The sequence below is a fragment of the Typopeltis vanoorti genome, chromosome 4 (genome assembly GCF_054136105.1).
Source record: "Typopeltis vanoorti isolate ZY-2024b chromosome 4, IOZ_Tvanoo_1.0, whole genome shotgun sequence".
In the NCBI taxonomy this organism is placed as follows: Eukaryota; Metazoa; Arthropoda; class Arachnida; order Uropygi; family Thelyphonidae; genus Typopeltis; species Typopeltis vanoorti.
In genome coordinates, this window is record NC_143552.1 from 1858544 (window position 1) to 1930632 (window position 72089).

A 72089-nucleotide genomic window follows, 5' to 3' on the forward strand; every position below is an offset into this window, starting at 1 on the left:
AAGTCAAAAATGGTTGAAAGTTCAATTACTGTATTTTATTTATTCGTATGGGATATTCCTCTCTTTCTCATCCATTGTCCTTTAGGACTGGTTGAGCCCTCCTCATGAGAGATTAAACATCTACTTTATAACTGCAGATCCGTGTGCGTTTGTTCACGGGGTCCGCTTTAATGTTCTAAAGGACAAAACACCGGAGAGAGCAGATAAAGGTTCCTCACATCATGGACGGGAATCGAACCCAGGTCTTTCCCACCAAATGGCTTCGTCTATACCGATTGAGCTTCGGAAGCTGTACTGTATTAATGAAAGCTATCACCAGAGCAGTGTTATTTCGTTATCCGTATACTCAGTTGAAGATAAATTGATCAATTAAAACATTGCGGTGTTAAGTAACCAACCTAGTGCAATATGAAGAAGTGGTTGATGTTTGTTTTCCTGCTATAGCGAGATTAGTGGAGTTTGCAAACACACGTGTGCCACACCAGAAAATGATTGCACAGTTGACATTTGTGAAATTTAGGAGGAAGGACAACGGTGGTAATTTGACAAATGGGAATACTTATTTCTCGGTAATGGTAAAGCGCGTGTACTCTCGATAAGTAGCAGAGGAGGCCTTTTACGGTTCTCATTGATCACCTGTTTTAATTGTGGAAAAAGCAAACCTTAATCATAGGGTGCAGAGAATAATGGATTTAGACGATAAAATCTCTCCGCTTTCACACCTTCTTGTGTCGCATTTTCAGCCTTGTATACAGAAACACGTCTTTTTACCAGGTTTAAAGAATTTTTTTTAAACCTGGTTTAAACGCAAGTTTTTTTAACAAAAAAGTTGAGAAGATATCGTTTTTGAAAATATCCAAAAAAGCATTCATAAATTTCAGCTTAAAGAAATACTCTAGTACAGTCATTAAGATACTCGTTTCTAAAATGAAATAGTGCACATTGTCACCACAAGTATTTCGATTCAAATAAAAATCTGAAACTTATTGACACATTTTAGTCAAGATCGTAAGCACCAAATTGCATTAAAATCCATCCATCTGCTCTATGTATTCATCTCTTAAATATACAAAAGTCATGCATACGTTAAAATAATTTTATAATGTGAAATTGTTTCTTAAAACTGTTGCATATGCAACAGTTTTAAGAAACAATTTCACACACTTTGGGAGAGAGACAGACAATATTTATCCACACATATGGAAAAAAAAAAAATATATATATATATATATATATATATAAACAGTTACAATTCGTTTTGACACTTGGTCACATTCCGGTTGTCATTCCCAATCTAAGCCTGTTGGCAACCATTCATTTTTACACATTAGTGAAATTAAATATGAAATGCTTTTATTTTTGGCAGTTGTCTATTCATCATTTCATCTTCATTTTATCCATTAATTTACGTTCCTGTCATTGCTTACTTCAATTTCAGAGCTTGTTCCTCAGAAACAGAAGAAAGCTGAGTGAAATTTGGACCGTCTTGATATAAAATTGAATTACCAATAAAAGTATTGGAAATGTTTAAATTTTAATGCAAAGAGGATAAAATTTCTCAACTTTTATAACTCCTACACCAATTTCTTTGTAATACGCAACTTCCTGAAATGAACTGTATGGTGATGTACTATCTACCTATTATATATATATATATATATATATATATATATATATATATATATATATATATATATATATATATATATATATATATATATATAATAGATATAATAATATATAAAAGATTTTTGCATGATAACATAAATGTGAACAGCGAGATTTGCTGCTGATCCTAGGGGGATATACTGTGCAATATAAAAGAAGTAAGTTTGTTTTTCAAGAAATCTTCACAGATCTACTCGGAATCCCTCTGTTTCCAAATAGCTGAGTTATATTGCGGCATTTGGTTAGAACTGCTTTGTTTGAAAACAGAGCAGTTCTAAGATCAATATTTGCACTCCACTTAAATCTTCGCTGGCGCCAACAGGTGTGTAAACACAAAGGATGACTAGATACAATCGAAAGCTTTACCTAAGATTATAGGATTTGAAACTCAATTGATTCAATATGCTTCCTGCGTTAATCGGGAATTCTCTCTGTAGAATAAAAGAAGATAACAAAACAACATAAAATAAATATTTACCTCGAAGAAATTAACAACAATATGGGTTTAAACTGACTGAGAAAGAAGCATAGAAAGATTCTTAGAAGGATTCTTTCTTTTATTTGAAACTTTAAAACATAGTATGTCGCTCTTATAAGCCTTATGGTAAAATCTGTGGATTTTACAACAATTTGTTGTTTAGATCGTGAAGGAAATTTTCCAGCCTTTCAACTTTCCTACAGCAAAATTTAACAAAACTGCATTACAGACAGTCCATTAAGACATGTTCAGCGAGTCAAATTTGTCAGTTTGGACCATTTTACTGCCTAAATTTGGCGACTGAAAAATACAGTCCATAAGCCGACAATAAAAAAATAAATACAATAAAAAAAAACAGGATTTCAGTTTAAAAGGATAATCATAAGCACATCGTTGGATTTGGACGATAGGACATATTGTGCTGTATACAAAGTTCTCTTTTGACTAATCTAGACATTAATTTTGCCATGACAAGAAGTCTTAAATTACAATTTTAATTCTACATATATTAATTTTTGTATACAGTACGGTATTATATTTATCGCAAAAATGGGCCTATCAAAACAATAATTGGAATGGCAAATCTCCTTTTCATAAAGAATTCAAATGCTAAATTTCAATAAGCCTCCAATAAAACTTACTTTCGTATTTTCGTATCCGATAAGGGAGGTGGGGAACTTTTTTTTTAAGCCATCCTATTCACGAAGGACAATCAGCAATCGAGCACAATTTTAAAACCAGACACGAGCTTTTTCGTGATGCTAATAAGCACCGTGAGGTTGTCAAAACTGCGTGATGTCAAAAATTTCATCTTCCAGTCAACAAGCCTGGAAGATGAAATTTCATCTGACATACAACACATTAACAAATATTGATGCTACGGAAGGGGAGGGGAGAATCCACAATCTAATGGTAGGCAGAATGTAGGCACCAACCATTTCTAAATTCCGGATTGCAGGTATTCAGAGTATTCATCCTCCTTGTCAGATCTCTGATGTGTAAACCAGCAGCGTGTGCTTCCTTATTCTGTTCTGGTGTTCATCTCCTTGAGCTCTAATAGTAGTCTTCAATTCAACCATTCAGTTCCATTCTTTGATTGAAGAGAAGGGAAAGTGCACCGGGCCCAAACCATCCCATCTCCGATTTAGAAAAGCTGGTTTACACCTCGCAGATACAGGCATGTAAGTAATTTGTGATTTTATTTGCACTTCTTTTTTTCGATCTAACAACATGAATGCTGTCTCGAAATATTTAGTTTGTATCTCTGGCTGCCATAATGCTGTTTCTCGTACATGAAATTTCCCTTCTAATCTTTACGCGTCAAGTAGAAAGGCAGATGCTTGGTGTACTAATAATGTTCGAGCATTAATAATACTCCGAATGTTGGAGAACAGGTAGCGAACGTGTCGATATATTTTCTTATTTAGGAATTTAAACTTATGATCCCAATTAAGATGTTAATAGGTGAATCTTTAAATTGCATTAAAGTGTGAAAACATATTTGCCGGACATCTCACAAAAGAATCCTGCATTACTTTCCTCAGTAACATCCTTACAACTTATCGGTTATGTTTATATACGTAATAGTTCGGGAGAGCGGGATGAGAGAGACCTGGGTTCTGATCCCCTTAACGAATCCAGAGCATTTATAAGTTTCTGAAACTCAAAGCAAGTTCGCTTTCATACAAAGGTAGAAAGGTTCCCCCTCATAAAATAAACCGGCCTAAGAACACACACAATTATTTGACTCAGCTGCACTTAGCCACATAATTTTAGTCTAAAGACGGATTGTTAATAGCTTTAACATGAAATGATATCATTGATTAGAGACTGAAACGTCTCTTCAATGCAAACAACTGCTCTAAATTTCACTGATATTACAATACATACTTTTGAATTTAAATTACGCGAGCCACTCACCTTCCCTGTCGCTTTGACTCTCTGGTGCTTATCAACAACAGATTAGCTTATTAAAATTTCGTAACATATTTCTAGGCAGGGAATGTAATTTGGAAAAATCGATATAGAAGCATGACTGCTTTTTCGTCTCTCTAAAGAGGCACACGCATATATGTATATATATATATATATATATTTATTTTCTCCACTACTGGTTTCCTTCGTTATTCCTTTGTCTTTTAATTTCAAGAGTATGTTTTGCTTTTTTTACTCAAAAATATCATTTCGGCTGCTATTAATCTTTGCTTATTTTTTGGTTTCGTTATCGAAATATCGCTTCCAAATTACGTTAATTTGCTTCTTAACAGTCTATGTAATAAAGATAAATGTTTGCAATCCTTAATAACAATTTACTTTATAAAAAAAAAAATCTTGATTACTTTTTAAATAGAATTCTCATATATGAATTGCTGCAGGTTTAGGGCTTTAGAAAAAAAAAAATATATAGCTTCAATAAAATTGTTAAATATTTAGAAATCACTTAAGAACACTTGTTGCTGAGTAGTTTTCCTCAATATATCAAACACCATCTCAATTTATAAACTTCGAACTTTTTCGATCTAGAAGTTGACCTTGAAATTCCCTAAGGGAAAATTAAGGGAAAATTTCCCATTCGACGTGTATGTTGGTTGTTGACTTTCTTTTCTAGATGCTTGCTTTTGAGAACTGAGAGTAGAAGTTCGTATCAGATGTGTTTTAATGCAGTTTATTAATTAAATGCGTTTGGTCCGTAAAACTAAAGCCAACTATTAAAGCTTTTAGGGACCTAAAATGTAAATGTGTAAGTGGTTGATTTACGACACTTTGCAGTAAATCTCAGTTTGCAATCTCTAAAGACATTTCTCTGTCAATCAAAATCATCTTATAGAATGAAATTCTTTCACCGAACCTGAAAAAATGAAATTTTTAAGAGCAGAACTTTGGGTTTGCGTGCTATGGCTTCAAAATTAGTAAGCAGGAACGTGTATATCAAATAAGATTGGTATATTCTTATTTTTATTCACGTATTTATCCCTCCTCTCTTAACTGTGAATAGTTCAGAACTGCCGGAGGGAGAATCTTCTAACAAGGGCCTGTGACAGGTAAAACTCACTCTTGAACCTTCTTTTCTTGTTTTGTTTTTGTAAGTTTTTCGACTCCGTTCTTTTTATTTCCTTTCTTTCATTATCCTCATCTGTACAGAGGCATAGTGGGAGGAATGTGTTCCTATATAGCCACTGGACGGAGCTATGTGGGAAATCAAACTTACTTTAAACCACGGAAAAAGATAAACAAATATATATATATATATATATATATATATATATATATATATATATATATATATATATATATATATATATATATATATATATATATATATACATATATATACATATATATACATTTGCTCTCTCAGTGATGACTTCACTCTGCTAAATATTTTAAATTCTTCCCCTTCCTAAAGTTTAGTCGCATATCATCTTTTGAGTGTGTAAATATTTCAAATTTCCTTCGGCCAACCTTGGCAGAGCCTCCTTTCAGGATTACAAAAATGTAAGCTCGGGTTAAAAATGTCTACACGCCACTTTCCCTGTCATTTGTCAAACTGCGCCAACAAGCTCTGACAGTGATTTATTCCATCCGGTGTCACGCGACATCTCTCCGCAAGAGGAACCACGTAGGACATTTGTCGTGGCATGTGTTTCTAGAAACACTGCCGTGAGAACCAAATGATGACACAGGTATATTATTCGCTTTCCTTCTCATACTGTTTATTTATTTAACACAAATGTTGCAAATATTTAATGGTAAGTGGAATTCTACCATTTAACGATAAAAAAAACGATGGATGTGTTCAGACTTTTAATATAAAAACAAGAAACTGGACTTAGTAAAAACGTTTGATTCTCTTATTTCTATTATAAATGTGTTCCAGAGTTTCTTTCTAATCGAAAGCTGCGGTTTTATTTAATTATGAATATTTTTATAGATAAAATCATAAGAATACAAAGCCACGTTTAATATTCAACTGAAGCGTTTAATTATTTACATTTCAGCACAATGAAATTTGCAATGTTAACTGAGCGCTGGAGAATTCTTCATTCTTTATATAGCAGCCATCAAATAAAAAAATAAATTGCTCAGGAATAAAAATATGTTTATGTTTCATTATTTGCTGATAACGCAGATAACAATGAACACCGTTGTATTATTTACCGATGGCCATTGTTTGGAATAATTTAGTTGGCTGTTTAGTGATAATGAACATCAGTTTGCCTAACAATGAGTTAATGTAATTAGCAAAGAACAATTTCATTAATATTTTAATACACAGAAAATGTGAATAGCGTCATGTTTATCGGTAACAACTTCCTTACCAATAATATTTGCTTGTTGCGGCAAGAGGGATACTGTGAAGCTCTTGAGTACTGATTTTTGTTTCCCCGTCATACTAGATTTGGCAGTTTTGATAAAGATCGATTAGTCGACTTCTTCAGCTATCCTCATTGCATTCACTTGTATTCCTTGGAAGTATCGTTATTTTAACGAGACTTGATCTGTGAAGTTGTTTCGAATGTATCAGGGGATTTGTAGTAATGACGACTGGTTTCGCCATAGATTCCCGCTATCAATCCTAAAATAGGAGAAAATTTTTTACCCTTTTTGGGGAGATCACCCCTCCTGGAATATTGAGTTTACCTAAGGCAGCCGATGGGAGATTTTCCCCCAGCTATTCAGATTTTCCTTTGGGAACAGGCAGACCGTTTTTAAGCTAACTGAAATAAAAGCGCAAAAATGAATAACATATTCTCGCAACAAGGCTCTGTAAATATTGCAATTATTTTAGCGATTCTGCCGATGCTCTGTATTTGAAATTCATATAAAGTTACAAATACAATCGGTTTAGTCCGATTCGGAAGGGTTCAGTCTGGTGAATATTTCTTCTTGCTATTTTAAAACAAGAAGAGTTCTTCGTTTAAAACCGGCCAGGACTTCTATAGACGTCAAGGTTATCATGGATGTGAAGTGCATATTAAAATTGTAACACCATTGATATTACATTGAAATACATGATGGATACGAAGCCTATGAGGATGTGTATTTCATCTATAATGGCCGATTAGGTAGTTAACTTCTAAATAAAATGAAAATACATTTTATTATAAATTCAGATATTTTCAAAGCATCACTTTCACGATTCTTAAATGTATTCAGGTTGTATTATTGTAAATCAGTAATTCACAGGAAATTCAAATTTTAGAAAACATACACAAACAAAATGCTTCGTAAATGTTCATGAAACTTTTAATGAGAAAATATTTTTAAAAAATTAGAGTGAAATGTTTTTACTAATATTTTTTTCCAAGAAAGACACACACAAAACGATATTCTGTAATCATATAGTGCATTTTTGGTTTCGCACTTAAACATATTTTTAATCGACCATTAATATTGTAAATGATTTTCAACCCTACTGAATATCAGTTATTTTGTCAGCTGACTTGGTGTTTGAATATTTCAAATGCCAAGTCTGCATTTGAAATATTCAGAGTTACAAAATTTAGCGAACTGTTATTGGTAAATTATGCCAAGCATGACCAAATATAAATCTAGGAAAACAGTGAACACAACATACAAACCGCTCTAGCACGTTAAGGTTCTGCAAACATAAAGGGCGAATGCTTAATTTCAAATGTAAGTCAGCATGCCTGTTAACGTTTTGTTTTTATAGTCCTTCGATGTGATGTTGATAAAAACGGATATTCCTGGTGTATAGTCCTTCCCTAATTTAAAAGTGAAAACGGTAAATTAATAAATGATAGCTAATAAAGTTACTGAAGGTAAAACCTCGTGGCAGTTTAATTTTCCCATGAAGGGTAACGCACTTATTGCCAAATCGTGTCGAAGATTGTGAACTGATAACGGCAGTAAAGGGGAAAACATTTCTTTTTGTTTACGTGTGTGAGAGAGTGCGCCACAGAAACAATACTCATATAACGCTTGTTAGGAGTCACTTTTTTCACCCTTTTAATTAAAACAAAAACAAAAAAAACAAAACACTATCTACCAATAATTGTCTCCGGACACTAGTAATTTACAATTCATACCGGCAAGCAAATCCTAATATCGGGTATGTCCATCTTTGGCTTTGATCACCTCCTGCACAAACTCTTTGAGGGAGGCTTTCCACCAATGGGCGACAGATAAGAGGTGGAATTTATCTCACTTCCTCGGTCAAAGCAGCACTGAATTCAGCGATAGATCCAGGAGGCAGGGGTCTGGACCTCAATCGCCGCTCCAAATCGCCTCACAGGTGTTCGATGGGGTTGAGGTCAGGACTGCACAAGCCAGGGCAGTCGTTTAATACCCATATCTTCACACTATTCCATAACAGCTGTACCTTTGTGGCATGGGGCTTTGTCGTCATGATAGAAACACTGGGCCATACCATAAAAACTCCTAAGTGAGGCAGCACCTTATTTTCCAGAATATCAAGGTACTGAGCTGCCTTCATGGAACTATGGACAACGGCCACTCGTCCCATTCCAAACAAGCCGAATGCATCCCACACCATTACTCCTCTACCAACAGACTTTAATGTGCGTACAACACACTGTGGTGAGAAGCGTTTACCAGACTGCCTCCATACCCCCGCCTTGCCATCAGACTGTAAACAGGTGATTGTTGATTCGACGCTCCAGAGTACCCTTTTCCACTGGTTAATTGTTCAGATCACTGCTCATTGCACCAGGCCAGGAGAGCCGCCGTCTCCTTCGTCGTTGTGATATTCGGCTTATGTGCCGCTGCTCTTCCGTGGAAACTCAGTAAATAGAGTTCTTTTCGTACAGTATAAGTTCCGCGCTCTGGAACTCATCACATGATCTGTGCCGATTGTAGCCGGTTTTTAAGTGCTACCCGCTTCAACTCCCTCCTGTCTCTATCAGTCCTTTTCGGCAGTCGCCCTGCGCCTGCACTGGTGATGCCAGAACGTCCTCATTTGTTGATCACATCGCCAACCGTCGATTCTGGATGCCGCAGTTGTATGGCAATGGACGTATGGACATGCCACCAATGTGACAGCCCACGGTGACACTTCTCTCGAAGTCGCTGATTTCACGTTGTGTTCAAATACCACCTGTATTCAGCTTCTGCGATGAAATACTGCTTCCTACTATCTCTACACCGGTTTTGTGTTATTAACAAACCTGGAATGTTCCATAACTTCAAATAACAGGGGGTGTCCGGTCAATTATTGGAAGATATAGTAGTTTTTTGCAAATATTATGACTACACTAACTAGTAAAAATAATTTAAAGAATTCTTAATTATACAAAAACTAACTATCACACGTAGCACGAACTGTCATATCATTCCACTTCAGGATGATGTTTCTGAACATGTTATCGTTGCAGACATCTCTTATTATAATAAGGAAAATATAACCAATCGCCTGTGTAGCTCAGCGGAAGTTGTTTGCGCCTCATGGCCCTTGGCCTCCCGAAGAAAGGCCTAGGATCGATTGTAGTCGCTGACTAGAGGAACGTCGTCCAGTCCTATCTTCGACCGGTTCACCTCGATCCCTAGGACGGGCAAGCAGGTTTTTTCTCCCGCAAACTCAAGAAAATTGACCGTATAACCCACGCTATGTGAGACAGTAAATATTTAGTGTGGGGATTAAGGAGCACGAGATGTCGGCACTTGTCGGCCATCCGTTCCCTGAGTGTTGTTCATAATTAGCGGCAGTCTTGGGCCAGCGATCTCTGATTGGATACCGGTGGAGATTGAACTTTCCCCTCAGTTTCCGAAGGTTAGTAGGGATAAACGGCCTCGCCTACTCCCTATAAAGGAATCAAACGCGTTAGCGGATTGTTATAAACAATCGCGTAGGACTGTTTCACCTTAAGTGTAAATGGTTTATTATTCATGTGGCTCATTTGCAGTTGCTAAACTGTTCAACATCTATGCCGGTTTATTTATTTCTACTAAAATTCATTTATCGATGTCATTATGTGATGTCATTATTGAAATTATCTTGAATTTATGCCACAATATTTGCATTTCAGTCTTGCAATATCTCACTACCGGTTCGATGCAACAGAACTTGTGTTTTTCTTCAAAGCAGAACTCAGATTTTCGGTTTGGCTTTTCGTATGAGCTTAAGTCTCCGATTTTTCTTTTCTTAAATTAAAATATTTTATGTACGTAATATTGTAAAACAACTTCAGCTCTTGTTAAGTAATTATGCGTAACAAGTTCGGTTGATAATTGTACACCGTAGCATTTAGAAGTCTTTTCTAAGCGGTTTAGCGACATGTCGAAAGACTTTGGAATTGTTCACGCTCACCAAAATCAACGCTTTTAAAATAAATTTATGATAAATCATAAACAGGAAAAAAATAATAAAAATACTCTCGAACCCACTGGTTTATCGGTGCGCTACATTTTCAACAGCTGACATTCCGCGTCTTGGTCGACGACCCTCCAAAACAGTGCTATGCATGGGCCATCTTTCCGTTGATGGGAGGGATATCATTTCAAATGTACCCAGGGGAGGGGTTTTTAAAGTGAAATTGAATTACGTTTAGAAGAAATCGCCCGCGTTTTTGAGACTTCGAACATGACAATTGTTTTCCCGTATGCAGGTCGGTGAAGCATTTCGGTTTCTTACTTATTGGTCTTTTCCTCCTTTTCACGATGTATGCCAAATAAGTTGGGTCGCAAGCGGGATTATTCGTAACAAGTTTCGAAATTTCCTACACAAGAGTTGGCTGTTCTACTTAAAACGGCTTCACTTAGGTAAGAGTGATCTTTCACCTCCGTCCACAGCGCACGCTGAAAGCATGAAGTGTATTCATTCATTCATTAATTAGCAAAAAAAAAAATGGCTCGGAAATGATAAAGAATAAGGAAGTTACTTTAGGTTCTGAGCTGACCTGCATATCAGAATAACCGCACGTTAATAATGATTACCGTAAGGGACAACTTCGTTCGTATTCAATGAGAACTGAGAGTTCTTTTCACTTTTAGATTGCGTATATTCTACTTTTGACAACACAGCTTCAGCTGCAGCAATCGTAAGTCAGTCTTTTAATATGCACGCGTGTTAAATTCAGAATTTCAATCTGAGTAATTCATAAGCATAACAGCAGCGAGGAATATTTTCTTTGCTTTAACGTAGTGAATGTTTAACGATGCTGGTAAGCCTACGAGTTGTTTAAAAAGTGAAATGAAATGCATTCAGAAATATTTATTTTTAACACAAAAGATTTTAATTTCCGTCTACGTAATTCTTTAATATAGGTTGCGATAACCTTTAATCTTTCTTTTCAATATTTTTTGATTATCACAGTGGTATTCCTGTGATAATCAGGTAAGTAAATTGGATTATGTAAATTGGATAAAGGATGCGGCGTTTTTATGTTCTCCAAATGCATCATTAGTTACAAAGACGCGATAATTTTGGGGTAAAAAAAATTGTTCAGCAATTCAGGGGGGGATCTGGAAATTTCTGCGAAATACCTACAATAAAAATGACATTAAAGCAACTGATATAATCATTAGTTGCAGGGCTGTATCAGATGAAACATGGGGTTAAAGGATTTGAAGATATGTTCTTTCTCGTGGTTTGTAAGTTTTTGTTCTAGATGTTTATAAGAACTTTTCAGCTCCCCCTCGTGCGTCTGTGTGTGTAAAATATCGGAAACTTGAATCGTTTTTCATTCACGGACTGAATCTGTTCTCGTCTCTGCAATGACGTAAGAGCGACATTCTACTTGGATATTGATTTTCATTGCAGGATTCTTAAAATAAATCCAACTGAAATGAGTGGCCATTGAATTCAGATTGAAAGAATCTGAAGACATTGCATTCACTGTATAATTTTCTTTATTAATTTGTAAATAAATTTTGCGAAGTCTCCCTAGCTCAGTCGTTATAAATGATGCCATTTAAACGTGAGGAAAATTCCTTTATCAGGTGTTTCGCGTAAATGTGAGCTTGGAATCTAACACGGGGAGGAAAGTTTTTTCTCTGAGAAACTGGGTTTTTTCATCCCTAAAGAGACTCAAACTTGCCCAGTAAACACACACACATCTACATGCATTGAACACTTCCAGGAATGATGGTGGCCTTCACTGGCCATGCTAGGAACTTCTGATTGTTCAACCTGTTTATTTATTTATATATACTAAAATTTAGCTGTCACTATTGAAATTATCTTCGAATTTATCTTCGAATTCCAATACCTTACTCAGATCCAAATGCCAACACTGGTATCCTGGATACTACCGTACACTAATCAGAACATTTGCTATTTTGTATCAAATCGTTTCTTAATTTTTACAGTTTCCTAGAACTTATATTACCTAAATCGTTCATGGGCCCATCTCTAAAATGGGGTATCTTAAATCGGAATCCAACATTTTGATTTTTACATAATCGGCAGTGCTATCATCATCCGTTTAATTATATTTATTTGGGAACGGGGTGGAACTATGCCACACTAGAATAGATGAGTGACAACTTCTCTGGAAGTACTTCAGTTTTCTTCGTGGACCATATTCCGAAATGTATGTTATAAAAATGTCTGTTTACTTCTTGCAGCGATAAAATATTCATTGTGTTCTACACATACCGATCACTGAATCAGAAACCTTTATGCAGTACAGCAATCCCTCGATTAGTGCGCCTAATGCTTTCTTTAACATGTTCATTGCCAATCACGCGATATCGCGCGATATGAGTTCTCACCAAACGACCGATCACGCGTTATCGCGTGGACGTCGCTAACTAAATAAAAAATTAAAAAAAAATTGGCCACCACACGAAATTCCAATTTTCAGCTTGGCAATGAAAGTGTTAAAACAGGCGCATTAATCGAAAACGCACTAATCGAATATAATAACCTATGCGAAAAAGTATAATTCGTTCCTCAAATTTCTTTTTTGAACCTTATTTTTTTTATAAAAGAATTAAGGCATGACTAAGGCCTATTTAAAGGAAAACCATGAAGCTGAAAGACAATAAAACATATTATTCTACATATAATTTTATAAAACATATAATTTTATTATTTTACTTCTTAACGAAGAATTGAGCTAACGTAGTTTTGCGGGCATTCTGTTTCTTATTTTCATACAACCGACGGTATGGCCGTATTGCCTGTTCTATTCGTCTGCAAATTTTACTGCTTCTCTCTTCATCAGGGCCAGCCTCGAGGCATTGCTGCTTAAAAACTTCGATTGTACGAAAAATATTTTCAAATTGTTTCTGTGAAATCTCTTTTGGCTGACTATCAGTAAATTTAACCACTGACTATCAGTGGTTAAATTTTCTTCATATTCTTCGGGATCTTCTTGCTGTGCATCTAGATTTAGCAGGTCGGAATCACTCAATTCTTCAGAATGAGAATTAATTAACTCTTGGACGTTATCATTGTCACTCTCATCAAAACCCAGTTCGCATCCAATGTTGACAATTTCCTCAACAACATTATCCATTTCATTTGAAAAGCTTCCGAAATCTTTTGTACAATGTGGAAGAATGTGCTTCTAAACGGCTCGCATATTGCTAGCAGTAATTTCATTCCAAGATTGATGAATATTTTCAATTGCAGATTTAACATTAAATTTCTTCCAGAATTCTACTAATGTCATAGAATTCTCACCAGATGTTGCTTCTATTGCCTGTTTAAATGCTCTTCTCAGGTAGTATGCCTTAATGGTTGCGATAATCCCCCCTGGTTGAATTTGTATTCTATTATACTATGTTCCAAATTTTTAATTTGGAACATAGTATCCATAGTGTACATGGAATGCCATTAAAAAATAACTCTGTAAAATGTTTTAAATCGGTAACTAAATTATTTCATTCTAGTGAGTGATTTTTTAAAATAGTTAGCCATAAAAATGTATAGATTGAAAATTTTTTAAATCTGTAACATTTATTTTTAAGATGAATATAGGCGCACTAATCGAATTTTAGAAGCGCACTAATCGAATTTGGGTATCGAAAAAATAAAGCACTAATCGGGGGCGCATTAATCGAGGGATTACTGTATACGTAAATGTCGCTTACGCAGCGTATATGCAAAATACTTGGTCACATGCATCACCACGTGTTCTAAGCAACTATTTAAGAATGTTGCCTGTCTGTAATCGTCAATAGAGTCGATCACAATGGGAAAAAACAAATGATCGTTCAGAGTTCTTTCGATAAATAGCTTATTGTAGAGGCCTGTCTGGCTGGAACCACGGTTTTGAACAGCAGAACTCACTGGTTTCTGGAAAGAAGTAAGGTATTCCCCGTTTTCCAATTATTGCAGAGGGAAAAAAATAACCCCACTTGAGTTGTCTAAGACAGTGCTTCCCAAACTTCTGGATGTCAGGGCCCCCTTTGCAAAAATTAAAATATTTCACGCCCCCCCTCGAAAAAAAATCGTAATACAGAGATATATTATTATAATATTTATTGTATTTATATTCAATACAAAACATACACAGCGAATATTGCAAAAATCAAATGCATATAATTACATTTTTTGCCTCTTACCGTTTGGTTCTGAAGACGATGCGGGCTGTTCTGGTAAAATATGAAATACTGTCCTTTTTTTTTTTTTGAGTCTGTTTCTGCTTCTTCTGATTGTTCGCGGGATTGTTTTTTATTTTTTTTATCAGCCACTTATCCATCTCAGGGTTAAAATTTTTAACGTAGAATAGATCAAATAATATCACCACTTACCGATACTGGCACACCACAGACTGATAACATGAAATTAGTGAATATTACCTGAATAAGGGAATCCCCGGACCAGGAACATTTTTCTCTTTTGTGATTTTTCTCCCTTTACGGTAATTAAGCCTAACGCGAAACAGACAGCAAAGGCAGGTTATTAAAACGTGCATATGATTGGTGCGGTATTAACGAAAGATCGTGCAACCGAAAGATAAAAGCACAGCTGACAATTGAGTTGAAATGCTAACTCTCTTCAACCGAATTCCATATGTGAAACTGCCATAACATTCATTATATATTTATATTACTTAGTTTTAACACTTTTACGGATTTTAACACGTTCGGTTGAATTTTATTGCTGCCTTGGGAAATCGAACTCACACACACATCCAATTAATAACAACAGTTTTTAGTTAGATACTGTGTTTGCCTATGCAACATATGGTTTTGTTTCAGTCTATACAGCACAGTTTCTGTATGAGGGGACATGTGATTCATTAATTAGTGTTTTTATCCCAGTTGTCTCTAATTGCTGTTGAGAAATATATTACACAGACTCCTCATACCTTATTCACTGGCCTAATAAAAGTACTTGTTTTCATTGCCTCTGCAGTATAGTGGCTGTTAGGGAGGGCATGTTGTTTACCCCTGCAAGCGAGTTACTATCTCCCAACATGAACTTGTTTAAGCGTTTTTTCATTGTGAAGTATATGCGAAACTTTTATTGGTAACAGAAAACTAGTTCGGATGACAGTGATAATATAAAACGAGTTTTGCCAATATCAACAGTCCCTGATTACGAACGCGTGATGAAAGGGACAGGAAGATTTGGAGCTTCCCTGGAGAACATTCGAAGTAAATACAATTAACCACTGCTTTGAAATGAAACATATGAATAAGCAATATTTACTAATATTCATTAAGCGCCAAATTTGAGCTTAATTGGGAGCAAAGTTTGTGAACCAACACCAATGTGTGAATTTTTCCATTAAAATATAAAAAAATGAAAAAAAGAAATAATAAATAATAAAAGTTAAATACTGTTTCTTTTAAAATAAAAAAATCTACTTAGTCTTAAAACATTTTAATTTGTTTTCGTTATTTCACGGCCCCCCTCAACAAAACCTATGCACCCCCCAAGGGGGGAGCGGCCCACAGTTTGGGAAGCGCTGGTCTAAGATAGTCTGTGAGAAACGAGTACGCCGTCGTCTGCGGAAACGAGTACGGGCAAGCAGAACTTCATGTTCGGCAATTGACTGAAGCATTTAATGAAGCCTGTTCCCGACCCATCTCACCGAACTACGGGCAGAAAACTGAAGAGAATCGGTTTTGGCTGTCGCATGCCTAAAATAAAATCTAATTCGGTGGCCGGTATGTGTTTAATCGCAATTCTCATTTTTCAGTTTATTTATTTTTTTTAGTATTTGACGTTTTTATTTTTTGTTTATCTCTGCGATATTAACGGAGCTATGAAAGGCTTCTGTGCGCTGAGCTTCTTTTCTGAAACTCCGCTCGTTATTATTATTTTATTTTGGCGCATGGCTAAAGCCAAAATGCCATTTTCATTATGTGGTGAAGGCTTTTTTATCAACAAAAAGAAGAAATCACAATACTCGGGGGTTAAATATATTTTGACAGTGTCGCCGGCAATGTCAATGCTCCTACCCTGACGGTCAGAGCGCAGTTTCAATTGTGGAAAAAGAATGTTCCTTTTTAAAATAAATAAACGTGATTTCATATTATGTATCTCGTGAAGCGTTTAATTCTGTTTGTCTCTTGACCTATTCTGGGCTGTTCTGTTCCTCCCTTGCTGGAGTTCCTCGATCTCCATTTTCCAAGGCATCACGTGATCGTATTGAATACCGACCCCTAACGGGTGGAATTTTCTTAACTTTGAAAAATGTTCTTAAAAGCAAGTTTCCTATTGTCGTAAATATTCAAAATTAACAATTTCGAAAATTTTATTTATTTTTTCTAGTTTTGTTTCCAATATTCCTGTCGTTTTAGCGACATTCATTTTTATTTCAGTAAATCCATAAACATCCCCTTACACATAGCAAACATAAGTTCGCTATAAATGACCTTCGTGAAGGAGAGAAAGAGCACTGCAATAGAAATAACTTTTCAACGATATTCACGAGAATATCGTAATTTTAGTCGTGGCTTATTCGAGTATCTCATGGGTGCGAGTAGTGATAATCATGGTTTTGTCCAACATGCCAAGATAATCTTAACTAGGACAAGGAACTTTTTAAGGGACTCTTTCAGCCGAATTCGAGATGGCTGGTACGAAAGTTTCTGCTACTTTAGTAACTAAGAGGTGTGTCTAATAAATAAATAAAAAAGTTACTTAAATAAAATGAGCTAATAAGGAGCAAATTAATGGGATATTAAATCCACATTGTTTCAAAACCGAATGAGAAACTCAAAGATTGGAATCAGAGAGTTTCATGCCGAATATAGTAAACTATGAAGTATCGGCGACACTAGCGTGAGCTAATGCAAGTGACCCTAGTACGTAGTACGGTACCGGACAACTCGTTGCAAAGGTGGGGAAAGTTCAGATCGCTATTCTTAGGTATTTTCCATAATGTAAAAACACATTTCCTAGGAAATGTATGCTGTTATTACATTATGGAGGGAAGTCACTACCCAGACCGGTTTCAGTCTTTTTTTTTTTGAGGCTTCATCAGTGAGTAGCTAGACCTAATACCGAAGTGTATAGCGAAAAGAACTTATATACTCTACTATACGAGTTTCCAAAGAGGTGCAACCATTAAGTTACTTAAATATAAGGAGCTAATAAGCTTCATTTCGGCGATATAAACAATATTTTAAATTAAGGAGATATAAAATACCTAAGAATAGCGATCTGAACTTTCCCCACCTTTGCAACGAGTTGTCCGGTACCGTACTACGTACTAGGGTCACTTGCATTAGCTCACGCTAGTGGTCGCCGATACTTTATAGTTTACTATATTCGGTATGAAACTCTACGATTCCAATCTTTGAGTTTCTCATTCGGTTTTGAAACAATGTGGATTTTATATCCCCTTAATTTAAAATAAATAAAAAAGGTTTTGATTTATTATGAACAGTCTCCCCAGACGAAAGCAGCTACTTCGTTGTTTTGTCTGCATTTCCAATTTTACCTTAATGATCGGGAGAATCGGTGTTCCGCCACACGCGATAACTCTGCCAGAGGACGATGATAGAAAAGCGTCGTCAAATCCATTATTCAATACTACGGCATTCTGAATTTTCTTTTATGAAGGGCAAAATTATGAGCAGTTTGTCCGTGGGGAAGAATCGCTACGGAAAAACTACTCGTAATTTTAAAATTATTTTTAAAAGCGCAGACATTTAATGCCAAATGTCGAAAATATAATGCAGCGAAAACATATTACAAACTACTAGTTTAAAGAATTTTTTCATCTTAATTTTAAAAATCCATGCCCACAAAAAAGTAAGTCCAGTCCCCTCTTATGCGAGCTCTTTTCCTCCTTTCAGATACTCTTAACATTCATTCCACGCTAACTAATTTTTTATCTCCCTTTCTTATCTTCTCTTCCTACTTGAATTGTTTTTTATCTTATGCATGCGGAAGTTAATTAAAAACGAGCTTAAGTAAATTTGATGACGCACCCTCTTGCCAGCCCGATTTCTCTTCTCCCCCGTAGGAATGTTGCGTTCAAAGCTGGGTCCCTTGTCTTTAGCGTATTCAATCTTGTACCATACACAACCCCGTTGTTTTGCTAAATAAGAGACGCTAATTGAAAGTTGGATTAAACTGAGTAGAGAGAGAATTAGAATACACGACTACTGATTTTCTCGATGATAAACATGTAGGCAAATGTACCACTGGAAATAAAATAGAGAATTTTAAAGGCGATACGAATTTCAAGTTTAATTTATCTAATCCCAATGCATTTAATTATTGTTCTATAAGCTTAAGTAGGCAAATATGATAGTAAGTGCACATGTGCTAGTTGTGCTTACTATTAAAAAAAAAAAAAAACTGTTCGCTGTGTGTGTGTGTGTGTGTGTATGTACATATTTTATGCAGAGGACGGTATGGTGGACATCTCCTTATTAAGATGAAAAATTTCACCTAATCAACGTTGGGACATTGATTGCGCTTTCTTTTATCGTGTTTGGTCTTATTCAAAATTCTTAAGAATTAATCCGTTTACTTGGAGCAAGACACGAATATTCTTTCTGATCTCGGAGAAGCTGCGATAAGTTCTGTGATAGTAGTTTGCAAGAACTGATTGTTAAAGAGCTTCTAGTTTCATGTAATGATCAAAATTTAGTTCGCCTTCTTGTATAATTTTTTCGCCAGTTTTTGGATTTATTTACTATTTCAAGAGAAATGTCCTTTTATCGCTTTCAATGGATGTGGCATAATCGTAGGCACCACCGTATTGTACTCTGTTCCCTTTCACTGTTGAACGAAAAACGACTTCAGTAGAATAAATTGCCAATAATGTACAGGAATATTTGGCAGGTCTCCAAGTGGATTACACGCTCACTCGAGGCATAAAATTCCTCTTGGAAGTAGGACGCACGTAATATTTTGACAACTGAATGAAACAGAGCAAGCAGATAGCAAGTTAATGCGGATTCAAGAGAATCGCTGTTTCAGAAAAGGCTTTATTGTAGCTGGCGTTATCGGTTCCTGCTCTTAGTGTCGCAGGTAGTTCGCTTAGTGAGAAAATAGTAGAAGATGAAAATCCGCTGCAACGAATGGATTTCAGACTCGCTCCGTGGAATTTTTAAAGAAAAGCAAAAATGGCTTTCTGCACAAATCACTTTTTGCTGAGGCATCAACACTCGAAGATTTGATTTGCTACCGAAGCAATCTTTTCATTCTGGCTTTCAGTGAAATGTGTTTCTCGATGGAGCTCACTGAAGTGCTTTTAGGGACTTCATAAAAAGGATCCCTAAATATTTGTTCCAAAAGGATTCAAAATGTCATTTCTACTGCGAGCTTCGTATCCGAAAGACTATTTAATTTCTAATGCGTGACAGAATATCAAGAAACATCGGGAGTGTTCCGGAGAAACGAAGATAAAAGGCACATCCTGTGCTGGCCTGGAAAGACCTGCGTTAGATTCTTGTAACATGAAAGGAAATCTTGTGAAGAAATTTGTGAGAAACCGCTCCGTGCGGAGACAGAGGTTTTTGCGCCCGAAACTTGTTTATGAGCATGCAAAAATGGCTCACGGTTCGTTTGCCAACCACTTCAGCCAATTACACTTGATTAATGATAGGGTAATCTCCAGAAGCTGCAGACCAGGGATGGGGAAACCTTGAGTCGTTGGCGTGCCATGTCTGGCACGCCAACGACTTTTTTCCAGCACGCAACCCCCTCACCATAAAAATAATTAAATAAATAAATACATATCCAGCATCTTCGCTTAGTTGTATATTTTAACTTAGTAGAATACCATTTTATTAAGTAGAGCGATACCAAATAAAAATGCAATCAAAAAACAAACACTACCAACTGTTTTCGCAATAAATTGTAATAAGAAATGAAACAAACATGAAAACAAACTATCTCCGCGATATACTGACGTAGAAGTTTTGTCTTGTTCAGTTGTTGAATCATTCGCCAGACATCGCGTGACGCCTTTACCATCATTTTATATATTTTTGTCACGTTTCGTCAAGAATTCATCGGTTTTCTAAAGTGTGTACATATGTGGATTTGGATTTAAATCGTAAGTTATTAAAATATGGATTGGAAGTATTTATTGTCAATTAATATGTTTAATTTATTAGATATAAATAGAACGTTTCTTTACATAAACGTAGGTTATTGTTAAAGCTATATGAAATGTATTATTAATATTCAGGATTATGAAGTGTTATCTGCACGTGATTTAGATGGCATGCGTACCCTTCTCATTCATTTGAATTTGTGTAAGTAAGCATATAATTGTACTAATGTTTCGTTTGCTTAAACTTGGTGGGTGTATGCAGAGAGGGATTATGATGAGATTTTCTGTGTCCAAATTATGTTTGTCAGTGTCCACATTTTTAGACCCCGTGATCCGATTTTCATTAAAGGCGGAATTATTTAATTTTTGTACAACTTTGGCCATTCATTTGTAGTTTACTTTTTTCTTTTCGCTTTATTCCCTTCTTGACTTCCATTTATTTATTTATCATATTTATGCTAGTGTATATATAAATATACTATTATCATATGTTTTTATTTGCTTCCTGCCCTTTACAGATTGTACAGAATGTCACATCCACCAGCAAAGAAACAGACATTCAAAGAAAGAGGATATTAAAAAATTTAAAGAATATTGGACTGAAAAAATGTGGCATGATTAAGAAAGATAATAAAGCACTGTGCATTCTATGTTCCGAATCGGTTGTTTGTAAGACTTCTTCTATAAAGAGACATTTTAAAACTGTTCATAAGAATTTACTCAATAAAAGTGAGCAAGAACAAGGAGAATTAATTTCTCGTGAACTGAGTAAGACACAAAAAAAATTCCATACTTTGATGAAATTTATTTGAGGTAGGCCTAGTTCCACCTTAGTTTCTGCTAGTTTTGAGGCTTCAAACGTTATTGCCCAAAATGGAAAACCACTCAGTGATTGGAAGTATATTAAAGAATCATGGCTAGAATGTGCTCCTTAAATGAATCCTTTATTCAGCGCATTAAAGATTTTTCTGTCAGTAGAAAAGCAGTTAAGGATGCATAAGTTGGAAAGGAATACAGCAGAACCATGAACAAAAGATTTGGCTTCGTGTAAATTCTTTTCTATTTGTGATGAGTGCACAGACATTACATCATCAACTAGGCTAGCAATCTTTGCTCGATTTTGTAGGGTTGACGAAGTATGCGAAGAGATGATTAAACTTGTAACACTACCTGAGCGTACCACAGGGGTCGAAATATATAAAGCAGTTATGAACGAATTATCTATTCGGCAAATTGATATTTCAAGAGTGGTATCCGTCACAATAGGATTTGTAAACTTGTTTCCAAAACATTTTGGTCACCCACTGATAAGTTTTCATTGTATCATACATGAGAAGACGTTATGTGCAAAAGCTGGCCTAAATGAACTTCAAGAAGTGATGCAATCAGTAAACAAGGTTGTTAATTACATTTCTGCACGTGCATTTCAGAATATATTGAATGAGGTGGATTCGGAGTACAAAGGACTAATAATGGAAAACAATGTTTCATTGGCTTAGTAGAAGTCTTGTTCTGAAACAATTTGTTGCATGCATGGATGAGAAAAAAATCTCTTTTTGACTATTCAACAAACTTCTTATAAAGAAATGTATGGCATCGTGTGGATTTGTAAACTGGTGTTTTTTTGAAAATTTTTGCGAACATTTAAATGATTTGAACCTTAAACTACAGGGCTCTGGTAAGACTCTTGATGTTATGTTTGATGACATAAAGGCATTTGAAATGAAACTAGGAGTTTTTAAGAGGGATGGAAGCATTGAGAGATTTAGATATTTTCCAAACCTAAAGAAATACATCAATGACCTCCAAACTGATGAAAAAACAGACGACCATTGTCTTCAAAAGCTATTTTTAAACTGCATTATTTCAATTGTTGAGCAGTTCTCTCCCTCTAAGATTTGTTAAGTTCAGAGAATTAGAAGAGACTACAAAATTCATTAAGTTTCCAGACACTATAAAACTGAATCAATTAAACTTGCAAATGTTTAAATATTTTAGTGGATATATATGGATGATCCTGAAATGCAGTTGATTGATTTTCAAAATAGCTCAATTTGGAGGCAGAAATTTGCTGACCTCAGTGTTGACTTGGAAAATATTGCAAAGGAGCGATTAGAGACGGGAGTAACAGAGAGAAGTGCGGAAAACGAGGTATTAAGGACTTGGACTACTATTCCAGAAACTTTTGCATGTTTAAAAATCCTTGCAGCAGCATTATCTATTTTTGTATGTACATATTCTTGTGAATCATTGTTCTCAGTGACGAACTTTAAGTCATAGCTACCAGTTTCATCTATCCTAACAGATGAAACTAGTACCGCCTGCACATCTCTAAAGGTTACTAAATATAAAACTGATATAAATAGCTGCTGCTGCAGTAATGCAGCAGCAGAAGTCTCATCGATGCTAAATAAATGAAACATCCAATATTTTTCTTTCTCTAGTTTTGATTTGATGTTTCTGCTAAAATGGTAAAGATTGACTTCCATGTAATATATTATGGATTAACTTCTGTGTAATATATTATAAAATAACATTTTATTTTGTCTGCACCTTTTATGTATTACTCGTAAGGGATTAATAATTGATAAAAGAATATCTTTTACTTTCATTTTATTTTATTGTGCTTTAGTCAAGTAAAACGATTATGAGATTGTGCACTGTAATATACTGGAAAAACTTGAAAAAAAAAACTTTTCTGATTGATCTTTATAAAAAACAAAGAAATTCAAAATTGTTTACTCTTTTGCTGATGTTAAAAATTGCGTCTTTAAATTGAGTGGCTATCTGCGTGGCAGTTGGGATTACTCTTAAAGGCAAATAAAAAATATCCATGCTATCAAAAGTGTAGAAGGACTTTTAAGTAAAAATTCCGTCACTAATTTTAACATTCATTCAATCACTTCCAATAATCACTCTTACAATATACTTTGATTTTCCCGCTCTAGTGTGATTTTTGATTATTACAAAGGGTTCTCCCAATATTTAAGACACCAAATAATGAATGTTTCCCAAAATTGCCACGTGAGAAAATTTTGCATCAAAGATTTGGCGATTTTGGCATCACACTTAGAAAGATTGCCCACCCCTGCTATTAGACATTGGTCAGGAGTTTCAGCACACGGAGATAACCCTTTTTGTCTGTTTGTCACTTACCGTACGACAATCCCCATATTGAGATGTCTCTGTAGTAAAGAAGCAAAATTCTTGAATATCTTTTAATGGCTGCCCTGCAGCAATTAAAATTTTTATTTAATGAGTCGACACGTGAATGCTCGTTTCTCATTTAACCGTTTATGAAGTTCATGGGTCGTGAATGACCTTTCGTTGCGTTGTGCATTCGTTTTGAAACTTTGCGAAATCAGAATATAAATAAGTAAATGTATTTTATATCAGCAATATAAACTGGTAACAAAAGCCTAACGGAAAATTTATGAAGGTTTATGCATTACTGCAAAATGCATTTAAAAATAATGGTTTGTTTGCTGCTGATTTAGCGAGATAACGTAGGAGCTTTAACACACGCGCTTAAAATAATTTGCATGCGAGCACAACTTGCACAGAAACCAACCAGTATATACTTCATTCCAATAGTTTATATCATTTTGGTACATATCTTTAAATATTCGGCCCACTTTTGGTGCTCAACACATTTTTCTATGCTTGTGGGCATACCCACTCCATCTGCTTTTTATAACGGTACCCTTTTGTTAGTAACCACTTAAATCGCCCTCAGAGTACACGATCTTTATAAGTACTTTATCTGAAGGTAATTTAGCCGGACTCGTACTGACTGGAGAGGATTTTAATGCCGCACACAATCTGCATGTCGGCCATAAAGTTAACGTAATTTACAAACTTGATATACTATAATAAAAGAACTGAGAGAGAGTTATCAGTATTTGAAGTTAAATATGGCTATAATCACAATGTTATAATTCGTGCTTCTAGAGATTACTTTGTTTCAGAGCACTTATCTTCTGAACGTCGTCAGTTCCTATTGATGTTTTCTGAATATCTCTCAATTGTCTGCATATAATTTATACATTGATCGATGCTTCATGTACAGTTTGTTACTCAAGTACTTCTTTTGCAGTCCGAAACGAGCAGTTCTTCCTTAAACAGTGAATTCATGGAACAACTTGAAGCCATTAAAAGAGAGGAGAAGAAATGCAATGAAAAAATATCATCATCAGTGCCACCTGCCGATGGTAAGTTGCCACTGTATTTCCATCATTAAATGTTTACTTTAGCTGCACTTCAACGTTTAGTTATTGCAACTGTTGTGATATTTACGAGAACAACAATAAGGTTCATCATCTTTTTTTTTTTGAAAATATACTGGTTAAAAATTGAAAACAAAATTAAAAAAACTGTTTCTCCTTCCTTCACACACGTTCCATTTTATCAAAGATTCTGATTTTCTGCAATCCCGTCCACTAATTGCACTGTACATTCTTCTTAGGCTTCGATTTTTTTTTTTTTACTATTATCCTTATGTGGCTTGGAGTCATGAGGAAAGTGCACTGTTTCTCGAGCCTGTATTCTTCGTCATCATTTGCGAAATCATCACAAATATTCAATATTCTAGGAGTGGCCTGTTTAGCTCTTGTTTTCCAGAAAATATGACCAGGCAAAATATAAATTGAGCATACATATATTCAGTGGGTGAAGGCAAAAATTCCATCTTGTCAGTCAGCGTACGCTGCAGATCCCAGTTCAACTCTAAATCTACGCTGCTATTTGGATCCACCTTTTGCATTCATCTTTCGTACAATGCACAGAACACCCAGCTCTTCGAGAAATGCATTAACAGATTCCTTCCTTTTTCTCTCTAATCACTCCGTCACGCGTGATAGTGTCGTGTAATAAGTCTCATAAACTCTCTCGTTCTGGGGTCAATTATTTGAGTGATATTTGCCGTTTCCAACCGATTTGATGAAATGGCTTACATGAATATCAAGAATAAACGCTTATTTTCGCTATTCCGTTTGCATTTTGCTGGTTAATGTTAATATCAGTGTTCCTACATTATTCACATCAATTTATTCAAAATTTCAAGTCCAATGTTTATTTTCTGTTACTATCTCCAAAAATCGATCGTGAAAACACCCTACATTTTGTCACTAAATATATTTTATAAATATAAACACATTTGATGTTTTTCCCCTTATCGACTTCAAAAAAGAATCACCGCGCATACATCAGAGGGGAAGATGTTGCTTTTATATTGAAATACAATCTTAGCTCCTGTATCTTTTTCTCCTATTACGCCCACATTTACGAGGGTAGAGGGACGCTGAAATGTTCTGATAAGCCCATAGAAAAAATCATATTAAAGCAACTGATATAACCACAAGAAAGAACTTTTCTTAAAACCCTTTAACACCCATATATCATATTGTGACAATTTGTTCTTTTTCTTTTAGGATATAATATAAGAAATGTCAGACATGTTGATTCGTTCACAATGATTATTATACAATTATGCCGCCCTGGTTAGCGTATCCGCTCTCCAGCCAAAAGCTGCAGGTTTCGAACCCCCCCCCCCCCGTGGGCATGGATGTTTGTCTATGAAAAGACTAGTGGTGGTGGTCAGCGGTAGATGGCGTTGGTGTAGATGATGGAGGTAGTGGCGATTGGTGGAGATGGGGAGTTGTAGAGTAGGTACCCTCCCTCGATGAGTCTTTGGATTCCCTGGAGGTGTTGTGTAATAATAATAACTTTTCAGCACATCCTCGTATATAGAACAACCCCTAAATACTTTTTTTCGCTAGTAATCTTTACTTCTTTGGTACAGCGGATATTACAGTAAATCCTCAGTTTTTCCTCTGCTGGAAACGCTTAATTTCAAGTAGTGCAAAGTGTGTGTGCTGCTATTTCTTGCAATTTATAAAGCCTTTTATGGAGCCTGTTAGGTTACTGTGCCTTTGAAATACCGTTATTCTAATTAGCAGTGCGCGCTTTCTCTCTCGTAACCTTTCTTGCTTATACTATTGCGTACTATGTTTATTACCTTTCGCACTATGAGTCTTATGGATACTAGAAAATTTATTTTATTGAGACTGCGCCACAAATATCTTTTAATTGGCATAAAACTCAGTAATACGGCCAGTTGAATTCTCTCTCTCTCTTTCTCTAACACGAATTTCTTCAGTAAAACTTTACACAAAGTCGTGGTCTATTTGCACTTAACTATATGCTTTGGCTATCTCACTCGGTTTCCTGCTCACTAGTCCGAAAATGTTTTTTAGGATCAGTGCATTTTAAAATAAACAATCAGGTGGCACTCTATTGACATATAACTAAAACACATTTATTTACATTAAAAATAAAGTACATTAAATACGCGATAGGGAGGTTACTCTTCTCTCTCTACTCCTTTTGGTATAAAGAAACAAACTTTCTCTTTTCAATGTTAAATGCCTAAACAATATATTTACTCTGTTACTTCTCTTCTTAAGAAAACCAAATTGCCATGACTAATTTACTCATAACGATATTAGCTAGTTATGTCAAGTTATCCTACAACTAATATTCCAGTTAACAACAATTCAGAGGACTCTCTTGTAGATATTTATTATTACTATTTCTTATCAGTCCATCTATGACATGTCTCCTAGATTACAAAAAGAATGTACATTAACGGGTTGGAACACACTTATGAAGGCTCTTTTCACGACACCTTCCAAAGGTCTGGCATCAAAGTCTCTACGGTTCTTCTTTCATCTTAGGCCTTGCCTCAGGGGGCGTTTCATCGGATTATTAGCGGTTCTTGGACTTCAATTTCCTTGTACTCAAAAGCTCAGGCAAGAAGTTTCAGCATACAGGCTTGAAGATCGTTCTGCTGCTTTTGGCTCTCCTCTGTCAGCAACTTTACCTCGCCTCCACTTGACCGCATCTGGTTCTCTGCTGAAAATGCCCCTCTGGTTCTCTGCCGGAAACTGCCCCCAATGTTCGGCTCAGTCCACTTTTATTTTCGCCTTCTTGGAACCTTGCACCAAGGGTTGTAAACCCCGAAGAAATCGGCAGTTCTCTTTGATCCTTTTGTTAAGGCCGGCCTTCCTTATTTCTTTTCCGTGCACTCTTTTTTTCTTTGTCTTGTCGGGCAGTGGAAACTTCTGTGAAACTAGCGGACCTCTTTGATACTAGTTTTAAAGGTGTTCATATGCAGAACTTAAAACGACTTTCTTACTCTTGATCGTAATTAACTTTCTTGTGCTCTTATACATAGCTATTGTACATTATACAAAGTTCCGAGGGCAAAGCATCGCCTCTGTTTATGACATTCTAGAAACTTTAGTTAAAACGGTAAATACAATCAATTCCCACAGGGTTATTTACATTATATATTTAGCACAAATTACATAGAGAATTACAAACAAGGTTATTTTTGTAACAGTTCTCATGAGACTTGACTGCTGTAAAAATCGATGTAAAACGCTTTGGGATTTTTAAGCTACTTCGAGTTTTACAAAGGCCCACCCCTTCATGAAACATTTTTAAACTATGAAAAATTTTTTCATACAGTGTTTGTGTCGTGAGTCGTGTATTCTCTGGATCAGAGAGTACAAGGTTTGTCATCTAATTTTGAGCAGGGAACGACATCAGCCTGATCTGTGGGCTCTTTTGGGTGTGATTGATGTTGTTACTCATGTTTGTCACTGTCTCTCGGATAATTTACCCCTTTACGACAACCTGCTCTCCTTATTCTATTTCACCCGTTACCTGGATGGTGGATATTATTACTACTTCTCTCTGTTTCTAATGTGTTCACTTCTATTCCATCCTTTGCATTTTTATTTGTGGCCTCTCTTTCCTCTTTCACATTTGCTGCCACCTTGACACTGAACATGTGTAATGTCTCTCCCCCTTTTACCTGTTCAGCATCTCTAACAGTTGGGGAATCAGGCAAAGAATTTTCCCTGTCTTTCTTATCAACAATTTTATTTTTCCTTGTCCCCCCCCTTTTTTCCCTAAATAGGAATGGTCATTCCGTGTGTTGCTCTCATCAACATTTTCACCAGCGCGATGCCTTTGACTACCTCTCTGCCTGGCAACTCGGTTAAATCCTAAAATGGAAATCTCCCCTTTAGAGAAACCACAAGAGAACTTATGTTTCTCTAAAAAGTCAGTTCCGAGTACTATCTTTTCCGTAGTTTGAGAGGATTCCGGGAGAATTAACAACTCAAGTGAAATGCTTAACTTAAAATCCGGCAGCCACATGTTCACCTTCGACATGACAAGACAGGTGTTCTTAGTTTAGTGATACTGTCGGATACTCGGGATCGCAAATTCCTGAAGAGAGATCCGGGTATCACTGACTTTTGGGAACCAGTGTCCAACAAATCTCTGCACTTTAGCCCTCTTATTTTTCCCCTTATTAATGTCGTGGAATTTTCATGCTGATTTCTAATATTTCTTAGCCACTTCGTCCTCCGTGTGGGATGATGGTGAGTCATTACCACACTAGATTCCAAATGCATCCTTCTATTTGGGTCTCTTCTACTTTTATAGCAATTTTTGGTAATGTGCCCAAATTTATTGTATCTATAGCACTGAGGTACCTTCCTCCTGTTTTCCCTTTTGGTACACTCTTGTTCAGAGCCCAGCTGCTCCTTGGAGGTTATTGATTTGAACTCCTCTAACTGGTTTAGAATGGAGTCAAGTTTATCTAATAAGGGCTGCGGTAGTCTTTCTACCTCATTTTTGATATAAGAGTGTATTTCTTCCATGTTAATAGACTCTGCAGCACTCAAATTGTTGTGGTCTGTTATTCTTTTCTGTGGTCGTATTTCCTCTTTTTCTCCCTTCAGTTTGACTTTACTTTTTCTGTTAGAATTCTCTGGATTTTTCTCTTTCTTAACCTCTCTCTTTTGATCTGACACTTCAATAATGTTGTGTATCTGGCTGGTATTGGATTCGGGATGAAGATCGCCTAGCACTCCTTTTTCTTTTATGGCCTGATAGCATTCATCTAAGATGTTTATTTTCCTTCTTTATGCTGTCTCTTTATATTCTTCTCTTACACCTAATCTGAATTGCTTGAAGACAGCCCAATCAAAGTGTCTCTTTTCATCACTAGATACGCTCAAGCTATTAGCTAAGGTGAGCAACCTATTATAATAATCAGTGATACATTCTTTTTTCTCTTGTCTACATTTTTGCTGCCTCCACAGGTTCGGACCCATGCTTTTAACTTTGGAAAACTGAGATATCAGGGTATATCCTTGAATTTATTGTATTCCAAAGTGCCTCTCTAGATGGGTGAGGATTACAAAAAATTCTTAGCCCTTCCAATCAGTTTATTTCTTAAGATTATTAGAAGCTGGACGTCCGACCAGTTTCCGACGTTCCTTAGCTGCTCTAAAAACCTGAAGAAAGATAATACATCGTCATGGTCCTCTCCAGAGAATTGAGGGATTATGAGGTGAGGATTTACTGTTCTAATGAATTCTACATCCCCCATCGTGTTAGTACTAGTGGCTTCAGAGTTACCGCTGTTCACATTCATGGATCTTAAAAAAAATTTCTTACACTATATATATACATGTATATACACTTTCTATTTAGTTGCCTGATCTTTATTTACAAAACTGTTCCAATCCATTTTTTCTTATTTTAACTACTGTGGATTTTATCCTGTCGCTGCTGCTGCATCATTGTAAACTGTGTGCTACTATTTCTTGCAATTTATAAAGCCTTTTATGGAGCCTGTTAGGTTACTGTGCCTTTGAAATACCGTTATTCTAATTAGCAGTGCGCACTTTCTCTCTCGTAACCTTTCTTGCTTATACTATTGCGTACTATGTTTATCTACCTTTCGCACTATGAGTCTTATGCCTATGGATACTAGAAAATTTATTTTATTGAGACTGAGCCACTAATATCTTTTAATTGGCATAAAACTCAGTCAGAAGGCCGGTTGAATTCTCTCTCTCTTTCTCTAACACAAATTCCTTCAGTAAAACTTTACACAAACAGGCGTGATCTATTTGCACTTAACTATATGCTTCGGCTATCTCACTCGGTTTTCTGCTCACAAGTCCGAAAATGTTTTTTAGGATCAGTGCATTTTAAAATAAACAATCAGGTGGCACTCTATTGATATATAACTAAAACACATTTATTTACATTAAAAATAAAGTACATTAAATACGCGATAGGGAGGTCTCTACCTACCTACCTATCCCTTTGATATAAAGAAACAAATTTATCTCTCTTCAATATTAAATGACTAAACAATATATTTACTCTGTAACTTCTCTGCTTAAGAAAACCAAATTGTTGAGACTAATTTACTCATAACGAGATTAAATAGCTATGGCAAGTTATCTTACAATTAATATTCCAGTTAACAACAATTCAGAGGACTCTCATAGATATTTATTATTACTATTTCTTATCAGTCCATCTATGACATGTCTCCTAGATTACAAAAAGAATGTACATTAAAGGGTTGGAACACACTTATGTAGGCTCTTTGTCACGACACTTTCCAAAGGTCTTGCATGAAAGTCTCTATGGTTCTTCTTTCATGTTAGGCCTTGTTTCAGGGGGAGTTTCGTCAGAGTATTAGCGGTTCTTGGACTGCAATTTTTCTGGTACTCAAAAGCTCAATCAAGAAGTTTCAGCATACAGGCTTGATTTCGATTGACTTCCCAATTTTTTTCCTCTGGCGTGGGTTCGCCATTACGTCTGTTTCTCTGGGTCAATTCTAGAAACTTTATGCTTCTGGTTCTCCACCTACTGCCTCTAGCTCTCTTTGGTAACTGGACCTCACCTCTGCTCTCTCGGCAGCTGGATCTCACCTCTCTTTCTGTCAGCAACTAAATCTCACCTCTACTTCTGTCAGCAACTGGACCTCGTCTCCTCTCCACTGCCTCTGGTTCTCTGCCGTAAACTGCCCCTCTGGTTCTACCGGAAACTTCCCCCCGCTGTTCGGCTTAGTCCTCTTTTATTTTCGCCTTCTCGGAACCTTGCACCAAGGATTGTAAACCCGAAGAAATCGGCAGTTCTTCTTGATCCTTTTGTTAAGGCCGGCCCGTTACTTTTTTCTCCTCCATACACTCTATTTTTATTTGTCTTGTCTGAAACTAGCGGACCTCTTTGATACTAGCTTTGAAGGTCTTTATGCGCCGAGCTTACAAACAACTTTCTCACACACTTAATCGTAAACAACTTTCTTATGCTCTTATACATATCTATTATACAAAGTTCCGATGGTAAAGCATTGCCTTTGTTTTGGACATTCTAGAAACTTTATTAAAATGGTAAATACAATCAATTTCCATAGGAGTATTTACATTATATATTTAGCAAAAATTACATAGAGATAATCATGGTTATTTTTGTAACAGTTCTGATGAGACTTGACCCGTATAAAAATCGATGTAAAGCGCTTTGATATTTTTAAGCTGCATCGAGTTTTACAGCGGTATTCCTTCAAATGCAGTTTCAAATATAGCACTTCCAAATATATTTAGGAAGTGCTGTAATATATAGCTGCACTTATCCTTTTAGATCGCTTGCCGAAAAATCTTTTATAAGGCTACTACCTCAATTAGGTTGTTCGCATGCGCCACTTTCTTCACTTACTGATTTCTTGAAAAACAGTTCAGGAGTAATTTCGAAATTCTTTCCTTCCTTTGATAAACTTTAAAATCAAAACCAGGGGACTCATTAATATTGTCGTTCAACGTTAATGAAACCCATCAAATGATTTAACTACTCATATTAAACGAATGTTTCTCTTGTAGTTGGGTTTAAAGTTTCATTATAAAACGTGCTACTCGTCTCATGAGTGGAACACGTTTGTGAAAAATAAAAATCTCGAAAACAAAATGCCTCTTATATCTATATTTCCAGAAAATCGAATTTGAAGGAATATTATCGAGATACTGATATAAAAGAGTAAATAATGCATCAATTACAGAACTGAAGCCAGAAATCCTTTCCGGAAACATTTGAATTGTCTGGAGAAAACATAATTGTTCCTATTCAAGGTAATTTTCAAGCGTACTACAAACATTTCCAGTAGGCGACATCTACAGGCATGTAAAGTAACCCAGAGTTTTATTTATTATTGAAACCAAAAGCAACATCTGCTGTAACTAAATAAAAATAGGAAAAATAAGTGTTTTCCCCCGTCACGTCTGTTGAATGAATACGTAGATAAAAATTCACATAAAATGCGTCAGGACTATTTTCTTTCCTCTAAATTAAGGTGAATGTCGTCGATGTGTAATTCAGGGTATCAGAAATGGTATGGAAAATATCTACTGGGCAATAACTGGAATGCATCAAAAACAACTCCACGTGCCAAGAAATCATCGCTTCTAGTAGCGCAGCCTGATGGACACAGTTGAAGACACAGAATGAAAGAGAATAATAACAGAGGTATTTTTACATATCTGTACATTGATTGACATTGTTACACCATCCATACAATGGACAGAAGGAAAAATATACTCTCAGGAACAAAATATTTTGTTATTAAGTGTTCTTTGGATATGTGCAGAATGAGAGAGAACTAGACATTTCGAATGCTTATCGAGTTATTGTGCAATAAATACTCCGTCAATAACAAGTGATAGAAAACTTGGCAACAGTCTGTCAGCCGTGTCATCTCTCTGATTTCCAGTTCTTGGTAAATTAATTCACCTGCAATCCTTGATACGTACTAATTCACTGTTGTTCACCCACTCTTCATCTTTCAAGAAGGATGCAAGTTTATACACCTTCATTCTTCATGCAAGAAATGAAACAGACAACTTATCCATAGCAATAAAATCATGACGATGCCGAACATGTTCCATTATTACAACAATGCATTATTTCAGTTGTTCAAAAAAATCGGACAAACCTGTTAAAAGAATGTTATCTCAGGCGAGATATGAGTTTACATTTACTTATCTCAAGAAATAATTTTTATCTTATCTTTCTAACTCTTCATTTCTGACAACAGCTTTCTACTGGAGTCAGAATATGATTTTCAAGCGTGGCCTGACCTGAGGAACGTCGTTATCTCATTATGGTTTGCTCTAGGGCACAATTAAAGCACGAATTGCAAAATATTCAATTCATTATTCATTTGCCTACTGTATATTCAGAAACCTGGCTGAATATCAAACAACGCTACCACCCAACATTCAAACAATATAATCTTCGTGTTTCCCGAATTGAACTATTTGCATCTGTACGCAATTGTGGGCCCGGTTGGCTGAGTGATTATCGTACCCGCTTTACAAACAAGCTTCGGGTTCGCACCCCTCCTTGGGCATGGAGTTTGACTGTTTTTAGTAGGAGATGAATTTCATCGCCCGGTGTTAGACCACCGACCTTCTTATCGGAGGCGGCCTGAAGTGGCTTGAGGTTCCATGTCTGGTCTCTAGAGCAGGGTTTTCGGACTATCTAAAAAATAAGTATTCAAACTTATATATTCAGTTGATAAAAAAGGGAAAAATCCTTCGCTTATCCTTGGTTTGCATATAACCTCTTGTGGGTGGGAGCAACATAAAAAATGTTTTGTGTATGTAGTAAAACGCAGCAAGCTAGAACTACATAAAATGTTCATCTGTCGTTTATAGAATGTCACATATCAAATTTAAATATAGTCGATTGCACTGAAAATAAGAGAACATGTATATCATTAAAATTTATTGTTTACTAATTGCCTGCGCTCTCTTAGGCCTTTATTGTCCAATTGCGTGGGACGGTGCTTACTGTTGGCCTCACGCCCCCAGTGGATCTGTGCTCCATGCACCCTGTCCAGCATACATTCACGGCTTCAACACCAAAGGTAAGTGCTCTTATATTTCTTCTTAATATAATATGTAAACCTTTGTTAGGCATAATTTCATATACACTTTTCTAGTGAGATTTGACTGCTCTTTCTTGACGAAAGTGTTCTTAGTAGTATCCAGAAATCGGAACAACAAAGAAAATTACTGCTTTACAGAATAAATTCTAAATATTCCTGTTGGCATTTCTACTTCGAACTTTAACACATCCTTTAAATGGGCAACCTTCATCCATTTCGGCTGCGATTGCAATGCCTAAATATGGCTTATTGTGGATTTGTATTTAAAATAAAATATGAATCCATTCTCTATATGTAGTTCTTTGGGACTACTTTTACTGCCCTTCATACTTGATAAAAAGGGAAATTTTCAGAATACACGAACTGTTCCACTTTCCCATTTATCGAGTTGTTTTTAACAGTTAAAAGCGTTTTGTTTTGTAAGGGCTCTCAAAGCGTCAAGACATAAATCTCCATGAGATTTATTTCTTGTAAGATTTTAAAATTAATATAAAAAGCATTTTAAGAAAACTTTATTTAAAAATACATGCAGGTATTATTATTCTGTCGACATGTTTATTGCCAAATTCAATGGCTATATTATTAGATATTCATTATTACCAAATTCGGAAATTGCAATGATTTTTTTTTTTTTTAAGGATAAAATTTTCGTTTAATTATTGAGGTATTTCATTTCTCACAGCCTTTGCCTCTAGACGATGCACAAGTGCCGGCACCTGGTGGTTAAATGAAAGTACTAATACAACGTGGACAAATTACACGCAATGTGCTAAACAAGACTTTCAAATATTCGATGACATTGACAGGTACAACAGTTCTCTTCTGGAGGTAAGCATCGATTTTAAAATTGAAACGTCTACACTGTATGTCGAACACTATCAGGGATTCTGCACGACGGGTTATTCGGTATAATTTTACCAAGATAATCACGTAGAAACGAATACATGCTAATTAGAATTTTGCCAATTCTAAAATTATACAAATAGGGGAAAGAAAGAAAAAACGTATACTGACTTATCTGACTGAAACTTAATTTTGGGTGTAATCTCATGCAAGCTCTTGGCTAGAAACATCAGCTTATTCAATATTTTTTAACCAAAATACTTAACTAAAACGACTTATTCCAGACACTTTCTCATTAGATGATGTTCAATTCTTTGTTTTTAAAGGAATGAAATTCGATTCGTGTTTTAGCATATATTCATTTAATCATAATAATTTGTTTTGATTAAATCAAGGAATTTCCGAGCATGCGCACCCACCCACCCACACACACATGAACTTTCCCTTTTGTGAAACTAACGAAATAACTAAATTTTCTAAGTTCATAAATAATTAAAATAAATGTAAAGACTTCCAGATTGTCATTATCATGGACATCGTGGTTTACACACACTAAATCGTGCAGGCTAAATCGTGTATATAGTCTTTACAAGGTTAAGAAATTTATAAAATAACATCGATGCTGGAGCATTTAAAATATATAAAAATTAAAAAATTCCATACGACAAACAGTGGAAATTATAAGTAAATTTACCTATAATTTAGTATAGTTCCGAGTAGTAAATTTACGATTGGCAAGTGTCTTAAATAGAGGTTCCGTGTATATATCCACGGACGAAAGGTCGAAGAATTATAGCACATGAAATCGACGCTGGGTGTGCGAATAAGAAGAAGAAATCTCTTTAAAGATAAAGAATAATCTGTTAATTCAATTTTTTGAACAGGAGAAGTTACATTCTTTGGAGAAGGCAGAGAAAGATTTTCCAAAGAAGGAGGCGGAGAACTTGGTTAGCATACATTAGGGTGCTTAAAGTGGAATTGCAAACGCATTTGGTATAGAACATCAAACTCTGCTCGATGAAGAAAGAGAAACAACAGGTCCAGGTGCCTCCTCCCACTATCGATTTTAAATCTATCCTATCTTGAAAATATTATGTAAAACGTAACACAAAAATTGGTGAAAAGTATCGGTTAGGTAAATTTTGAAATCGGTATTACGTCCTACATGTTTTAATTAGCCTTTTATTGGTGCTGTTGTTTCTGCAATCTCCGCAAGGAGGCAATCGGATATAGCTGGTCCAAGACTAATTAGAAAATGGCACCCAGTAAAGAGATGTAAACAAGTGCCGCCATTCGCGATCCCCAACGCAGTATATTATTATCTAAAATAGCTTAAGTTCTAAGGTCGATTTTCTTTAGTTTAAGTTATGTAAAGCGTTTCAAGGAGAAAAAATCTGCTTGTCTTCTCCGTGGCTGAGATCGGCTAACTAGGGAACCGGTCGAATAAAGGGTTACTATCAAATATTAATATTATAAAATTTACTTGGTGTATGGCATGATTATTCAGTGTTATAGTAGTATTCTGATAAAGAAGTACTGTATTTTTCGCCTTATAAGACGAACTTTTTTGTACCTAAAACTTATCTGAAAATTAGGATGCGTCTTATAAACCGGTAATGCGTGATCGGTTTGAATAGTTGCACGGTTGTTAACGGTCAAGCACTTAAACTGGTAATAAATGCATTATTATATTTAATTTTTTTTATATATAACGCATGGATGCTACGATGCACAGACATAGCTATACGACTGCGTTTAAACGTAGTGTAATTGAGTTCGCAAAAAAAGAAAGGCAGCAGAACGGCATTTTGGGCCTCGGGTACACAAAAATGGTACGAACTTGGAGGACACAACAGCAACTAATAGAAGTAAATTATAAAAAACACAGTCTGTGCAGAATACCGAGAAAATGGCCAGAAATTGAAAATGAATTAAAAACTTGGATAATGGATCAAAGAAGACAGGGTTGCTGCATATCTACAAAAATGATTATTCGACGGGCAAAATTATTGGCAACAGGAAGGAATGTCATCGAAAGAAATAATTTACGGATGTGTGCAAAACCAAAAATATCACGGGAAATAAACGGATAATACATGTATGAAAATTTATTGTAAAAAATAATAATATTTACATTAAAAACTGAATGCATAATTCGTGCATTTTATACTGCGAAGAATATTTTTTTCCAAAAATTCGATGAAATTTGAAAAATGTGATGCGTCTAATACTACGGTGCGTCTTGTAAGGCGAAAAATACGGCACGTGCAGAATTCAGGTGCTTATAAAATCTATTTATAATTAATATTTAAAGTTCTTGTCCGCGCGGTTAGCCCAGTGGCTGTGCGCTTCGCAACCGTATGCCTAGGGAAGGAGTGTCCTAGGTTCGATTCCCGTCAATGACGTGAGGAGTTGAAGGATCTTCCTGAGCCATAGCCAAGTTGGCCGGTCTTGTGCGTGGACAGCAGGGCTATTTCCCATAGTTTATCCTGGGGTTTTTCATCAGCAAAGCAGGCAATCCGGCTCTGAGAACTCAACACTACAGGACATTGGATACACCGGCGCGTAGGGCTGACCACCCTATCCTGTAAACGGAGTGAGGTCCGATGATTAATAAACCCTCGACACGCTAGGTAAAAGACGGTATAAACAAGAAGATGAGATTTAAAGTTCTTTTAATTATAAACGTTATTAGTCGTACGTTATTACTATAAAATTCTCGCCTTTTATTCCCTTTCAGCTTACTCTTCGGTTCTTCCAAAAACGTTTGTACTCAAAGATGAGCTTTATTATTTTTTCCTCCATTCCATGCTGCATGAATGTTTCGTTTAAAAATTTTGGGAAAACCGTGAAAATGGATGTGAAGTTGTTTTGAATGAGAAATTGTGCATCCGTTTTCACTATTTTCCTGAGTAAATGTTGCCGGATTTTTCTTAGTAATTCGACCGTATTTTTTTTTTTAATTTCATAGAAGATTGCTGCTTTTTTCCTGTATGTATTTTGGTTATTATTCCGATATGAGGGAAAAAGTCTTCATTCTGTCCATAAATTTTCAAAATGGAGTAATTCCTTTTAACGAAAAACTGATGAAACTACACTTGCTTTTGATATTATTCATAAAAACGTTTTCTAAAAATCAATTCAAATGCTGCTCAAATTCAAAATGCCTGAAATCAGTTTTTACCAGAATCATTTCAAAATCGCCTCATACTGCGCATGCGGAGTCGGTATGATGTAATTGATTCCATCTTAATGTCATTCGTAGGCCAGACTGGGTTAAATGTCATGTGGAGAAAAATGGAGGAAGAAACTTGACTCAGTTTCTTTCAGAAATCTATTTATTTATTTCGTATTCAACTCGAAGCATGAGTGAACGTAATGCATTTCAGATTTCGATGTAATGCTAACCTTGTTATAAGAGTTTTAAACATCTTAAAGATCAAACCTTAATCCCGATTTCAAAATGATTGAACTTTGTCTTTTAATGAACTTAATAAAACTTTCAAATAATGATAACGTTCAAAAAAAAAATCAAAACAATAAGAACTTGTTTTAATTACACCTAAAATTGAATCCATCATCACATTTTATGTATTATGAAAGAATGCAGTTCATCGATCTGATCCTCTGTTGTATGAGAGAATGTTTTGACAAAATGCAATATTAGATACGACAAACCTGAATTAGGTTCTAAAAGGAGAATAATTAATTCATGTTCTAACATGACTAGCTTACTCTTTTCAGAAAATTAATTCAAAGACTATTGGAATTGTTCGGTTACAATTACTTTGGAATATCCAAATGATACGAAAGCTGACTTAAAATCAAGCTAAAGAGTAACATTACTATTATGTGGCTAAACCTAATATTACCAACAGTACTGTAATGAGTACTTCGAATAAAAAAAAAGAAAACGAAATAAATTTTATTTGTTGTTTTCAGCCTCATCTGCCCAACATCAAGTTAATTTCGAGATTTGGATACACCACTTCTTTAGTCACGCTGCTAATCGCCTTCTTCATCTTAGCCGCATTTAGGTAAGTTACTGCTGCTTTTGCAAAATAAAAAAAAAATATCGTTTACAGAAAAAATGATTACTTCCTTATACCAGCTTTTAAACGTTGAAATCACACGTCTAGAATCTTTTTAAGTGACTGACAAAGTTGATTTCTGCTTACAGAAATTTTATATTTTGTATGTCAAAGTAAAATATGCTAAGTGCTTGAATTTCTCATTTCCTCTTTTACGGATGAGACATAATTTAATACTTATTTACTTTTATTAACTAAGGACATGTATTATCCTCCAGGAAACTGCGATGTCCAAGAAATAACCTGCACTTGCAGCTTTTCCTGTCCTTTATCATGAGGGCCACGATGTTTCTCTTGAAGGATGCTCTGTTTGTGGACGGAGTCGGAATTCATACGGAAATAAAAACAACCGACGGAATGCCAGTGGCGGAGCGTTCTGAAATTGTAATAGTAAGTTAATAATAATAATAATAATAATAAAAAGCTTGAGTATATTTACTTGTTATTTCACCATTGTGGCATAAAGGTGCTAAGTAATATTCAGAGAGAGAGAGGAAACAGATGATTTGTTCACTTCAGAAAATGTAAATTTCCTGTTTTTTTCTTAACTACTTCCACGTAAGCACATGAATTAATCAAATGACGGCATGATTTTTTTATGCTCTTTGTGCACTAGTATTTAAAATATTAACCATTATATAAATGAAAAAAGAGCACTCGTGCCTGCACCCAAACTCTTCTCACTTAGAGTTGAACCACAAGATAAAAGAATCAATTCGACCTAATGAAGTGATTTCATGGGCTGTAATTGCCTAAATGCAGACCCGAGTGAAGTCTATAATTTCGGATTTATATAATATATATAAATGAATTTAAATGACTCTATACCGAGAAAGAAAGGATCTTTATTAACAGATGAAACAGAAATTGAATATGAACTCAATTTTTTTCAAAGGTCTTTTGTTAACAATGGATTCTCTCTTGAAAAGATTAATAAATTTCTTTCTGTCCACCGCTCAACTGCTTTTGAAGATTCTTCTCCACCAAGAGCTTTTATTTCGTTACCATACATCAGCTTTCTCTCTTTCTCTCCCCGAAACTAGCCAAAATGCTTCAGAAATTCAAAATTGGAACTTGCTTCACTACGTTTCCTAAACTTCGATCCATACCAAGTAGACCTAAAATGAAATATCTCCTACTCAGTATCCAGGGGTCTATAAGATTTTGTGTGATTGTGGCAAACTATACTACTGCCAGATAGCTAAATCCACCCTTTTACGCATGGAAGAATACCAAAGAGACATTTCCTACAACAGAACCAGGGCCAGCGCTCTCTCTAGCCACGTTCTCTTCTCTATCAACTCGGATGAAGGCCGCCAACACCTCACAAACTGGCCACAAACTTCTAATATCCATGTGTGCTATGATGAACTTGAAAGAAGAATAGTTGAATCTAGAGAAATATCACTTGATTCATCTCATATTAATAACAGCCTTAGCTACAATATTTCTGATGCACACATGGACACTGTCCAATACTGGCGCACTCGTGTCAGCTCACGCACGTAGTCAACTTCACTTGGAACTGAAGCATGCATTCCTGTTTTTAAATTTACTTGTGTGTTTTATACTGGATCTGTTAATGTATTTTATAATGTCTCTGTTATTTTTTATTTAATTATTTGCCTGTGATACCTGAAGAAGTTGAATTTTCCACGAAACTAGTCGTATCTTAACATTAAACTTTTCTTTCTCGGTATAGAGTTATCTAAATTAATTTTTATATACATTTCCTACCGAGTAAAATTATGAACAATAATATATATATATATAAGTTTAATGACTGTTACCGAGAGATAAAAAGATGACAAGATATATTTTAAAAAAGATACTACTAGTTTCGTTACATGAACATCCTCAGGTATCACAATCAGAGAAGTATATAAAAAATTACAGAGACTTAAAATTGTACTAACAGAACAAGTATAAAAAGACAGTAGCGTGTTTGAAAAAAAAAAAAAACTCTGCAGATTTTGTTTCTAAAATCAAGGACATCAAACTTAAAAATACAGATTTAATGGCCAATTTTGATATTGTTTCTCTCTTTACAAATGTACCTGCTCAAGAAGTCCTCGATCTTCTCAAGAACAAATTATCAAAAAAACTCTTTGCTCTTCTCTCCCTTTGCATAAAGTCAGGATACTTCAAATATGATAACAAGATCTACTTACAAAACTCAGGTCTGGCTATGGGCAGCCCACTCTCTCCGATTCTTGCGGATATATTTCTCAACGATTTTGAAGAAAAAGCTATTAACTCCTTTCACTTTAAACCAAAATTCTGGTACCGCTATATTGATGATATTTTCTTCATCTGGGAAGACGATATCAATAACCTCTATTTATTTTTAGACCACCTAAACAAGTGCCATGAAAAAATCTCTTTCACCTTCGAACTGGAATCAGATGACTGCCTTCCCTTTTTAGACCTCAAACTTACCAGATGTGCGGAGAGCATTAAAATCTCAATTTTTAGAAAGCCTACTCATACTGACAGATACCTTCATGCTTCCTCCCATAACTATCCCCCACAAAAATGTGGTATTATTTCCACTTTAGCTCACCGAGCCAAATCATTACTTACAGAAGAAACAGAAATTGAAAATGAACTCAGTTTCTTAAAAAAACGTTTATTAACAATGGTTTCTCTCCAAAGAAAATTGACAAATTTCTTTCCCCCAGGCACTCAACTACTTCTGAAGATTCCTCTTCCCCAAGAGCCTTCATCTCCTTGCCTTACATCAGCTCTCTTTCACCAAAACTGGCCAAGATTCTCAAGAAATTCAACTTCAAAACGTGCTTCACTACGCTTCCAAAACTTCGTTCATTACTTAGCAAACATAAACAGAAACATCTTCCTACTCAGTTTCCAGGAGTGTACAAGATTTTGTGTGATTGCGGAAAGCCATACTATGGGCAGACTGCTAAATCCATCCTTCTACGTTTAGATGAACACCGTAGAGATATCTCCCATAACAGGACTAGAGCTAGCGCTCTCTCTAGCCACGTTCTCTTTTCAGCTAACTCAGACGAAGGCAGCCAGCACATTGTAAACTGGACTCAAACTTTTAACATCCATGTGTGCTACGACGAACTTGAAAGAAAGATTGTTGAATCTAAGGAAATTTCTCTAGATTCCTCTCATATCAACAACAGCCTGAGTTACAATCTCTCTGACGCACACATTGCTTCTGTTCAGTACTGGCGCACTCGCGACAGCGCGTAGTATTCGTTTGTTTGGAACTCATACTTGCATTTTCTTCAAACACGCTACTGTCTTTTTATACTTGTTCTGTTAGTACAATTTTAAGTCTCTGTAATTTTTTATATACTTCTTTGATTGTGATACCTGAGGATGTTCATGTAACGAAACTAGTAAACTAGTAGTATCTTTTTTTTTTAATATATCTTGTCATCTTTTTATCTCTCGGTAACAGTCATTAAACCTTTTTTTTATAATATTCCAACCGAGTAAAAATGAATTTTGAATATATATATATATATCTGATATATATATATATATATATATCTGATATATATATATATATATATATCTGATATATATATATATATATATCTGATATATATATATATATATATATATATATATTCTTAAAATATTTAAATATAAATTAGGTGATATCGGAAGATGTATAAATACTTAATGTATTCGAAGCTGTGAGTGATAAAATGTGATTCGGTATAAATCCATTGTATAGGCGAAGTGTGATCCTATCACTTTTGTATGATGTTTTAATATTTAAGAAACATATCATTCAAAACAATAACATTTTTCAATAGAGAATAATTTTGTGATTTTTCGTTTCCTTTTTCATTAAAAATGCATTCGAGTATGCAATCACAACCCTGGTAGGATTTCTCAGAGTAGGTGATTTTGCTGTAGCCTGGATCTTTGTGAATATGTTTGGGTGGAAGACGCCAACGACCACAACACTCAGTGGAATGCAAAATTGTTAAGCGCGTATAAATAGAGAAACGGAAGGCTACGTCACACTTTAGAAATAAATGCGATTTATAGTTGTGTTTTAAAACTAAGAATGACTTTTTATCATACTTGTTTACAAAAATATTTCTCGATAACAAAATAGGAAAGAAAAACGGTAATGCGCAACTAAACTTGATCACTGCACTGAAGGGAAACTTGACTCATTTCTGTGACATTCGCAAGTGTCATCATAATCGTTTCTTATTTATGTGCACTGTTGGTGGTAAAGAATGGCTAGAAACCTTATAAAATTTAGTAGAGCATCGTGGTCACGTATTAAATCAACAATTGCAGAGATTAATATAGCCACCATTATTTTCGCCATGCGTTAAAATAATCCTTGCCTATTTCTACCTAGATGGTGAATCTCACTGCCTGCTTGATGGTGCACTGTGATTTACGACGAGGTATGGAGTAGCCAAAACAAAAATGTTGCACATCCATCTTGAGTGCCCCGAGGAATCGATGCGTTAAAGTGCCATCTCTCACCTCTAAAAAAGTGAAGTAATCTGATTTATTTTAAGGGGAAAAAAAGAAATCCGTTTTGGGCATGTTATTGGTTGCTATTTTGAACGACTCTCTCCTCCCTAAAGGACAGCAAATAAATAGATTTGTTCGCTAGAATATATTTTGAATGTCACGAGCATTGCTGAATCAGTGAGTAAAATGCTCACTACCCATAAATTCCCTGAATTATTGCTTTGTAGTAAGTCCAAAGTTTAATAGCTGCAATGTTTCTTGTAAAACTACCACTTAGAAATGGCGTTTTATGTCTTAGGTCTTTCTTTTTAGAACGTGGAGTGCAAAGTGTTTACAAGCTTCTGGCATTATTTCTTATTGGCCAATTACTGCTGGATCTTAATGGAGGGTCTGTACTTGCACAATCTGGTCTTCCTGTCCATGTTCACGGACACCAGCAGAATACTGCGATACGTTATACTGGGTTGGGGTAAGTAAATGCTTGCTGAGTGTGTTTCAAGGTTGAATTTTTGAGACCTTAAAGAACTTTTTTGTATTGGCTACGATGGTTACTCGCATTCTATTTTTCAGGGGTTCCCGTGATTTTTATCGTCCCGTGGTGTGCAGTCAGAGCTACGCTGGACGATACCTTGTAAGTCTGTGTAATTTTTTTTAATATTTTTCCTTTGACTACATAGAAATGCCCCAATAATTCATTAAACACAACTGAAATTCATTAGCATTCATATTATTCTTTGATTTCACAGCTGACTTTACAGCAGTTTTCTAGCATGCACGTTACTGTATATGTATATATGTACTGTACATATAATTGTTTCACTTGATGTCGCCATTAAAATGATCCGATTAAAAGCAGCTTTCCGACAACTATAGAAATGCTGAACACCAGATTTCCAAATGCTATCCATCCAGCGAGAAATTATTTCTTTTATCATTTTTGGAACATTTCCGACAATTTTTGTCTCTGAAAATGATCCAATGTAAAGAAAAATACTGATGGCTTAGCATTATTCTTTTCCTTGTTTCTTTAATGTTTTCGACTACGATATTTCAATCTGTCCACCCAAAGGTAGATGTGATTATGCATACCGTTTGGACGCAGAACAAACAGATAAACGAGCATTTATACGTTTTACGCATTAAATAGATTATTAAGGGCATATGCTGTAGGTTCAAACCTTTCTATGGTCTCATATCAAAAAATATAAAAATTTCATTTATGGGAGATTGAACAGTTGCCATTTATTATGTATCAATTTATGAACGGGAGATCGTTATGAACTATTGAAGAAATAGTTGAAAAAAGACTCGTTACTAATTTATTATTTTATTTGTTAGCAAAAAAAAAAATCAGCTAACACCTTTTTATTCCCGTATACTGGAGTAGGCGAGGCCATTTAGCCCTATCTAACTTTTGGAGACTGAGTGGGCAGTTCAATCTCCACTGGTACCCAATCAGAGATAGATGGCCCAAGGCTATCACTAATTAAGCGGTACACAGTGAAGAGAGACGGCTCAAATATGCCGCCATCTCGTGGTCCCTAACCCTAACACAATATATATTTAATGTCTGAAATAATGTGGGTTCTACGGTCGATTTTCTTGAGTTTACAGGACGAAAAACCCGAGTTTCCGGGAGGAAAAACCTGCTTGTCCGTGCCAGAGATCGACTAACTCGGGAACCGGTCGAAAAAAGGCGTAGAAAAATTTCCTCTAGTCGCCGACTAGACTCGAAACCAAGTCTTCCTTCGTGCGGCCAAGCGCCGTGGTATGCAAACGCCACATCCACTGAGTATATTTTTATTAACACTAAAGCATCTATGTACAATCAAAATAAATATATATATACAACTATTTACAATATATACATTTGTACATAAAATGCTTATTCTAATTGACATTTTGATTTACATTTCTTGAGGCTACTTCTACTGAGTTTATTTGTATCAACAACAGCAGCTGTGTACATTTAAAAATAAATATATATACAGCTATTTACAATTTGTACATAGGCTGCTAATTCTATTAGGCATTTTCATTTACTCGTTACAATATACTTATATACTTATGACACCTGTTTTACAATCACTGTTTAAATAAGATACAACATCACATGCTCAATTTCTATTTTCCTTATTGTCCTATTGAATTGTTTGAGCTGTTATTTTTGTTGGTATATGTTACATAGTGATTTCAGTCTATTTATAAGTTCCATTATCAGATCAGTCTATTCTCGTTGATATATATATATATATATATATATATTAATATATATATATATTAATATATATATATATTAATATATATATATATTAATATATATATATATTAATATATATATATATATTAATATATATATATATATTAATATATATATATATTAATATATATATATATATTAATATATATATATATATTAATATATATAGTAAATGTTTTTATTTACATTTATATATGCATATATTTTTGTAGTATCTCTATATCTCATGCAGATTTTATTTTTTTGTAGGCACTCTTATTTTTACAAAAAGAATTCCATCTTGCTTTAACATTATATTGTTTGCTAAACATAAGAGGTAAATCTGTAATTTCTTACATACAAAATTTTCTGAATTGCAGAATTAGTTACAGGTCTATAAATGGATAATATATCCTATTAACATTTTGGGTTATTATCATGTTATGAACTTATGTTATCTGCATTTCTTACAATTGACATTTCTACCGTCCTTGTGTCTGTATATACAAGAACATATACATATTTCTAGTAGTATATCTTAATCTACATATTTATTACTAGAGTAGTATTGACTTATCTTAAGGAGTAATTTGCTATTTACTTTTCTTTTTTTTTCTTTTTTTTCTTACACAATTAGATATACATATATATAACATTCTTATCCCTTATATATAGGCGTACCTATATATTATTATTAATATTTTTATTATTTTTTTAAACTTTTACTTATTTATTTATTTATTTTAATTATTTTATATACATATATACTTTTTTTTTTAATTTTATTTTTTTTTTATTAGATTTGATATCTTGTTGTCATTATTCCTCTCATTGTGGTGAATGGGCCTACATTAACAGCACCTTTGTCTGGGATTATGCTTTTTGTTCAGATAGTGGGTTATCATTATTGTTTACCACTAACTACGGGTGTTCCATTATCGGTATAAGTTTTATTTTTCCTTCTTCTTCTCCTCCTTCTTCAATTAGGCCGAGTTTCCTCCATTGCTGTGTTGTTATGCTTTTGGTTTGTGTAGTGTTTATGATAATTTCCTTTAAATAATTGTTAATTTTTGCTAGTATGTCTGGTCTGGTGTCTCTTCCGTGTATTACGCCACATCCACTGAGCTACACAGGCTAGCAATAATTAATTTTTAATTTGTTAGTAACGTAGCAATTGCAATCTTGCGATTGCTACGTTGGAAAACTAGAGCATTAGTTTGTTTAATTATTTGAAAGCTACGACCGTTTACAATGTGAACACAAGCAGCGGTCTGAGTCTTTCACAGCGATCTTCGGGACAGTTCCATAAACATTAAAAAAATAATAATAAATAAAATGTAAAATGTTAATGTCGCTTCTTAAAATGCAGCTTAATAACACGTAGAGTAAATTACCGGAGTAAACGATATTTTCCTTCATTTCCCAACAACTCCGGCCAGAATGTACCATCCAAGGCTGCTTAGCATACACAGAAGAAAAGCAGCGTAGAAAAAATAATTACATGAAATCGGCGGCTTCTTGAAATTTGTCAAAAAGTCGACGATCTCTCTCTCTCTCTCTCTCTCTCTCTCTCTCTTTAGTGGATTAAACAAACACTCGTCCCATTGAAGCAGTTAAGACGCACAACTGATGAGCTATAAAATACCGATAAATTAGTGTTTTTCCACATAATTTTTATTTTCATGAATCCATTTTCTGCTATCCTTGAATGTAGTGATGAGAATATGAAACCTTGTCGATTTCTTACGATATTACTTTCCGGCAGATGTTGGACGACCAATGTGAACCAAGGATATTTTTGGATCATCCGTGGGCCAATCACAGCGTCCATTGTGGTAAGTGAAAGATAACTGATTGAATTTTATTAAATTAAGAAGTGACCAACATTTATTCGCTCGCGAATCGTGTTTACACATAAATACATGTTAAGTAAAAATATATATATAATAAAATACAAACGCTCAATATATAAGATATGTAAGTATTGAGCTTTTAAGATTCTGTTGGTCAATTACCAGCAAAATTCATGCGTACTTTTCGGATATTAATCCCCCTTCCCAAAATCTCTCCGTAGAATGAATAACGTACAATTTTAAAAGGACCTGAATTTTCTGGCTGTCGTTTGATTTAGAGCCTCTACATTGCAAGTGCAGAATTTTTTTGAGTTGTTTATATTCAGAGATCGTTCTTTCAGAATCACTTCATTAATATGTGAAAAAACGAAAACAAAACACGATTCTTTTGAAGGTGATTTAAATCAGCTGCGTGAATTGGTAAATGCAGATACTTTTTTAAATGTTATTTGTCAATTTTATTTTATTTTTGTCAACGATTACTATTTTATTCTCAAATTAAATTACAAGACGGGCATTATAAGTATTATGTATAGTAACTATTGCAGTATACACTTGGTGCATTAAGCAGACTACCCGCTTTTCAGCACACAGAAGTATTCATTTCTTTTTCGTGTGAAAATATCTCTACTAAATTGGTTCATATTTTATATTCGCCAGGTAAACTTCATCTTCTTCGTCAACATCACTCGAGTGTTGTTCCTCAAGATGTTTGCATCCAACACATTACAGACAAGGCGGTATCGATACAGGTGAGGAGGAGAAATTGCATATGATTTCATCTGTTGGATTATTCTATCACAGTAACGTGTTTTAAATATTGTTACCCATACATTTGAACAAGAGAATAGTTTTGAATATTAGATTAGATATATTTATAAAAACTGGATTGTTATTTTATCTTTAACTGAAGCGTCCTTGATTTATTATTTATAACCAAACTTTCCACTGCATTTCAGGAAGTGGTTCAAGTCCACTCTGATCCTGGTTCCTTTGTTTGGAGTTCACTATGCTGTTCTTTTAGCGATGTCCCTGGCTTCGGGAGTTAATGCTATGGTGGAAGTCGTTTGGTTGTACATTGATCAGCTCTTCTCCTCCTTTCAGGTGAGACTAATATTCTGTATTGCACTTCTATAGATGGCTGCATATGATTAACTAGTGGAATAATTTGATGATAATTAGTTGGAAGATTGAAATCACAACCAAATCACTAGTGACACTGAAAGTATTATTAATAAAGCTTGGTTTTAATTGCACTGCTAAATCAATCTTGTTTAAGTTAGCGGTATTATTAGGGAATCTTTTCCCTTTTTGCTTACTGAGGCGTGCTGAACTTCGGTCATTGTATGAACTTTTTATATATTTATCACTTATCCATATCTATATGTCCCTGTATACTTGGAATACAAGAATTTATAATGCTTCAACAGCTAAACCATGTATATATTTTCCTAAATGGCATCATGGGTATTTCATTTTGGCCCCTAGGTAGAGCTCACGGGTGTGAATGCATCCGCCAATTAATCCTTTATTATGAGTCATTAATTCAGTATTATAATACTGAATTTATGATTGCTTTTAATATAAATTACACTCAAGATTGTTTACCTAGTGGTGTGCTATTAATGTCTTGCTTAGACTTTGTCTAGATAATGGGAAATTAGAGACCTAAAAACAAAACTTTTTCGAGCTACTTAAAACTTCCAGGATGGTAGTTTCGCACTTGTTGATGAAATTCATCTGTCATCACGGTGGTCCTCAAAATATCAGAGGGAAAGAGTCTTTCCTTCTCTACGACTGATATTGAGGATTGACACAGTTCCTTACACGGTACAAACAGCAAACGAAAAATGAATGCTAATTTAATTTTGTCAATTGTTTATTTTGTGTAATGAGAATTTTATCTTACAGACTTCATGCCTCATGTGTTCTCAGGTACTCGGGATTAGCGTAAGAAATATTTGTCTTCCGATATTTGGAAAAATCGTGCGCTTTCATTGAATTGAAGGATGAAGTTAGAAGTTTGCAGAATCGCTTTCTCAACAGTCTTCCAATAGGGACGTGTCAATTTTCGATCTCCAATTTATTTGACCAAATAATTCATGTTGCACTTGACCAAGTTTACTATCATCGCACTATCCGATAATATTCATAAAATAACATGTGAATGTTAAAGAAGCTGTAAATGTTTAATCGATTCAACATTACTCCATAGGAATTAATATTAAAAAGAGACTAGTATATTTGACTTTTTTTTCTTTCAGGGATGTTTCGTGGCCCTTCTTTATTGTTTCTTCAATGGCGAGGTAAGTGAAAGTGCACTTTTTGTGTTTAAGTAGTGATGTGCAAAAAAGTGTTTATAAAAACTGAGTTACAGCAATTAAAATTGCTTTGGATTACATTCTAAATTATTTTAGAATCTTCATAAATCTCGTCGACATTTTATGTTAAACCCCAGTGAGATTTGTGATTTTCTGAAAACATTGCGATGTAATTCATTTGTTTCTAATCTAAAGCTAGAAGTATGTATCCCAAATAAATTAATCCGGAATATTTTTGATATAATTCAGTCTATGTGCTTATCATAATGGAGAACCACATTTCTGAACCATGGAGGTCTGAAATAGTCCTAATTTTACACTGATATAAATTCGAAAATATCCTTCGGAAAAAACCAACCCATGAGAGAATATTTTTTCTGATGCCGTTTTGCTTGAGACAGCTTAAGATATTGGAAGTGAAGTCTTGGCAAAACGAGCTGAAAGAACGATGTAATATAATAATAATAATAATAATAATAATAATAATAATAATAATAATAATAACACGTTTTGATGTAATACTACATCCGCTTGCTTCATGGTGTTAGTTATGTTCTAAACAAGTTTAGGGAAATGGGGCTCAGGAAAAGCAAACACTCGAGGGGAGTTCTCATGTGCATATATGCAGAATGTCCCTTTGTGGAAGAGAAAAATTTTCTTAGCGAAAAACTTCAGATTACAAGAAAGGAATTCCATCCTAATGATGTTCATTAGTAGGGAAAGTAGGAATGTAAAAAGTATTCAATATTTTTTCACTACGAAAGGTTTCAGAGTATGATTTCAGCAATGTTTGCACAATAAAAATTGCTTGATAGCATGAAAAAATACTCACATTTTTCTTATTTCCGAGTGTCAATTTTATAAGATCTGTGAAAATCATTACGATCTTCAGAAATATTATTTAATCAGCATACAAAGTCCACACTTTTATGGAAAAAAATAATTAGTTTAGAATATTTGTCCTTTTGGGATTTATCATGACGATAAATGAAGTAAATATAAAATGGAAGAAATATATATACACTAGTGGCCAAAATTGTGGAAACCTTTTAGAAAAAGTGTATTTTTGAGGTTTGATGGCTCATAATACCCCTTTTTTGTATAATACCATAAAATTATATACCAATGGAAAGAAAATTTAATGAAGAATGTACTGCATCAAAGGTCGTTCAATTATCTGTATTCTATGAAAAGTTATAGCCAAATAACCAGAAAAAAGAAGCACACAACTTAAGTTGATATGAAGTAGTTTTCCTTCATTTGAATGTAGCCAATGAGCATGAGTGTTTAGAGAGCCAATCAGGGGTAATCTTGTTCTGGCAATGAGCCAATAAGGTCACAGTAGGATTCAGCTATTGATGTCATGTATTGGAGCTGAGAGGAGAACATTTGTCAGTGTGTGTTATGTGATTGCTATCAAGTTGGTTAGCTTTTTTTATGTGTTCTTTCATTTAGCGATCTTGTAAAACGTAATAAAAATTAAAGAAATGGCGCAAAGAGTTGACTGGTCACCCAGAAAGCGATGTAGAATAGTACTATTAAGTGAACAAGGCTACAGTTATGAAGAAATCAGAAGAAAAAATTCCTGGAGTCTGCGCCGAACAAGGACTGTTCGGCGCAGACTCCAGGAATTTGGTCTAAATACTAGAATTCCACGAAAAAAGCCATTTTTATCTCTCACACAAACGTTGAAAAGATTAAAGTGGGCTAAAATCCATGTTAACTGGACAGCGGAACAATGGGACAGTGTTATTTGGAGTGATGAGACCAAAATCTCCCTGTTTGGTAGTGATGGAATGAAATACGTAAGGAGAAGAATCGGAGAAGATTTGTGTCCTGATTGCATTACACCTACTGTGAAACACCCACTTAGTGTTATGATCTGGGGTTGTATGACATCAAAAGGTGTGGGCAGAATTTACGTGATTAATGGGAATATAAATGCCCAAAAATACATAAATACTTGAGCCCAAACTGAAGCCTTCCAATATAAATGCCCAAAAATACATAAATACTTGAGCCCAAACTGAAGCCTTCCGCACGTGATCTTTTCCAGGATAATGAAGCATTATATTTCAACAGGATTCAGCTCCATGTCATATTGCTGCTGTGTGCAAAAAGTGGTTTCAAGATAATCATATTCGACTGCTGGAATGAGCTGGGAATAGCTCATTCCAGCAATGGAATGCTGGAATGCCCAATCGAAAATCTATGGAACCACTAAAGAAACTTGTTAGTCAAAAGCAACCCACCAATAAAACCTAATTAATAGAAGCAATAATTCAATCTTGGTTTCACATTATAACAGCTGCAGAACTAAAAAACTTGGTTCACTCCATGGGAGGGTGTTGTAAGGCCATAGTTAACGCTAAAGGTTATCCAACTAAGTATTAACTCACATTGTGAGAATTTTTGTATATCTCATTTTTTCTATGTGTTTCATTTTTCTTCTTTATAACTGCTGCTCTAATAAACAATCCTTCATAAATGTTATTGCATTACATTCTGAATTAAATTTTCTTCCCATTGATATATAATTTTATGGTATTACACAAAAAACGGGTGTTATGAGCCATCAAACCTCAAAAATACACTTTTTCCAAAAGGTTTCCACAATTTTGGCCACTAGTGTATATAAGTGATCCATTTTGCACAAATAACTGTATGCAGTGCGAATTCTAATTTCAAGAGGATATTGGATAAACGATTTTCAGTATCCTTATTTTTTATTCTGGTAACAAAATTAATTTTAAATTATTTTCAGTTATTTTGTATTTGTTACAAAGTGATCATCAATGTTGGCTTTCAGGTTCAAAGCGAACTCCGTAAAGTACTCCAGAGGTGGAATTTGAAACCTGACCCAGCTCTTCGTTCTAACAATTCTTTTCTAACTCCGTCTTTGACCTACTTAAGTAAAGGAAGAAGTTCAGTTCAGTCTCTTCACTCAGCCTCTGGTAAGAAATAATTTCATTTGAGCTTGCTAATAAATATTCCTAAGCTATTGCTTAGTTCACTCAAAAGATTCCCTTCCAGCTGTAAACATTTCGCTCTTCGCACATTATGCCAAAACAGCTAACATGAAAAGAGAACAGTTAAATGTGTGAGAGCCACGTGTTCATAATCGCATGAGAGAATCTTATTGCATAATAAAGTTAAATAATTGTGAAATGTCCTTGATGACTTCTTGGGCACACACGTATCTTCAGTATAAGAGGAATTATCATAATATTTTTGTCCAATGTGTAATTCTTTATCGCCATCTAGACGACAAAGATTTTTTGTTAACATTTTTTGCTAATGTTAAGCTCATTATTTTAATTATACCTTGTCTTTCAGTAGGTAACATTTTACATTGTAACTTGATCTGAATGCTAAAACACATACAGCCAGTTTTTTTAACACTAGCCATGAATAAAAATGCAAATAAGATCTGTTAAATGCAGCATCACCTCTTGGTAAGTAAGGAAATTAACGTGCATTTCAGTACATGAATGCAACATATAGTTTGTAATTTAATCAAAAGTTTTTGTTTGTTTTAACAACGATCCCACATTTCAAATGTCGCAAGATCCATACTGCGTCACTGCCACGTGCGGTCAATTGGTTAAGAAAAAAGAAGTAATCTATTAACGTTTCTTAAAAAGTTGGATTTTACTCATTAGAGAAAACAATATGGGGAAACCCCCCAAACAACAGGTGAATGGAAGGAAGGATAGAGAGAAAATATGAAGTTTGTTCGGGGTTTAGTTGTGGGGAAGTTGACCAGTGGCTGCTCTAGTTCTTACATGATTATAAGAAAGTGTTGAAATTGTAGCGGCCAGGTCAGTGGAAGAATGTCCATGATACTACCTGCAAAAAGGCATAATATAGAAAGAGTGCTTTAGGAAAGCGACTGCAGGGAGTCTGTGTGTGTGAGAGAGAGAGAGAGAGAGAGAGAGAGATTTCCAATTAAGCAGATCACCCTCTTTTCTATGATTATCAATAATTCGCAAAGAAGTTTTAGGTGCATCGCCTCAAACGTGAGAACAATATTCCAACATTGATCTTTTAAATGTTAGAAGTTCAGCAGAGGAGAAGTAGGATTAAGAACGAAAAATAAGTTTTTAGAGATTTAAAATGCTATGGATATGACATGTTTCTGCCAGGATAAACTGGATGTGATAGTCCGCTCAGTAAGGAAAACTGACCTTGAATGGATACGAATATTTATCAAAAGTATGGGGAGTGAAGTAGTATCTTTCTTGCTAGTAATAACACAAGATTGAGTTTTAATAGCGTTAGTTTACTAAGTTGTCTTCATTTCACTTGAAAATGGTGATGAAGGAACTAGAAAAAAAAATTTATATATATATATATATAAATATATATTTCAAAAAATAGATTTAATGACTCCAAGACCGAGATAACATATAAAGATTTTAATGATAAATACTACTAGTTTCGGCATATAGCAGCCTTCTTCAGGTATTTATAAAGGAAAGGAATACTAATAAACATTGAATTATTTAAATAAACAAACTGGAAATTACAGGTATAAATTGCCTCACATAATCGATACATAAAAACGTTGTATTTTTCAAGTTGTTCCAACTGGCGTGCCATTGTTTGTTGCAATTGTGCGTGCAAGTTCACGTGAACGCCAATATTGAATAACTGCAGCATGGCTATCTGGGATGTTATAACTTAAATTATTATTTAAGTGGACCGGGTTCAGTAGGATTTCCCGTGATTCTACGATTTTTCTTTCAAACTCATCTTCACAGCGAAAAATATTTTCTGATCTATTCCAGCATACAGAGTGGCTTTGTTGGTCATCATTAGGATTATTTGAAAAAAGAACATGACTGGATAAAGCAGTTGCATGAGATCTTTTGTATGAGATGTCTCTCTTATGCTCTTCTATGCGTTGTTCAATAGATTTGTTAGTTTGACCAAAGTATGGGATATTGCAATCACACCACAATTTATATACTCCAGGGTACTTAAGGTTGTGATGAGTAGGTTTTGGATGGCTGATTAGAGAGCGGATTTTTGGAAGTGTGGTGAAGAAGGTCCTGATATTATATTTTTTAAGGACTTTAGCTATTTTCTTAGAGACTGTGCTAATGTATGGAATAGAGATGCTACCTTTAAAATTAATAGTCTCTGTTGTGCACTGCTTAGGAGGGTTCAGAAGAAGTTTCTTAATTGTTTTTTCAGAGTATCCATTTTGTTTAAAAATAAGAGTGAGGTGATTCATTTCTTTTTGTAGTTCATCTTGTTCATTTAAGAGAGAACGTGCTCTGTGTCCTAAGGTAGATATAATTCCAAGTTTTTGTGGTGGAAAATGATGAGAAAGATTATGCAGATATCTATTGGTATGCGTAGGTTTTCTGTACATAGAGATTTTTAATCTTTCAGAGTATCGTGTAAGCATAACATCCAAAAAAGGTAAAGAGTTATTATTTTCTATATCAGCAGTAAATTTTATATTAGGATGTTGGATGTTTAGATGACGAAGAAAATCTGTGAGAGCTGTGTGCCCGTGATTCCAAATAATGAATATATCATCAACATATCTTTTCCAAACTTTTGGTTTAAATGAGAAGGAAGATATGGCTTTCTTTTCAAAGTCTTCAAGGAAGATGTTAGCTAGCACAGGGGACAAAGGGTTGCCCATTGCCAGGCCTTGTTTTTGTTGGTAAATGGAGTCCTTATATCTGAAGTAACCAGAATGAATGCAATGTTTTAATAAAGTGAACATTTTTTTGGATAATTTATCCTGTAGTAATGTAAGTACCTTGTCCGTAGGAACGTTAGTAAATAAAGATATAATGTCCAAACTAGCTAGAATATCATTATCATCGATGGGAATATCTTTAATATGAGAAACAAAATCTGTGGTGTTTTTGATGAAAGATGAAGATTTATTGGAGAAACACTTGAGGTACTTTGCTAAATATTTTGAAAGTTTATATGTAGGTGAATCAATTCCTTCCACAATTGGGCGAAGAGGGATGTTTTCTTTATGAATTTTTGGAACTCCATAGATGCGTGGGATAAGAGGATGTAGAGAGCGTAATGAGAGCCGAATATTATGAGGAAGTTCACTCGCAGTCTTTAACTCTTTATTAGTATTCCTTTCCTTTATAAATACCTGAAGAAGGCTGCTATATGCCGAAACTAGTAGTATTTATCATTAAAATCTTTATATGTTATCTCGGTCTTGGAGTCATTAAATCTATTTTTTGAAATGTATAACAACCGAGTAAAAACTAATCGCCACATAAATATATATATATATATATATATATATATATAAATATATGCTTTGGTATTGTTTTTCAAACCATTTGTTTTCAATCGCTTGTTATCGCTGACATCTCCGAGTCTCTGCTCACTTTAGCAATTTTGAAGATCAAAAACTTCAGTGCAATTCTATGACGGACACGACCAAAGTGACACCCACTAGAAATGGATCATTGCCCTCTTAATATCGTGTTGCTCTCATCGATACACGTGCTTTATAATGTGATTTGAGAAGAGTCCTTCTGTCAAAGGATCTGCAGAGATTCTTTGACTTAAACATCGTTCGAGAATCATACCTTTGCAAGAACAAAAAAAAAAAAAGCAAGTCATTTTTAAAAATGCTGGGAAGGTATGCAGTGATAAGGAAAATTTTCAAGTTCATTTCTCGAAGGAGCTGCAACGGTTGCATCAGCTGTTCTTCTGAAACAAAATGCCTGACCTTAATTAACTCTTTTCATTCTTTCCTTCTAATCACGAACACTTCTTGACTTTCGCTATATAGGGCTAATACTGCCTTCTTAAATTAAATAGGCTGACATCTCACCACACAAACCTGACGGCATAATGTCTTCTAATGAAGAGTACAGTTGCGTTACCTTTGATCGTTCCAGGTACAGTGAACACTAGACTCTTGACAGGCATAAATCTGGATATGCTGAACTGCTTAGCAAGAATCATCCCCTTAAAAGCAAGCTTGGACATAGTCTGTTATTTTTATACTCATATTGTCTTGATTGTTTTAATATCTCATACATATTTATTTTTTTAAATTAATACATAATTCAAATCAATACAGGGATGTCACTGGCCTATTTTTCTGTTCCAGATAAAAAAGATATGTGTAGTACTAGTCCCTCTCCTAATATTCCCGGATGTGATAGCAAACGTGAAAGTGGATCAACAACAGGGCCGCCTTCCCACAGCTCGCTCACATCTCCCATAGTCTCGGCTCAGTTCACCACCTTTGAAGATCGGAAACTTCAGTGCAATTCTGTGACTCACACAACAGAAGTGGCGCTAGAGATGGATCGTTGCCCTCCTAATGGCAATCTACTGCCATATAATTCGAAGGCCGTAGAAAATGGATGGATGGATGAAAACAGTACCCCAAATAATCAAGAACATGAAAATCTTCTCAACTCCTCTTCCTACTTACAGATACAGGAAAATGAAAAAGAAAGTTGCCTTTGAATAATGAATTAAAAAAGAGCGCATAGTTATCTGAAATATCCTCTATGTTGAGAATCTTACAGGTATAACAGGTATATTGTAGGCCATTTCTCTGGCCACATTAATACTTAAATAAGGACCAGTACTCTAAAAGGTTCATCGACATGACCAGAGCGATGCGTTCATATCGTACGCACACATGTATGTGGTATATACATGCATAATGTGTATATGTATGTATGTAGATAATATTTGGATGAATGACTCACCTGTGATTATTTTACTTGTTATGAATTGAATCCAGTAACGAGCTTAGTGGTTGGAATGGTGTTCATCAGCATGTTGTCTGTGATAGATGATTATTTCATGCCATTAGTCAGTATCACTATAAATAATGTTGTATGCCATACTGTACAGTATTCATTGTGAATTTAGTGAACTATTCTTGAGTGCTTTCTATTTCTTTATCACCTAATAGATAATCATAGCAGTGGTATTTTCAGTGATGTCAAAATAGATTGAGAATAAGGAACAGGAAAAACACTGTTCCGCTAATGTAAATATGTCTTTAAAACTCAGGTGTTCAAGAAACAGAAAGGTATGCAATTTTGCTAAAATGAATTAGGATTTCGACATTTACTTTCTGATTTATTGCGAAAGACCTTAAATTTTCCATTGTAATAATTTTCATTAATTCTTAATAATTGTTCGTTAAAGGAATTCCTTAAACTTTACTAGAAAAATGGCGATCCCTAAGCTCGTGTATTTTAAGACACGAGCTTAACCAAAACAGCAATCAGCGCTTAAGGTATTCATTCTTGTTTGTTTTTATCAAACTTTTTTATAGCTTCTTCATAAGATTCAATGTTCAAAATTAATTCTGAACATTTCTAGGCCTCTCTTGATTATACAGAAACTCTTAACACTAAGTTAATAATCAAGTTTCTGACTCACGCGAGGCATAGAAACCGATTTTTTTCCTAAATGAGAATGAATCTGGTTTTGAATAGTGAAACATATCAAGTGAAAAAATCTTAACCAACATCAAGTTCAGTTATTTAGTGTCCAAAACCTAGGACGAACACTATTTTTGAAGATTACAACCTCAGATTCAGATGAATCAGTTTGAGGATTTGCATAACTGACGATTTCGAGTAGAAAGTGGGTACACATTCAAATTTTCGAATTTCGAAAACAAGAGTTGAGTGCTATAAAGTAACACTGAACAGGATAAAATGGCTGCGTCAACCGAATCGTGTCTGAAGGAAGCTCTTTTCGTGAAGAAATAAAGTTGCAAACTCGGATGCCTTCCATCTAGATGATATCTCCAAAACATCATCTAGATGGAAGAATTATTGGAAAACTTGAAGGCCGCAGAATTACTTATATCGACAGAGTTTGGAATCTCACATTGTATTCAAGCTCCGGGCAGCGTGTCAAACCAATGGAATGTGTTCTAGACGTTTGCTAAGAGGTTGCCCTTGCTCTACCACGGAGCATGAAGACAGATTTTTGGTTATAACAGCAAGACGTAATCGACGAACCACCGCAGGTCAGTTTTCAAGTCGGCTCCATTCAAACACAGATACGCGGATTGATGTTATGGTGTGGGGAAGCATTATACGTAATAGATGCACCTAACTGCAAGTGCTAGAAAAAGGGACTATGACCGGTGAACGATATTGCAACGAAGTTCTTCAACTTCATGTTCGAATGTTAAATGGCATTGTAAGCGAAGAATTCATTTTTCTGGATGACAGTTCTATGCCACGTAGTACACGAGCAGTGGAGATACTTCTGGAGACCGAGGATGTTAATCGAATCAGTGGCTAGCACGCTCTCCAGATCTCAACTCCATAGAACACGTTCGAGGCGCAATAATGAGACGCACTGCTGCTTAAAATCCCCCCCCCCTCCAGAAAACAAACAGAGTTATCCTTGCTCTGAATCACTTGGTGCTAAACACGGTACGATGTTGTGAGAGCTGCATTGCAGTTCAATGTGGACGTATTCCATACTGAAATATCTCTCCGCACAGTTTTCTGTAAGCACCGTACATTCATTCCTTAACTACATTCTTAGGAAATTTGTAAACTTTGCCAAATTAAATGTGTTACAATTTAAATTTTGCGTAATATAATTTATTCGTATTCTAGCAATAAATTAATGTCCATATTTGGCTGTAGTCATGACATTTTTTATATATGGATAAAAATGTAGTTCCTCCTTAGCTTCTGGACACCAGTGAATAAAAGGGCAGAAACAATGCGAACTTGCATTTAATAAGAATGGAAATCCAATTGATTGCAGAGTACTAAGCCATAAGCACAATTTAAAAGTAACGGAGCGATTATATACCTGTTTTTGCATTATTATTATTTTACCAAAAATACTCTGCAATTCTTTGTGCCACGTTCGAATTAAAACTACTTAATTCTGTGAAGCTTAACATAAACATAAGCTGTGGTATGCCATATTATTTAACATAATAACGACCATTTTTTTATGAATTAATTTCTTTTATTTTCAAGCTATGGTGAAATAACAATTATAATGGGAATGAGAGCTAAAAGGGAAAAAAATTCAATATTATTGATTATCAGATAATATTAATATCAAACACTTGCAAAGAGTTTGATATTAAATCCAGCAATCATATCTCCTCGTAAACCCATTCACGCCAGATGTATTCCCCACTCATTGCTCTGTGAGATAAAATCTAATTCACACACCCCTTGCTTGAGCCACACAAGCTTAACTTCCACGGATGCTCGCATGTTGTCTCCCCATTCCATATTAATAAACATTTCATCAGTTGACATCCATCATATCGCACTCTTTCTTCTGACGACCGGTGTCTGCATTTCGCATAGTCTCGATGTGTGCTTGTAATCTGAATTCAGTAAATCCAGTATCATGTTTGTAATATTCTTTATATCCGTTTCGCAGCTTTATTCCTTCAGAAGACCAAACTTTACACAAAAGTCCATGTTCCGTTATATACTAGGGCATTGTAAAGAGGCATAATGAAGTCCCCATTCTTACATCTCGATTTCTTTTCTGCATTGCAATTATTTCCTGAATTGTAAGAGGAAATTATATGAAATGAAATTTGAAATGATAGTCATTATCATTTTCCCACACTTCCAACCTATTCAAATACCCTATAAATTCGGTATCATCCCTTGATTGCCGTGCCTATCTTTGCATCACCAGTAATCAATTGAACATTTGCTCTCAGTTCCTTCCCAATATCAATAATACATAGATTGATCAGAACTGATTCTGGAAAACGCCACTCTTCAGCTTAGATTTGATAGATGTTACACCTCTATCTACCAATTTCTGGTTTAGGTCTTTCAGCCACCCACTTATTCTCGTCAACAGTATGCTGCATTCTCTCACCACGATATTCCTTGCACATCATTCTCCTAGTCTTGCATAAATTCCATTACCCTCCCATTTTAGCACTTTTGAAATCGTTCGGTGCCTTGCTCATATCTTTCCCGTTCAGTATCTGGTACCATGCCGCCGAACATGGTATTCCCCCTAATTGTTATCATGCGTTTCTCTTCCATCCGATCAAAGTTCAGATAATGTAAATCATTCCTAATAATTAACTCTCGTGTTGCCCACCAGGGTAATGCCGGAATGAATTTCCCTCCCCTTCACACCAGGTAGCTTCAAACCAGCTTCACTGCTACTCGGAACGATTACGAATATTTCTTTCACGCATTTCTACACTAACTGGACTCAGATTAGTGTAGAAACGATTAATCGTAGTAGATTAATATGAATAGGAGGGGTATTATTAATCAGATTAATAATACCTCTCCTTTACTATCTCTTCTTTCCGTCCTAAAAGTACTGTACAATCTGACAGTCAGGTTTCACTGTTGCCAACAATTCTGGTCTATAACACAAGCCAACAAACGGAACTCCTTTGTTCTCGAAGACATTTTTCTATAAACGTGTTACCTTGGCTTTTTCTTAATAACATCTGCAATCTATTTGGAGTGGTTGGACGACATTCTCTTTTCTGTTCCCAGTCACACAAAACTTTTTTTTTTTTTTTGTAGTAATTATAGATGTTCACCGTGTATGGAGGGCACTAATTCGTACTCCGTACACGACGCTTTCTTGTCCTCGGTCTCATCCCATTCTCCGTGTTGGCTGACTCCTTCAAGAGCCTATGATAATGCTGGTTTGAAATGATAAACTTCGCCGTGTAAATACTGATTTAGTAAATTAGTTTCATTCTACTTCCATACAATTTTTGTTTTCCAGAAATTTAAACCGAATCGAGCTGAATTTACAGCACCATCAAAAATAAGTTTGATGGTAGCTGCTGCCCAAATACGTTAGTCTTCGCCTTCTAATGCCAGTTAACTAAAGTTTAAACTTTTTTTTTTTTTTTGTAGTAATTATAGATGTTCACCGTGTATGGAGGGCACTAATTCGTACTGTTATGGTAATGAAATGCACTGTTTAACCGCACAGGAAACATTTCATTACGTTCGTCCAGCTTCGTTAACCCAGCGGCCACTCCTTATTAGCGCCATTAATATTCATGTAAAGAGTGAACGAAGAAGCTTAATTTCACAGTAACGCCTCCTTAGCGCCTGTGTTTACCTTCGCAATAATAAACCTTCTTAAGGTCGCTTTTACAGAAATGCAGTTATTTATTCCTATTGCACTGGACAATCACAAGCGTCTTACGTACTTCTGGAATCCGAAAAGCAAAAAAGTATAGTTTATTCCAGTAGCACAGCACGCAACTACCATAACGACGAACATTTTTAGTATTTTTGGGTAAGAAAATCCATTTCTACTTATTGATTTTCAGCAGAATCCAGTAAGCATTTACTTATTCAAATTCAAACAGCCCGCAAAAACCTAGCAGTGACTCAAATCAAGTTTTAAAATTTACAATCCGAACTCTCTAGTTATATGATTCGAAATATTTTGAATGTGCTTGAAAGAATCGCTGATAATTCGGATAAGCGTATTCGGAAAGTAATAAAGAAAAACTTAAGGCCAAATTTCATACTTGACAACAACGGCGAAATGAGAATGCCAATCATACGAATCTAACCAATCAGGACATCTCTCTTTCCCGGAAACAACTCCAACAGTGAACAACAAACGATTGAGACGAGGAGCAACCAATCACATGCAAGGAATAGTCATGTGATCAAACTATCTAGCCACACCTTAAATCAGGCTGCGCTCCAGCTTAATTTAATTTTGTAACCTGTAGGTAATAATAATAAGCTTTATATATAGTAATTTTTTTTCCACCAGAGGTCAGACCAAGAGTTGTAGCGGTTAGTCGTTAACTTTAGCATACCATGTAGTTTGTAGTGCAGCTTGTTTTTCTTTGTGTGTGTGTGTGTGTGTGTGTGTGTGTGTATATATATATATATATATATATATATATATATATATATATATATGTGGGTGGGTGTGTATACTCCAGATGATGACATTCATGTGACGGTCGAAACGTTGAGTGTTTATTTTGGTTTATATTAAACTAAAGTCCTGTTTCATAATGTTCATGATGTATTCTGATCACCGTGTAAGCATGAACGAAAGGATTCTTAGATGAATGTTAATACTTGAAACAGTAAGCAGTGCAGAACTCAAACACTTGATTAGCGTTTCTAATGGAAAACTAGAATGAGAGCTGTTAATGAATCTTAACTATTCACGTGCGTCAACAGCAAATACATTTTAAAATGTGTCGTCAGTCAAGGAATTTGTCCAAGAAGAAACAAATGCACGACTATCCAGATGATGAACTTCGAAGTGCCCCATCGGAGATTGCTTTATACACTCCGACAATATCTTGCTCATTCTTCTTCACTTTGTAGCGATTTCTTGTTTCAAACAGCACAACCCTTCCGTTATTCTACATCTGCCTGAGTTCTGGATACCGACTTCAGCAATGACTCACAGAGACAGATGCTAACTATGCTGTGCCAACACAAACGCAATCCCGAAATTTGTTCATACTTCCTGTGAAGAAAAAAAAAACGAACAAAATCAGTTTCATAATTTATTTTATAATGGAACCGAATTAGCAATAAATGTTTTAAAATCTTATTTGGTCGACATTCATCTGTAATGAAAAATACAACTCTCACTGTCATGTAGAGGAAGCTGCTTATATTGTAAGCGCGAGAATGCTGCCGTTTTCAACCGCTGCTGAAATATTTTTAGCTTTTTTTTTTCACTAAAGCGCTAGCCTGTAATATGCTTAATGCTATAAAGCGACCATATTTATACTTATATTATTATAATAAATATAATTATTTATTTTAGACTTATTGTTTATGTCTTTTGATTGAATAGATTCCGATTTGCATATTAGATCCGGGCATTGCAGCAGAAAAATGGGCTGTAACAGAAGGGGTCATTCTTGACGGGTTGATGCTTTCTGCTGACAACGGGATTCCTCTTAGGAATGTATGAGCCAGGATATATTTTCAGTATTTTTTTTTATTAACCAAAAGTAGAGTATACCAAAAAGGAATAAAAGTTGACTATAATTCTAGATTAGCATACCCTCTGTATTAAATAACCGAATTTAAAAGTATTATTTTTTTCGTACTTAACTTCTTTTATTCGTATGCTTTTCCCCCATTTTCTTTTAATCACTTCTTTTTTGTAGTTCGTTTTCATTCTATGATTCTACATCATTCTGCATCATATCATATGATATATGATTCTACATCATATTTTCTTACTTCTCTGCGAATGTTTTTAATAATTCTTAATTTTTCCCTTTCAGTGGAATATCTGGTTCGAATCTCGACTGAAACCTGAAGCTTCTTCATTTTTAAGTCAGGATTAGGTAGAATAGAAGTGCTTTTACCAGGATTATCTACCAAATCCCAACTAAATGTTTTAGATAGCCTTTTCATGTGTGAGTCTGGATGGCCCTCATAAAAGTATTTCAGTACCTTTTGTAAACTTTAGATGTTTTACACGGTTTTTCACAAAAATACTAACAGACCTGAGAAACAATTAAACGACAGACATGGTAGAGAAGATTAATCGTCGTATCATCACAGTCGTCAGATGCCATTAAAAATACGTTAAGGGGAAGGTGAATGTTTCTCACTTGGAAACTTGAAGCGCATCAAGTGATCCCTTTCAACATGGTTACGCATGCACCAGCACACAAAGCTTGATCGCAGACATCTTGTCTTTGTACATTGTAATATTAAGATCTCCAAATCTAATTTCACTCTGGTCTCTTAATGCTGTTCTGTCTCAAAAGAAAGTCAGAGTAGACTAAAACGTGTAGTTGGCCTTGGTTGAACAAATTCATGTGCTGTAGCTAATAACACGTACTTTCATACACGTTTTGTTGTTAATTACGATAATTTGTGTTTTCTGGAGGAAGAAGATAAGAAATAATTATTTATAATTATTATATTCTAAAGGAGTTAATTTTCCCCAAATGGATAATTTAATAAATAATCAGTTCTTTAATCTAATTTGCATAATATCAGTTATGAAAATAATGGCTCGTTGTTCCCAAAGGAATGATTCTAATTTTGGATAGGAAAGTACTATGAAGAACATTTTAAGACAATTCGATCTATTAAACATTACAGCCTATGAGAGCACTGCAAGATTACTTCATCAGGCAGTTGTATATTCAGTTGTGCTCTTATGAAACGTTTTTCAAAATTCAAAATACAAAATGGAAATTTTTAAAAGCCTATTTCGATAATAAGCTAATATTAACCATTTCAAATGAATCTCAAGATAATCTCACATTTCTGGCGGCACGCTGTTCTTTTTCTTACGTATTTTTGGTATTGAAGTTGAAAATTGATTATTCGTTCTGAGCTTTCGTCAGTGTTGCGCGCGCACGCACACCCGTATCTTAATATGCGAAAACAAACAGTTCAGAAAAGCGAGAAAATGTCGTTGCGTTTGCATTAATTCTTGGAATATCTGACTCCGTCTCTTTACCATATGGTTAATCCTGCAGATCCTCTCTTCTAGACAAAAAATAATAATAAAAAAAAACTTTTCTCTTATTTAGTGAGAAGACGTCAGCATTTCCATGACTACCTTTTGAGTTATGGCTAAAGGATACAATGACCTCAATCACAATATTTCGTAAAACTGCAAGCTAGAGATAACGGGGAAAGTAGCAAATACTTTTCGAATACTGAATGCCTGCACATATAAAATATGCCAGAATATATTTATCAGGAAGGATGTTCGAGTCTCGCCAAAATGGTCGGGAACTAGCAGTTCTGAACCCAGTAAAACATCACACATATTCTGCAGAATATGTGTGACCAACGCGAAAAATAAACAAACGTATTTTGCATAAATATAGATAAATCTTTCTTTATTTTTAATAACATTACTTTATTGGGTGCGTAGAATGATCAAGATTTTATGAAATGCAAAATATTACATAAAACTAACTTCGGTGACGTGAAAATGATGATTTTAATATTGCTCGTAATTTTAATATCAAACGTATTTCATTGTTATTCTATCTGTTTATCAAAAAAGTAAATTTAGTTCTGTTTTGTATAATAAAGGATAAAAATATTTTTTTATGTAGAGAAACCTGTGGAGTATTAATAACTATAAATTCACACGTGTACGCCACAGTAATTAACTTTTCAACACTATGTAAATATTGCGTCTTAAGCATCATAAGACCATCAGTAGAGTTATTAAGCGACAACAATTAATACTGCTGATGTCTTATGATACTTAAGACGCAATATTTACATAGTGTTGAAAAGTTAATTACTGTGGCGTACACGTGTGAATTTATAGTTAGGATAAAAATAATCGGACGTTTCCTGTGGTATAGCAAAATCACAGTCTCGATATTGCAGATAAGTTTAGCATTACCGTCGTCAACCTTTCTTAAAGATTTATAAGTCAACGATCTCTCTGAGATATGATTCCGTCACTCTACTTTATTTTTGGTTTTTTTTTGGTTTATAGAAATCACTGCAAATATCTTAAAAAATTAAGATACATATAATATATTTCTTTCGGTATTTTAATTTCGTCAGATAATCTGCATCTAACTGTGCATCCTCATATATAGAAAGGGGTTTTGCTTGAGATGGTTGTAACGATACATTTCCATGACGTTCTATTCACTACTGTGTATACTTTTATTAGCATAAACGTTTCACCCGAGTATCAAGGGCATCTTCAGGCTGACTTTGAAATTAAACAACAAGAACAGAAAGCGGTGCATTAATTGATGATACGTGCGAATTGCGTGTACATGTAGAGCGTCATGGTCTAATTATATTTTAGTTCTACTAAAATACAATCAGACCATTCGACTCATTAAAATATAATGGTAGCTTTTCACTTCTCAGTATTGAGTAAGAAAATATCTCGACTTTACATTCATTCTCTTTCACACTATCATAATTGTCAAAAATCTGACACCATTAATACTTCAGTATACCGAGCACATTCTCCTTGCTCCACTAAATTGCTGCACTCCCAAGAAATAAATCACATCAAGTCTACCTTCCTTACTAATAGTATTAGAATCGTATGTCGATAACATATAAATAAGAGTTGCATTGTCATCTGCCTCTCATCGAACCAGTGATATAGAGGTGTGGTCAATTCCAGCGTGTCATTAATTTGAAAGTTACTGAAGATGCCCTTAATACTACGGCGAAAATTCTCTCTTTCTATATATATATATAATGCTATTTATTAATTATCATATATTATGTTCCTGTATGTCACATAGTCATACGTTCAATATTCTTAATATTGAACACACTCTTGCGTGTGTTCAATATTAAAGAATGCCAAATTCAGCTTGCTCTAAAGCAAACCATTAAGCAAGGCGAAGAAGGGTTTCTAAATAAGTAAACAATTGAAGTCATTAATTATTTTCTCAGGAATATTAAACAATATTTGCAGTTATTACTGATTGAGATATTTTCCAACTTTTATTAAGACATAACTAGGTACATGCCAAGCATGCTGTAAAGATCTGGTTTATATCAAAGATTATTTAGAAGTAACACAAGGAGGACACTCCATTTTAAAGTAATAGCTTCCGCTTTATGAAGCAATGCTTGAAGGGTTTTTTTCCACCCACTTCCGAACGTTTTGTATTTCCTTCCACGATATTCGTTTGATGAATGTGGAAAACAAGCAAGAAAATTATCTTGGGAATGATAATAAGCAACTGTTTCGCAAAAGATTCTAAATGAAATGGCGCATTTTAATAATACTTCTAAAAACAAATTTTGGAAAGATGGTTTAAATACAATACAGTTTAAAATTGTTGTGAATTTCTTCTTAATGTTAGACTGTTGACGCTTTTCTTATTTTAGCGTGAACTGTCATCATATCCTCAACACGTTCGCTTTACGCAAATAACTCTCATGATAGTTAATCGTATTTAAAAATTAACTATTCAGAATTTTAGAGCGTTTATGAAACGTCAAATCTCTTTGGTGTGTGTAAGTCCAGACACAAGAATTTGTTTCTCTTACTGATTTTCCATTAGAAAGAGTCGGCTCAGAACCAAAATTGAAAAGCTCAGTGAATTTTAACAGAGATTCTGATTGCAGAGTTTCAATAAATTCCTTTCTGCCTGTAAGAATAAAATGTATTATTATATGATCAAATCGAATTAGTAAAACCATTCCTGACAATCAGAAATTGATATAGTTCAGTATTCACAATATTATTGAATTCCATCAAGAATTTTGACACATTTTGCCGTTTCGTGTCCCTCAAAATTTACGAATTAAAACAAAAATGCTTCATAACTTTTCAAGGATTTCAGATATTAAATTTCACCACAATTCTTTCCACGAACCCTTGAAAAAAAATCACCTGAAACGAAATACGAGTGAGCTTATCATTCGAAGGCCTAGTTATTATTAGTTCAGAGAAATGTGATTTAATTAAGTTACATTCCTAATATCGAATGCGTGTCCATACTAGATCACTTAGGAGGTAATTTTTAAGATTTCTTTCATGTGAAAATTAACACTTTAATTCAATATATTAATACAAATTAGACTAACGCGAACTTTTTTGTAGTTTACGTAAACGTTATATTTCTCTACGCAAAGCAATACTTGCTTATATATTAATGAATATATTAAGATAATACGCATAAATACTTTGACTTTTTCAGGTGATTGATTTTTTATCTAATTGTTAATACATTTTAATATAATATTTCAAAGTTAAATTAAAATATTAAATTCTTAAAATTACTTAATAAAAATAGTTAAATTGCAGATCCTACTTCTCCTGGTTCTCCAGACAGATGCTTTCCAGTATCAGTAACTTCTGTCAATAATGTCTGAGGCTTTTAAATGCTTTATATTTTAACGAGATATTGGCAGAGTTCTAATTAGTACATTTAGAGTATGCGATAAATAAACAATTATTACTTTAACTAACACTATCTTCCTTTTTAGCCATTTCGACCTATAAAGGTCAAAAATAGTTCGAAACGTAGTTTCCGTTAGTAGCTCTTCTCTCTCTGCATGCCATTCCTGTATTCTGATCCATTACAAACGCTGTCTGCTATGTTTGAATACCATAATCACTGAAGTTTCCAAGCTTGACGAGGTGCTACCCAAAGTTTGGGGAGTTTGACCATAAAAAAAGAAATTCTTACCCTCGCTCCTAGTAGAAACTGGGATTGGGGGTAAGATGGCATTTCAAATATGAAGAATTACGGAACGATACGCTATATTATTAAAATATTCAAAGAAATGTAAAAATATATTGAAAACCTTTTAGAATCAATAATTATACTACGGATTACACCGATAAGATACTTCTCTAATAAGAATTAACTTGTTTCTTTCTCTTTGCATCTCTCAGAGAAAGTTCTATAAAATTTCTACGATAATGTTATATACGATAAACATGTAATCTAAGTGATGGAAAGTCACATTATCTATGATTGCCATTACATCATTTTAGCTCCTCACACCAGATTTTTGCACGAGCAGAATGTAGAAGCAAGCATTTTTTTTTTCTGCTTGTTAAGGACACTTGGAGAAGAGGCAGCCTGTTGTGAACAGCACTGTGATAACACTGCAACTACTAACGGTATTTTATTTTGACTCAACCAGTGACATTTTCAGTTGGGTGATTTTTCATTTCCCTCACCTTTCCGGCGCTTCGGGGAAACGCTAATCTTCGTCAATGCCTTGCGTTTATCAGCCACTTCGATAAAATACTTCGCAGAGACAGTGATACTGGATGAGAGTTACGGCAGGCAGTAAATGGAGGATGTTCACTTCTTCTGCAACATGGGGTTGCTTGAAGAACTAGATGGAGTAAGCGTTCAACTCTCTGGTGTAGAGGTTAACTAAACACATGATAAACGATCTATGAGTTAATATAAGCCAGATCTATCGCAGGAGGGTTTCTTTTCAATTAATAGCAGATGAATGTTTGCAGAATGGAATATAACAGAGTCGAAATAACTATGTTTTCTTCTGTCCCTTATCATAGTTACACGCGTGTGCTCTGTGTGGTACTGTAATAATTTAAGATGAAACAGGCAGTAAAATCCTATTTTGGTTTTCTCGTTTCTCCCTCCAGAACTTATACGTAGTGGTTATATTTTAATTCAGACATCTTCCATCTTTTCTGGCTGTTTTCCTTTTCGCTATATAAGCCTTGACAATAAGAATAAATATTTTTATTGGATTTTGTCTTCGAGTCAAAAGCTGTTCTGAACACGACAAAAGCACTTCGCTAGTCGCGTGCATTTATCTAGTCATTTATTTCGTAAGACGTGAACTGAAGATGTCGGTTAAGTCGTGTTAGTTCGAAAAAGACCCACCAGTTAAAAATATGCACATAAGAGAATAAACAATGAGCCCAATGAACGACACCTGTAAAAAGATTAACGGTAATCCCTTTCAGAATCGGTGATCACGATAATTGGATTAGAATCCGATAAAAAGATAGAAATGAGCGAAGTTTCTGTATTCTGTAAACAGATATTTTTCTGTTGCTATGGAAACTGTAGATTACAATGAACGACTACTTGTTTACGTGAAATAGGAGATGCATATTCTTTCGATCAAAGTTTTCGATCAAAGGTTTTCGATTAGTTTTCGATCAAAGGATTTAGATTTTTATTTTCTAGTTTATTTTGGAAACAATTTATTCTGTAATGAATAACTGTAAACAACTGAGACTTGATTTTTATAAACCAAGGCTCAATTTGGACAATCTAGAATCACATTCAGTGGGAATAATTCCACTTAGTAAAGAAGCCTGCAGGAAATTTAGGAATTAATGCCTCATACGTGGGGTATTAATTCTTCAAAACAGATAAACCTGGAGTAGAATATACTGGCCTTATAGATTTAATTGTTTTGGGAATAACAGCAGTGACCTCAGAGAATGTGCGACCAGTAGTAGCCTTATTCTATACATAAGTTTTTTTTTTGTTTTTTTTTTAAGTATGAGTGCTTAACGCTAAATGTAATCAGCATTTTAAACATGCACAGAAAGTTTAAACATCTGAGCAAATGTACACTACGATAATTTTATTTTCTGTTGTGAGAATGCTCATAGGAAACCTATTTTATTGGTTGCATTTGAGCAGTTGGAAGAAACAAACTCATTCATCAAATTTATTCAAGTTTCAAAAATATAGACAATGACCAGAACTTGGGGTGGTTTTAGTGTACTGCAATTCGATTCGAACAGGCCTGTTATTCCTAATTTTCCATATTAGTTTTCAATATGGAATAATATTGAAATGTTATTTAGGAACCAAAGCGTGGGCATCCTTAGAAGTCAAAACGTCACGTATTTCAGATTTTTTTTTTTTTAAATTCAGAAAAAATGGTTTAAAAACTGAATAAAATAAGAAGGTCCATTCTAAGGATAAAATATTTTATCTTAGCTACGATTGTAATTCCTGCATACAAGTGACATAAGTTACATAATTTAATATTACCGAATGAGAAATTTGCTTCTGAATTTGCTGAAGAAAACAAACACATCTAAACTGTCTAAACTCGCCAAAACACACTTTTGTTTGTGGATAGGATAGTTTCTACAAAAATAATCAGAAATTTTATCAGAATCAGAAGTTTTTAGATAACTTCAGGTGAGAGCTGAATTTCTTTGTGCTCCAATCTGGTTATTGGAAATCTAAAGTAGCTTGAAAAAGTACTTTAGAGTCTGAAGATCTGAAGTATCTAACCCTTAGGTCATTAAGGTACTGTAGGCTCTCCCTCCTATAGTGTGATTTATAATAAAATGCAAATTTTAGTTATTTTAATTAGGAAAGAAAGACAAAGAAATTCTGTCCACTAAATTATTAACGAACATGAATTCTTTTCTTGACCGAAGTAAAAATATTTTAATTATATTCTCATTAAATCGGAGAATTTT

The 72089-nt window shown here is 34.8% G+C and overlaps 1 protein-coding gene across 1 annotated transcript; it reads left to right on the plus strand.

The window, feature by feature from the left end:
- The first annotated feature begins 24601 nt into the window (after window positions 1-24601).
- Window positions 24602-57680, plus strand: LOC150107071 (secretin receptor-like). The gene is made up of 13 exons (XM_090391604.1): window positions 24602-24758; window positions 34238-34348; window positions 35052-35197; window positions 39155-39249; window positions 39522-39666; window positions 44101-44257; window positions 44359-44419; window positions 47793-47862; window positions 48541-48632; window positions 48840-48984; window positions 50145-50186; window positions 53011-53155; window positions 57316-57680. The coding sequence occupies exons 1-13, from the start codon at window positions 24602-24604 to the stop codon at window positions 57678-57680; spliced, it is 1731 nt and encodes a 576-aa protein (XP_090247730.1).
- Window positions 57681-72089: the final 14409 nt, after the last annotated feature.

Coding starts and splice junctions, on each gene's coding strand:
- LOC150107071 (XM_090391604.1), top strand. CDS start 24,602: ATGCTTCATGTACAGTTTGTTACTCAAGTACTTCTTTTGCAGTCCGAA. Junction 39,667..44,100: donor AAACAACCGACGGAATGCCA/GTGGCGGAGCGT, acceptor CTTTCTTTTTAG/AACGTGGAGTGCAAAGTGTT. Junction 48,633..48,839: donor ACAAGGCGGTATCGATACAG/GTGAGGAGGAGA, acceptor ACTGCATTTCAG/GAAGTGGTTCAAGTCCACTC.